The sequence below is a fragment of the Armigeres subalbatus genome, chromosome 1, assembly GCF_024139115.2.
Source record: "Armigeres subalbatus isolate Guangzhou_Male chromosome 1, GZ_Asu_2, whole genome shotgun sequence".
NCBI lineage: Eukaryota > Metazoa > Arthropoda > Insecta > Diptera > Culicidae > Armigeres > Armigeres subalbatus.
The window spans coordinates 89808621-89872846 of record NC_085139.1 but is presented as its reverse complement, the minus strand read 5'-3'; the positions used below and the strand labels follow the sequence as shown (position 1 = coordinate 89872846).

Here is a 64226-nt window from a genome sequence, read left to right as displayed (position 1 = left end):
TTTCGGGATCCTAGCATAAAAGAGGGCTACTCACGCTTTAAGGTCACTCCTGACAGAATCCAAGATTAAAAGTGCTCGCGTTTTCAAGGGCACACTACTCGATTCAGAGGCGGCGCACAATTGTCATTTTTGTTGATTTAGCTTTGATGCGTCGCAGCATGCTTGAAATAATAAAAATAACAGTTGTGCGTTGCTTCCGTATCGAGTGGTGTGCCCCCGAAAACGCGAGCACTTTTAATCTTGGATTCCGTCAGGAGTGACCTTAACGGTTTATTACCTTCTCGGTAGAAGTAGGGACTGATGTTAATAGATGGTGAAGACTTCGGTGTCGATGAAATGGAGCGTTGGCGGTACGTCTTCCGCCGAAGTTTGATTGGGAGTCTAGGCGTTTTGATTTCGCCTACAGTTGCGATGAAGTGGCAAGGAAGTAGTGCACCGTCGAGGCGCTTCCGTCGCGGTACGATTGCCGCGTCTAGGCGTTCCGGTTTCGTCGATGGGCTTGACTTATCACTTCCCTTACCTTTCGTTCCGGCCACGAGCCCTCGGACCGCGTAGACTGTGGACCGTGGACCGGAGACTGTTCCAGAATTATCACAGGAAACAGTTTGAGCTTCAATGGCTTGGAGTCAAATCACTTTTCGCAATGGCCACTATACTCTTCGTATGGACGAATCCTGATGTAAACGGTTTGATGATCTCGACTGTACTGCCATTCACTCTCCCGATCAGCGAGTTACCTCCCACCGTCCGAACCAACGCCAATTATCACCTTCTCCCATTCGCTTTGATCGTGGATCTCTCGCCTACTCAGCCATTTTGCTGCTCCAATCTGGTGCGCCTAGCGCTTTCATCGACGGTCCATGCGTTTCCATCCAAATTGACCGTTGGGGCAGCGGTTAACTGAACATATATTTTCCTGACTTCCCGAAATCATAATTTTTCTATTCATTCAATGTAACCCGCCGGAAACAGTATGCTGTCTTGGGGAACACCAGCTCTTACATGTAATCTATCAGATTTCGAATTCTGATAGTTTACCAATAGTGATCGATCTGATAAATAATGTTGGATCAGTTTAATCATGTACAGAGAAAATTAAAATTCATGCCACACACTGTCAAATGCTTTCTCTATACCAAGAAGAGCAACTCAAGTCGGATTTGAGTCGAATTTAATCCGTAACTCTGAACAACTGACGACTGAAAACCAAATTGCTCATCAGCAAAAATAGAATTGTCATTAATATGAACCATCATTCGATTTAAAATAATCTTTTCAAACAGTTTTCTTATTGAAGAAAGCTAATTGGGCGTTAACTAGAAACCTCAGCTGCATTATTGTCCGACTTCAAAATTGGAACAACTTTGGCGTTTTTCCCGTTTATCTGGGAAGTATGCCAATTGAAAACATTTGTTAAATAAATTAACCAAAAAGGATAAAGAGCTCTCAGGAAGTTTTTTGATAAGTATGTAGAAAATACCATCATTACCCGGGGCTTTCATATTTTTAAATTTTTAGTAATAAATTTCACTTCATCCAAATTAGTTCCCAACGAAGAGTTGAAAACATTCTCTTGATTGAGAATGTCTTCGAAGCCCCGTGTAACCTGATCCTCAATTGGACTAATGAGACCTAGACTAAAATTATGCGCACTCTCAAACTGCTGAGCAAGTTTTTGAGCCTTTTCGGCATTTGTTAATTAAGATTTATTTTCCTCTTTAAGGACTGGAATTGGCTTTCGAGGTTTTTTAAAAGAATTTTCGTTAATTTCCAAAAGGGTTCCGAACTGGGATCCAACTTAGAGACATTATTTTTAAAGTTGTTATTTCTCAGAATAGCGAAACGTTTTTGATTTCATTTTACAAATCTCTCCAAATATCCTTCAAAGCGGGATCGCGAGTTCTTTGGCATTGCCTTTGCATCATATTTTTAAGATGGATCAATAGCTGAACATCGTCGTCAATAATAATGGAGTTGAATTTAATTTCACATTTAGGAATTGAAATGTTTCCGGCATCAACAATTGAATTTGGCAAAAATACGAGAGCATTATCAATATCACTTTTGGTATCGAGAGGAATGCCAACATCAAAATTCCTATCGATATACATAGAATTCAAATCAGCTCAATGATAATTAAAAGTAGAGCTGATTGGATTGTTAATGGCTTCTCGTGAGATTTCAAACGTCACAAAAAGATGATCAGAGTCAAAGTCAGCATGAGTTACCAATTGGCCACACAGACAGATGACTTGATTCCGTTAAAATTAAATCAATTGTAGAAGGATTTCGACTGGTATAAAAACAAGTTGGTCCATTGGGATATTGAATAGTATGGGATATTATCTTCAACAGAAACAATTCAAGCAGAAGAATTTTCAAAAAAATTACCACTGGAATTGCTTTGAGCATTATTCCATGAACGGTGTTTGGCATTGAAGTCACCAATTATGAAAAATTTGGATATCGACACATTCCTTTGCTATCCACTGCACTGGAAAGGCAAATAGACAGCAATAAAAGAGAAGAACAGAAACTCCCAAGGTGTCAAAAACATTGGTTTCGAAAGAATAATATAATTTATGATTGATACGTCTATTAATGACAACGACGACTCCACCACACAGGAGCTGCCAAGACGATCGTTTCTGTAAATAAAATAATTTGAATCTCTTCAGTGAATTGGTTGCTTAGCACAAAAATCGGAACAATAAAATTAAGAAAATTTTCCACTTCACGTGGAAAACGTTTCAGTCTGTTGGATTGATCAAACTTTTCGAAAGTTTAATTCAAAACTTTGTCAAAGAATGGACAACCCATTACACTTGTGGACAAAAATGAAAACGTTAAATAATATCTCAATTCCCTTATAAGCCTTGTACCAACACGTAACCACTCGACGATTATGCTATCTAACTTTTCTCACAAAACAAAACTTCGTTTCTCTTTGATCATTCACACTTTAAAAACTTTCCTGCTAGTTCTTGAGAATGCCTTTTTTGTGTTTCCCCAGCCGTATCGCAAAATGATGACATTTTGCCAACTAATGTCTTGGAATCCGGTCAAGTATTTTTCTTGCATAACGTAAACCGTCATTTCACTCAGAACTTCTGCCACTCTTATACTGTTCGGGTGCTATTGTGCTGCCGGTAGGTATCTGTTGTTAATCAAACACCGGAAATAAATCCAACTGAGCAGAACCTCAAAGGAAACGTTGCCGTGGATTCCTGCACCAGCGACAGCATTTCTACTTGAACACGGCGAAACGGATTCCGCTTTGATGACTTCTCCCCGGCTGTAATTGAGCCAAGTGGTGCCGTTCTAAGTGGCAGAGAGTCGTAGTTCATCCACTCGAAGGTACGCGCATATCACAGTCTGTCAGCAAATCAGAGAACAGGCCACTTCGAGTGGCATGGAATCAGCAGCTGGGCATCATCCAGAAGCTTCAATATTTCAGCGTGACTTTTTAATAACTCTTAGGTATCTCTCATTTTTTTTTATTTGTCACGGTAATGTGTCTTCATTAGAATTTTGCCTGGTTTACTACCCAATGGTCGAGATATTTAATTGCCTCTTTCTTTTTCTTCGACCAAGGTGTTACGAAAAAGATATTATATATATTCACTTCAAAAACGATTTTGAGATAGAAGACCCGGAGACCAATAGTGTTGTATACCAATCGACTCAGTTCGACGAATTAAAGTGGTGTCTGTGTGTATGTGTATGTTTTTTGCCCTTCTCGTACAACAAAGTTGTACCGAAAGGCCATCATTTCACTCCAAAAACGAACTTCTCATAGAACCCTGGGTGACCCATAGTGTTATATACCAATCAAACTCAGCTCAACGTGCTTAGCAAATGTCTGTCTGTCCGTGTGTATGTATGTGTATATTAGAGTGGGGCGTCATGGTCATTTTTTCAAATCAATAGTTTTTCGAAGCCATTCTGGGCCCTGAACAACTGTGCAGAATTTGGCACCGATTGGTTGCTTCCTCGCTTTCCGCATCGCGTTTGAAGTTTGTATGGAAATTAGTATGGGAGAACCTATATTTTTGCATTTCTACTACTAGAGGTTTCAGTTCATCGTAAACCAAGTGGCACATTACGTTAAAGTATAACCCAAAGGATGCCGAAAAACTTTGCTGAAGAAGGCACGTTGCTGGAACGTTCACGAAAAAAGTTATAACGCTTCGAACATTGAGTGTTCAAACCATATGCAAAAAATCGTTTATTCTGCCAGCACTGCCGTACTCCGTAGACTCATAATTTAACTGAGTGTTATTTCAAAATAATTGATCTTATAGGGCTTTAGAGCTAATGGGAGCTATTCGGAATTGTTTCACAAAGAAAAAAATCCGACAAGGAGGAAAATGGGCTTTGCCCTCTGACAATTACAGGTTGTCCGGTAGTGCTGGCAGAAACATTGATTTCTTGCATATGGTTTAAACAATCAATTTTCGAAACGTAATAACATTTTTTGTAGAACTTCCAGTTGCGTACCTTCTTTGGCAAAGTCTTTCGGCATCTTCCAGGCTATATGCTAACGTAATGAGTCTCGTGATTGATGATAAATTGAAGCCGCTAAGAGCAAAAATGTTAAAAAGTACGTTTTCCCATACTAATCTTAATGAAAATTTAAAACGCGATGCGGCATGCGAGGTCGCAACCAATCGAGCCCATATTTTGCACAGTAGATTGGGGTCCCAAAACGATTCAAAAAAATCTTGATCTCACTTGACCGGACGAAGTTTGCGTTTTTCCATACAACTGCGCCCCACTCTAGTGTATATGTATGTGTATGTATGGTTATGTCATCGGACAGGATAGTCTGCATACCGTATCGAACGACAACGGCCAACGATGCATAAACTTTGCAGCCTCCCGCGGAATGGTAGTCCGAATCACTTTCTTCCCCCGCAAGAATATCCACAAGGCCACATGGAAATCACCTAATCAAGTAACGGAAAACCAAATCGACCACGTTCTAATCGACGGTAAATTCTTCTCCGGGATGTAGGAGTACGCACTTACCGCAGTGCGAATATTGAATCCGACTACTACCTCGTTGCAGTATGTCTGCGCTCACAACTCTCGAAGGTGTACAACACGCGTCGGAGTCGTCCGCCGCGGCCTAACATTGGGCGGCTACAAGACGGTAGACTAGCCCAAGACTACGCGCAGCAGCTGGAAGTGGCGCTCCCAACTGAAAAGCTGCTAGGCGCAGCATCTCTTGAAGATGGCTGGAGAGATATTCGATCCGCCATTGGAAGCACCGCAACCGCTGCAGTAGGCACGGTGGCTCCGGATCAGACAAACGACTGGTATGACGGCGAATGTGAGCAGTTAGTTGAGGAGAAGAATGCAGCATAGGCGAGATTGCTGCAACACCGCACGAGGGCCAACGAGGCACGATACAAACGGGCGCGGAACAGACAAAACTCGATTTTCCGGAGGAAAAAGCGTCAGCAGGAAGATCGAGACCGTGAAGAGACGGAGGAACTGTACCGCGCTAATAATGAACCGTTCACGTAAGTACCACGTACCACAGCCCGATATGTGTAAGGACATAAACGGGAACCTTCTTACAAACGAGCGTGAGGTGATCCAAAGGTGGCGGCAGTACTACGAAGAGCACCTAAATGGCGATATGGCAAATAACGGTGGCGGTATGGTAATGAGCCTAGGAGCACGCGCGCAGGACATGTGACTTCCGGCTCCGAATCTCCGGGAACTCCAGAAGGAGATCGGCCGGCTGAAAAACAACGAAGCCCCTGGAGTTGACCAACTTCCAGGAGAGCTGTTTAAACACGGTGGTGAGGCACTGGCTAGATTACCAAGGTTTGGGAGGATGAGGTTCTGCCGCAGGAGGGGATGGAAGGTGTCGTGTGTCCCATCTACAAAAAGGGCGATAAGCTGGATTGTAGCAACTACCGCGTAATCACATTGCTGAACGCCGCCTACAAGGTACTCTCCAAAATTTTATGCCGCCGACTAACACCAATTGCAAGAGAGTTCGTGGGGCAGTACCAGGCGGGATTTATGGGTGAACGCTCTACCACAGACCAGGTGTTTGCCATACGTCAGGTATTGCAGAAATGCCCCGAATACAACATGCCCACACATCATCTGTTTATTGACTGACTATCGAACACGGATTTCCGGATAAACTGATACGGTTGATCAAGGCGACGATGGATCGGGTGATGTGCGTAGTTCGAGTTTCAGGGGCATTCTCGAGTCCCTTCGAAACGCGTAGAGGGTTACGGCAAGGTGATGGTCTCTCGTGTCTGCTATTCAACATCGCTTTGGAGGGAGTAATACGAAGGGCAGGGATTGACACGAGTGATACGATTTTCGCGAAGTCCGTCCAGTTATTTGGTTTCGCCGACGACATTGATATGATGGCACGTAGCTTTGAGACGATGGAGAAGCCTACATCAGACTGAGAAGCGAAGCTAAACGGATTGGACTAGTCATCAACACGTCGAAGACGAAGTACATGATAGGAAGAGGCTCAAGAGAGGTCAATGTAAGCCACCCACCACGAGTTTCTATCGGTGGTGACGAAATCGAGGTGGATGAAGAATTCGTGTACTTGGGCTCCCTGGTGACCGCCGATAACGATACCAGCAGAGAAATTCGAAGACGCATAGTGGCTGAAAATCGTACATACTTTGGACTCCGCAATACGCTCCGATCGAATAGAGTTCGCCGACGTACCAAAATGACAATCTACAAAAAGCATATTAGACCGGTAGTTCTCTACGGACACGAGACCTGGACGATGCTCGTGGAGGACCAACGCGCACTGGGGGTTTTCGAAAGGAAAGTGCTGCGTACCATCTATGGTGGGATGCAGATGGTGGACGGTACCTGAAGGAGGCGAATGAACCACGAGTTGCATCAGCTGTCGGGAAAATCATCCTTCGTTCACATCGCAAAAATTGGAAGGCGGTAGGCCGGGCACGTAGCCAGAATGTCGGACAGTAATCCGGTGAAAATGGTTCTCGACAACGATCCGACGGGAACAAGAAGGCGAGGTGCACAGCGGGCAAGGTGGATCGATCAGGTGGAGGACGATTTGTGGACCCTCCGCAGACTGCGTGGTTGGCGAAATGCAGCCATGGACCGAGCTTAATGGAGAAGATTTTTATGTGCAGCACAGGCCACTCCGGTCTCAGTCTGGTAATAAATAAATAAATGTGTGGTTATGCGTGGGCACGAAAGCTACACTACTAAAAATCCACACATATTTATTGGCAAAAATCCATAGGTTTAACTTATGATGTATATCAGCGCACACATAACCATTCTCCACGCGAACTACTAATAAAATATATATCAAATAAACTTTATGTGTGGTCTTCAATTAGCAATTATTTATATTTACGGTGGTTCTATATCGATTATATTAGGGTGGAGCTATTGCAAAAAATTATAACGGCGACACATATATCTAATATAGATATTTTTGTAAGAAAGTGTAAGTGTAAGAAAAACATAAGACAACCTTTCATATGGTAATTATTAATTGATTTGCTCGCAACAAGTTTCATTCGACAGGGGGCTAAGCATAGTAAGAGTGCGTCATTTTATCTTATCTTATATATTCACTCTTAACATGTAATTTTAATCAGGGACTTGCACTCTATATAATAGGTTTTATTGATTGAAAATTTATTCTAAACGATCAATATTGAATTGAGATCAGTAATTTGCTTTTTATTTCATCGTGAGCAACATGAACAAGGCCTCTTGAAAAGAAGCTTCCGGGCCTCTTGAAAGGAGGCTTCCGGGCCTCTTGAAAGGAGGCTTCCGGGCCTCTTGAAAGGAGGCTTCCGGGCCTCTTGAAAGGAGGCTTCCGGGCCTCTTGAAAGGAGGCTTCCGGGCCTCTTGAAAGAGACTTCCGGGCCTCTTGAAAGGAGGCTTCCGGGCCTCTTGAAAGGAGGCTTCCGGGCCTCTTGAAAGGAGGCTTCTGGGCCTCTTGAAAGGAGGCTTCCGGGCCTCTTGAAAGGAGGCTTCCGGGCCTCTTGAAAGGAGGCTTCCGGGCCTCTTGAAAGGAGGCTTCCGGGCCTCTTGAAAGGAGGCTTCCGGGCCTCTTGAAAGGAGGCTTCCGGGCCTCTTGAAAGGAGGCTTCCTGGCCTCTTGAAAGGAGGCTTCCGGGCCTCTTGAAAGGAGGCTTCCGGGCCTCTTGAAAGGAGGCTTCCGGGCCTCTTGAAAGGAGGCTTCCGGGCCTCTTGAAAGGAGGCTTCCGGGCCTCTTGAAAGGAGGCTTCCGGGCCTCTTGAAAGGAGGCTTCCGGGCCTCTTGAAAGGAGGCTTCCGGGCCTCTTGAAAGGAGGCTTCCGGGCCTCTTGAAAGGAGGCTTCCGGGCCTCTTGAAAGGAGGCTTCCGGGCCTCTTGAAAGGAGGCTTCCGGGCCTCTTGAAAGGAGGCTTCCGGGCCTCTTGAAAGGAGGCTTCCGGGCCTCTTGAAAGGAGGCTTCCGGGCCTCTTGGAAGGAGGCTTCCGGGCCTCTTGAAAGGAGGCTTCCAGGCCTCTTGAAAGGAGGCTTCCGGGCCTCTTGAAAGGAGGCTTCCGGGCCTCTTGAAAGGAGGCTTCCGGGCCTCTTGAAAGGAGGCTTCCGGGCCTCTTGAAAGGAGGCTTCCGGGCCTCTTGAAAGGAGGCTTCCGGGCCTCTTGAAAGGAGGCTTCCGGGCCTCTTGAAAGGAGGCTTCCGGGCCTCTTGAAAGGAGGTTTCCGGGCCTCTTGAAAGGAGGCTTCCGGGCCTCTTGAAAGGAGGCTTCCGGGCCTCTTGAAAGGAGGCTTCCTCTTGAAAGGAGGCTTCCGGGCCTCTTGAAAGGAGGCTTCCGGGCCTCTTGAAAGGAGGCTTCCGGGCCTCTTGAAAGGAGGCTTCCGGGCCTCTTGAAAGGAGGCTTCCGGGCCTCTTGAAAGGAGGTTTCCGGGCCTCTTGAAAGGAGGCTTCCGGACCTCCTGAAAGAAGGCTTCGGGCCTCTTCGAAGGAGGTTTCCCGGCCTCTTGAAAGAAGGCTTCCGGGTCTTTTGAAAAGAGGCTCCCGGACATCTTGAAACGAGGCTTCCGGACTTCTTAAAAGGAGGCTTCCGGGCCTCTTGAAAGGAGGCTTCCGGGCCTTGAAAGGAGGCCCTAATCTAATATATATGTATAAAATAGACTCTGTATTTATCCAACTTGACGAAAAAATCATCATTTTGCAATTAGTTGCACAAACAACTACTCGGCCCATGTATAGTAAAATCAAGTTAGGGGTGTTTTATTGTGCGAAGTTATTAGGTTTTACTAAATTGATTTAAAATAGTTCCCGTGCACCAAAATGCTTGAAATTTTGTATTTTGGCTCAGTTTTTATGAAAGATATGTATTAATCTAAATACTCTTAAAACGAAATTATGAGCATGGAGTGCTGCATCTGTTTCTCTCTGCTGTAAGCTGAACAGCCTATTTAATCACGATGCAATAAATTTCCCACCCCACGTACAAGACGCACACACGAAAGGATTCCAGCTGAGTATTGACGGTGCCTTTATATTCGTCATAATAACCCACAGTTAAATTTCTGGCCAAATTCGGTCGTAGGCGTGGAATTAGAAAAGAATGTTCCATCGCCCTTACCGGCGGTGAACTACGAGGTCCGACGAAGAAAGAAAAAGTAGTGGTTTTATGACCGATCCGTGGGTGAGGTAGAAAGTTCCAACAGCATGGGAGCAATCCTCAGAATATAATTCGACATCAACTTCGGTCCCAAGCAGATTTATGGCTGTGGATTATTGGTATGATGGCTGCGGTTTGACTCGTGGAGGAAAGAAGGAACTGCAAAAGCAAATTGTGTTGAATGGAACCACAAAATCCAATTTTATAGCGTGTTCCGTGCGGATTAGGTTTGTGCTTCGAAATTACCTCGATGTAAATTTAAGATTCAGTTTGATTGTAAAATTGCGTCTAGGGAGATAAGAAATTCTCAATTACTGAGATGTTTCGATAAAGCTTCGTTGTAATCGAATAATTCTAGACTCTTCCAGTAGTTCGTGTATCCGGGTTATCTATCGATGGTCTAATTTGCTGACAAGTTTGAATTTGTGCTGTAGAAAGTATTGATCCGACTTTCTTATGTGATTCAATACTTCTTCTTCTTCTTCTTATTGCATTACATCTGCACACTGGGACAGAACCGCCTTGGAGATTAGTGTTCATTAAGCACTTCCACAGTTATTAACTGCGAGGTTTCTAAGCCAGGTTACCATTTTTGCTTTGTTATATAATGAGGCTAGCATGATGATACTTTGAGGCCAGCGAAGTCGAGACAATTTCCAATCCAAAAATGGCCTAGACCGGCATCGGGAATCGATCCCAGCCACCCTCAGCATGGTCTTGCTTTGTAGCCGCGCGTCTTACCGCACGGCTAATAAGGGCCCCTTGTACACCCATTTGTATATTGTATGAGTATATTGAGTACATATTTGCCTAATCCATTTTGAAAGAGTTAATACATGAGGACTGAACAAAATCGGAAAACATTCTTCGGTATTAGGCTACCACGAGAAGCATTCGAGCATTGGGAAATCAAGCAGAATGGAACGACAGGTTTGCTCATAAAATCTGTTGATTTTTTCTTTCTAACAAACTAGTTTCAGCAGATTGAGCTCAGAAAGGTGCTTCGAATCTAAAAATCAAAAACCACAAAATCCATTGCTTTGATGGGTCCCGATCCGATGATATTTCGGTTAGGGCAAAAAAAACAGAGTTGGTGTTTTCTCCAGACACATATACCTTATCTACCTGTGGGTAGATACAGATCTCTTCCAATAGTCTTAAAATGTTCGAAGAAAAAGGTTCCTCCAACAGGTAGGACGCCCCTTTTGCGATGCAAGATGGCAAACCAATTCGGTCCAAGTGGGAAGTGGGGTAAGGACGGTTCGGTAAAAGTTAATTTTCATCCCATCTTCGGTCCGTAACCGCAGAATCCAAGAGCAATATGTTGCCGTATTGGCTGCCCAGGGCTGTGGGGTGGTCATCAGAGTGCAGTGCGTGGGACGACGACGATAGTTGAATGGAGTTTCTTCCTGGTAATTTCGTGTGTCGATCCTGTTTCACTTGGGATTATCAGCTGTATGGACCGAACAGGGAAGTCGAATTCGCCTTGAGGTTATTGTCGGTGAATGTGGGGGGTGGAGAATCCGGTGAATTTAGATCGAGCTTAGTCCTTCATTTAATAAATATTTAACAGGATTGTGGAGACCAATTGAGCTTGAAGGTAAGTTTTCTCACAAAGAACAGACATCCCAGCTGGAATAAATTTACTTCAGAATTCTAAATGGAACTCGTTGAAAACACTCACCAACTAGCATGTTGCGTCAGTCGTTTAATACGTACGTACTTCATTGGCATTGTCCGTTTTTCATTCATTCTGCAAGTTAGAATTGGGTGGCTATTCTCTGTGGTTTCTTTCATCGAATTTTGTATCTTGCCCCAGCACACAATGTGGATATTTGTTACGGTTAAGTAGTTTTTCGGTGCGGTTGAATAAATTTTAGATAATGAACCGAAGCGAAACATCGTCAGTCAATTAATTTATGTTGTCCATACCAACTGACCTGTTGACCTGTTGATAACATTCAAAATTCACAAATTTTAAGCCGTCGGGATGAACAACGTACTTCCTATGTTAGATTTAAAATAGAGATGCGTGCTGGTCCGAAAATTCTGTGTGGTTTTCCTAACAAACTATTTAAGCTGAATAAGCTAGCTGAAAAGACGGTTTTGTGTTGAAAAAGCGCAATATGAGCTCCCAATGCTTGTTGGGATTTACTCTACCGCGACGATGGACAAGCTGTCGCCTACACTTCTTCTTCTTGGCATTACATCCCCACACTGGGACAGAGCCGCCTCGCAGCTTAGTGTTTATTAAAAGCACTTCCACAGTTATTAACTACGAGGTTTCTTAGCCAGGCTACCATTTTTGCATTCGTATATCATGATGCTAGCACCATGATTACTTTTATGCCCGGGAAGTCGAGACAATTTCCAATCCGAAAATTGCCTAGACCGGCACCGGGAATCGAACCCAGCCACCCCCAACATGGTATTGCTTTGTGGCCGCGCGTCTTACCGCACGGCTAAGGAGAGCCCCTCGCCTACACTAGATGAGTTTAAAAAAGCTATTAAAGAGCTGAAAACAATAAGGCTGCGAGGAAGGACCAGCTCCCGGCTGTACTTCTCAAACATGGCAATGAGCATCTTTATGAAGTTCTGCACCATATTATGTCGAAAATATGTGAAGACGATGAATTGCCTGCTAGCTGGTTGGACGGCCTCATTTGCTCTATCTTTAAGAAAGGGGACAGACTGAAGTGCACCAATTACCGAGGAATAACCCTCCTCAATTCGGCGTACAAAATTATTTCCCGTATTCTGTTCAACAAATTGAAACCGCTTGAAGAGTCCTTCGTCGGCGAATACCAAGCAGGATCAAATGTTTACCCTGAGATAAATCCTTGGTGAATTCCGAGAGTACAACTTGCAGACACATTATCTGTTTATTGATTTCAAGGCGGCGTACGATTCAGTGAAACGAAATGAATTATGGAAAATTAAGCTTGAACATGGTTTTCCTGCGAAACTGATACGGCTGATTCGTATAACGTTGGACGAATCGAAATCAAGTGTAAGGGTTGCGGATGAAATATCGACGTCATTTGTTACCTTAGATGGATTAAAGCAGGATGATGCACTCTCGAATCTACTGTTCAATATAGCGATCGAGGGAGCGATTAGGAGGGCTGGTGTGCAAAGAAGCTGTAGAAGAAATTGTGTATCATGGTGTTGAGGAGCAGCATCACCCTAGAGCTACAACCATGGCATATTTTATTAACTTTTTTTTTTATTGTCTTTATTAATGAGGTTTTCGGCCCTTGACCGGTTCACCTCATATTTTATTAACTGCGAGCCATCCAATCGAACAATAAGCTGTCCATCTGTCCAGCAAGGCACCCGACTAGATATAAACAACTCTCGTCTATCCTGAATTCTGGTAGCTGATTGATTTGGCGAGAGACCATCTGTTACCTGTGAGAACTATGGAGAGATGCCCATCTAAATTTGCAGTGGTGGATATGATGGCGAGATAACGAGATGCTGATAAGAGCGTGTTCACATTCTCACTATTCCCTACTCGTGTCCATTTCGACAGTTGCAATAATCTTCTTCTTCTTGGCATTACATCCCCACACTGGGACAGAGCCGCCTCGCAGCTTAGTGTTCATTCAGCACTTCCACAGTTATCAACTGCGAGGTTTCTAAGCCAGGTTACCATTTTTGCATTCGTATATCATGAGGCTAGCACGATGATACTTTTATGCCCAGGGAAGTCGAGACAATTTCCAATCCGAAAATTGCCTAGACCTGCACCGGGAATCGAACCCAGCCACCCTCAGCATGGTCTTGCTTTGTAGCCGCGCGTCTTACCGCACGGCTAAGGAGGGCCCCTCAGTTGCAATAATCGGTCTGATAATTTCTATATCGTTACTCTAGCCAGTTAACTACTATACAGCAACGCGAACGCAGGCACGCCGGTACTAGCCACCGTTCGGCTAAATTTGTTAATATGTTATGATGTGTAGTCTATAAGAAATAAGATGTTAGCGTTAAGATGAATAAAATGTATAGTTCCGGAATATTTCGTTTAAGTTAAATAAAGTAGTGTTGTTATTTTGTAACCGCGAGTGTGAAGTGTGTAAATCGATCTGGAAAGGAAGAATTGTGCCCATGGGAGAAATAGTTGGACCACGAAGCACCCCTGTTTTCGAATGAGTGTTAAGGAACCACCCCACTGGACATCTTAGGAGGTATTAGCCTGGTTCCAAGACACATGGAACATTAGTGCCGTGTGATAATGATGTTACCCGCAAGCTGAAAAGGCGTATTGCAGCTGCAAATAGGGGTTATTACAGACTTCGTAACCAGCTTAAGTCCCGTAGTTTGCAAACGAAATCAAAACTCGTGCTGTATACTACTTTGATTCTTCCGGTGGCTTTATACGGTCATGAAACATGGACGTTAAAGGAGGCTGATCGGAGAGCTTTCGGAGTGTTTGAGCGAAAGGTGCTGCGGACAATAATCGGCGGTAAACAAGAGAACTATATCTGGCGTCGCATGAATCATGAGTTGCACGAGGTGTATAAAGGGCTGGATATTATTAAGCTTACTCAACACGGCAGACTACGGTGGGCTGGTCACGTTGTTCGCATGCCGGAAGAACGTCAAGCGAAGATAATATTAAGTAGAGAACGCGAAAGAGGTTGCAGGCTTCGTGGAAGGCCGCGTACACGATGGCTTTTTGCAGTTGAAGAGGACCTGAGTCCAGTGAAGAAAGATACTCCATTTGGCGCAAGTTCATCGAAGAGCTGTAGCCCATCAAGTATCAAGTATCAAGTAGTACTCTAACGCGGCGACAAATTCCTCAAAATATATGTTAGCTAACCCACAAGAGCGTCAAAAGACTGTTAGAAGACAATGAGCTCACAGAAAATGAGGACGAGGATGCCGAAGAGAAGGGAGACCTACAAACTCACAAAGTCTCTGGGAAAACCAATGGCCATTGCTCTATGGGTCAAACGATGCTTGTAGCTATATGAACCACGAAAACATGATTAGGTTGCAGTGAGCGTTCGAAAGTGATGCACTTGAACTGGGGTCGAGCTAGCTACTACTGCCGGGGTCGAGCTGCTTCCTCCCTTCCGCAAGTAATTGTTGCTCCGGAAATTCCTGCGAAAGTTCCTCCAGAAGATCCTCGGAGAATTTCTCCGGAAGTTAGTTCGGGAATTCCTCCGCAAGTTCCTCCGGATGCTGCTCCAAGAATTCCTCCGGGAATTCTTCCGGAAGTTCCTCCGGGAATTCCTCCGGAAGTTCCTCCGGCAATTCCTCCGGAAGTTCCTCCGTGAATTCCTCCGGAAGTTCCTCTGGGAATTCCTCCGGAAGTATCTCCGGGGATTCCTCCGGACGTTCCTCCGGGAATTCCTCCCAAAGTTCCTCGGGGAATTCCTCCGGAAATTCCTCCTAGTAATCCTCCGGAAATTCCTTCGGGAATTCCTCCTAGTAATCCTCCGGAAATTCCTTCGGGAATTCCTCCGGAAGTACCTCCGGAAATTCCTCCGGAAGTTCCTCCGGGAAATCCTCCGGAAGTTGCTTCGGGAATTCCTCCGGAAGTTCATCCGAGAATTCCTCCAGGACTTCTTCCAGAAGTTCCTCCGAGAACTCCTCCGGAAGTTCCTCCGAGAACTCCTCCGGAAGTTCCTCCGGGAATTCCTCCGGAAGTTCCTCCGGGAATTCCTCCAGAAGTTCCTCCCGACGTTCCTCCGGGAATTTCTCCGGAAGTTCCATCGGGAATTCCTCCGGAACTTCCTCCGGGAATTCCTCCGGGAATTCCTCCGGAAGTTCCTCCGGGAATTCCTCCGGAAGTTCCTCCGGGAATTCCTCCGGAAGTTCCTCCGGGAATTCCTCCGGAAGGTCCTCCGGGAATTCCTCCGGAAGTTCCTCCGGGAATTCCTCCGGAAGTTCCTCCGGAAGTTCCTCCGGGAATTCCTCAGGAAGTTCCTCCGAATTCCTTCGGAAGTTCCTCCCTGTATTCCTCCTGAAGTTCCTCCGTAAATTCCTCCGGAAGTTCCTCCGGGAATTCCTCCGGAAGTTCCTCCGGGAATTCCTCCGGAAGTTCCTCCGGGAATTCCTCCGGAAGTTCCTCCGAAAATTCCTCGGAAAGGCCCCCCGGGAATTCCTCGGGAAGTTCCCCGGGGACGCCCTCCGACAGTTCCTCCGGAAGTTCCTCCGGGAATTCCTCCGGAAGTTCCTCCGGAATTCCTCCGGAAGTTCCTCCGGGAATTCCTCCGGAAGTTCCTCCGGGAATTCCTCCGGAAGTTCCTCCGGGAATTCCTCCGGAAGTTCCTCCGGGAATTCCTCCGGAAGTTCCTCCGGGAATTCCTCCGGAAGTTCCTCCGGGAATTCCTCTGGAAGTTCCTCCAGGAATTCCTCCGGAAGTTCCTCCAGGAATTCCTCTGGGAGTTCGTCCGGGAATTCCTCCGGAAGTTCGTCCGGGAATTCCTCCGGAAGTTCCTCCGAATTCCTCCGGAAGTTCCTCCGGGAATTCCTCCGGAAGTTCCTCCGAATTCCTCCGGAAGTTCCTCCGAAATTTCTCCGGAAGTTCCTCCAGGAATTCCTCTGGAAGTTCCTCCGGGAATTCCTCCGGAAGTTCCTCCAGGAATTCCTCCGGAAGTTCCTCCGGGAATTCCTCCGGAAGTTCCTCCGGGAATTCCTCCGGAAGTTCCTCCGGAAGTTCCTCCGGGAATTCCTCCGGAAGTTCCTCCGGGAGTTCCTCCGGGAATTCCTCCGGAAGTTCCTCCGGGAATTCCTCCGGAAGTTCCTCCGGGAATTCCTCCGGAAGTTCCACCGGGAGTTCTTCCGGAAGTTCCTCCGGGAATTCCTCCAGAAGTTCCTCCGGGAATTCTTCCGGAAGTTCCTCCGGGAATTCCGCCGGAAGTTCCTCCGGGAATTCTTCTGGAGGTTTCTGGAGGAATTATTTTTTCTGCCTTCATTTATGTGAATTTTTTAATTTCAAGTTCTCCACTCGCTGAGCGTACCAAGACCAAGGGAACTTGGTAGAGGGAGAGGGTAAGATGGTCACCCTCAGGTCCAACCACTACACAGGCTAAAGACTTCCCTGTACTGCACAGGCCACTCCGACCTTAGCCTGAGCAAATAAATAATAAATACACAGACTTCAGCAAATCAGTATCAGCTGTTGAAGGCGATGAAATAGGAGGTCATGAAAACACCTCTTCGGTGAGAAAAGCCTCCAGCAGGCAGCTACAATACTGTGGCGACAGGCTCAGTGGGGCAGGAACACGCTAAGGAGCCCGATACACGCTCCGACATGTTATACAACTTTGACTCCGCCCTTAGGAAATTTGGTTCGGTCGGAATAACGTCGGACCGTCTGAGGGTAAGTTGTACGACTGTTGGACAGTGCAACTTTCCCACCAACAATCCGACTTTACTCCGACCGAGCCAAATTTCCTGGGGAAGGAGTCGAAGTTGTATAACATGTCAAAGCGTGTATAGGGCCCTTAACACACAATTTAAAGCGACAGCCGGGAGGTGTGGGTGAAAACCGGAAAAAAGCACAGCACGATCTATACGATGAAGGTGTACTGCGCTTGGATAGAAGGCTGGAAAGATCCTAAGGAAGTTTCTTCGACAAACGTCCCTCATTAATTCTGTCGTGAAGTCACGGTTGGCTGAAAAAACTCTTGCGGAAGCGACGATCATGATCAACATGCGTCCGTTGAGACACATGCCTCCAAGACTCTGATGAAGCAGAAGCACTGATGCCGAACCATTTTCTACGGGAAACTGACTTGCAGATGTAGAAGTTTTTGATGGGTTTTCCGGAAACTCTTCGAAGTGATCCAACGCACGTCAGAAGCTGATCGACGAGAGTGAACTGATATTTGTGATCGACGGGAAGAACCAGCAATGCAGGAAGCCGGACGTTGTGGTGGCGGTGATCAATGGAGCTGATGGATGGATCGGAATGGTGGAAGTGACGGCATGGTTCAGAGTCGTGGTGTGGCGGCGTTGGAGATTCTGTAAATCGGGAAAGCCGGATTTTTCGTGCTGGAGTGTTACAATGAACCTGAACACCCAAAACAAAAGGAATCGAAGAAATACAGAGAAAGAAAACCATCCAAGTAATTATTATAGTACTTTATCTCGCCGTTTCGGGTATATCGGGATATCATAGAGCCAGTATAGAGCATGTTAGATCTTTGATAGCATTATAGTCGCACGTCCTGCTAATTTAAATACATACGGTTACCTGAGCAGTTTATATGTGAGTAATTTGTTGAGCTTACTCTATATATCAAAGCAGAGCGCCATTGGGCTAGAAGTGCAACATCATCCAACAAATCAAAGTTGTTAAAGTGCTCCATATCGGAGGAACGCGTACTGTAATGTCTCCCTTTTTGGGCACTTTCTATCCATCCACTCGACCGGAAAGTAGTGGCGCTTCTCCAGAACCGAATACTATTGACAGGCAGAGGCTTTGCCTCCTCTGATCGCTGTATCGCAGCTTTGTCTTTCCTTCTTTTTCCAGGTCTCAACGGTGATCATTTATTCCTCCGGGACCATGGCTTCCTATGATCCGCTCATTGCTCGAGTGGTCGGATCCAATCTTGGTATATATTGATATCCTATCTTTGAGTGCATCGGGTTATTCGTTCAATCTCTTAATTAATCCCTAGTCAAACCGTGATATTCAACTTAAGCCGCTGAGCGGTAGACTACGGACCCCTCCGCAAAGATACCGAAGCATTACCTTGCCCATTTCCAGAATCATTTGAAATTAAAACCGCGGTTGGACAAAATATTATCATAAGCATATAGAGATTTATTGGAGGGTAATCAACGTACGTATATCCGGATTCGCGATGTGGCTCCTAATGCAATGCAAACATAATTTATCGGAAGCCCCTCCTGGGAATATCAATAAAGCAATTTCCAAATTAGCAAAAATGCCTCCGGAAACAACAGTCTCTGTACAATAGACTAGCCCACATTTCTTAGTTGCGAAAATTGTATCATTTTCTCAATCGACTCCAATTTCCACTCAACAAAGCAACATAGCGCCATGTTTGTTGATTGCAGTGAGAACGATGAGTACAGAACCAGCAACTTCTTGGTTAGAAAACTTTATTTTTTTTAGCCCAGTCTATTGTGTTGTGCAGTGCCGGAAAATGGAAATTTATAAATATTCGTCCTCTCACAGAGGTCCCGTGTGTTCTTTCGCTGGGAAACACGATTCATGAACCTGAGCTTCAGATGGGGGCTCGAAATATGGCGCTGTACCTTCTTGCACACCTACCGACGAAGGAATACGTTCGTTTCGATTTGTTCGAGCGGGCCAAGGCATGGGTGGAAAATTCACAAATAAGAGACGGGAGATTTATAACGCAAATTAAATACATTCCACTTGAAGGCCATTAGCGGAAGCGGAATGGTAAAACCGGCATTCATAAAACCATGGAAAGTCGACAAGGAATTAACAGGCCAAATGGGTCCTCATGGCTGGTTGGATATCTGGCCCGGGGTGAAGCATGCAATTATGCGGTTCGTTGTTGCGTCATCAGATTGAATTTGAACATGAAGCATTTAAAGTTGGTGTTTAGACTATTGAACTAATTTCAATCTAGATTTGGAACTTTATATCATAATATCATGAAGATGCATGTTTCAAGTTAGTGTAAACCTCTGATTGGTGATTCTTCACCGTTACCGTATGATGTACAATACTGCAATACTTCAGTAATTATTATTTTCAATCACTTCTCTATTCTCTTTCTGGTCAAAAAATGCGATAAATATTTAGAAATATGTATACAAAATCAGAAGGGTTGTGTACAGGACACGACCGCAAGGTTGTTACAATAATATCCTTACGTTGGACAACGTAGAGATATTATTGTAACACAATACGCTTTGTAGTTTATTATGGTTATGATTTTAGTGTTCACTAAAGTATTACTGTTTCGTTAGTTAAAAATAAATATGGTTAAAATACGAGCATCTGAAACACATTTTGATCAAACATGTTGTAGATTGTGGAATATTCACGTCACAATTAGGTTGATCTTTATCTTCCTTCAGAAATTCTTTTTCTTCAGTGAAATTTGTTTCGATTGTTTTGTACTGCAAATACACTCCGTCTTGAAAAGTCGTGCCTTCAGTGGAACACTTTCTAGATATCGCATTAGGATAATTGCTCCATCGTTGTTGCACAATAATACAATAACTACCGTAACACTGAAACCAAAAAGCACCACGTGAAATGCAATTAGGGCTATCGCAATCTAAATTGAGAGAGATTTTCTTAAATCAGAACATTCGTGTTGGGTAAGCAACCAAGTTCAATCAAATACGCAGAGTATCAATCTTGATTTAATTGAGCAGAGTATAAGAAAATTATTTTTAGCTTTTTAGTGGAATGTCTTCACTTGTCCTAAGACGAGTTTATACAATCCCATTGAATTCCACCACTTTTTGTATCTTGACAGATACGTTTTTCGACCTCAACAGTAAGGCCGTCTTCAGTGTCTCGTACTTGACTCGACTCGAGTCGAGTAAGTCGAGTCAGGTACGAGACACTGAAGACGGCCTTCAATTCAATGGGATTGTATAAACTCGTCTTATGACAAGTGAGCAGAGTAGTTTACAAAATCCATGATTTTGCACAAATTTTAAAATTATTTCTCACTTATTTTCTACTCAGTAGACCGAAACTTGTTAAACGCTCAAAAGCACCTACGCACTTTTGGGGATATGGAAATTGTCTCTCTATCAACACGTTGTTCCTCAATTTTGATGTTTTGACGTAGAATTACGTCCTTCGGTAAGAAAGGGGGATTCATTCCAAAGTTTCAAATTTGTGACCATCACGAAAAGTGATTAGGACGTAAAAGCCAATAGCTTTGCGGTTTTTCAACGGATTCTGGAGATTTTGGTATGAATCGATCAGTAAACTTTCTAAGATTTGATACAACTGTTGTAAATAATTGATTCAATGCATTTCACTATTGAAAAATTTAAATTCGTTAGGTAGTGAAATTTCACTTTTTCAGTAAATGCGGCATGAATATGCACAAAATGTTGATGATCGGATTTCGAATCCACTATCGCATTATACGTTATTCTACGTTCAATTTGCGGTCGTGTCTTCGATACAACCTTCTACATTTTTGCTAGGGAAGCGCTCTAGCATCAAATGATTTCAGGAGACATGACTTCCTCATCGTCCATTGCCGGAATTCCGCCCTTTAGTAAATATTACCATTGTATAGGTGGAGCTTTGGGTTTAATTTAATTGGATACTAACACAGCGTTCTCCTCAAAATCGAAGTACATCTATCTATATAGATCGATTTCCTGAATCTATACCATTTCGTCGAAAGACATTTCGTCGAATGACATTTAGTCGAATGACATTTGGTCGAAAAGACATTACGTCGAATGGACATTTGGTCGAAAGGACATTTAGTCGAAAATGTTTTTTTAATCCACTAGATACGCAGGACATTTGGTCGAATGACGTTTGGTCGAAAGGACACTACGTCGAAAGGACATTTGGTCGAATTGACATTTAGTCGAAATCTGATTTAAGTATGAAAAATCTTCGTACATTTGGTCGAATGACGTTTGGTCGAAAGCAAGTTTCGGAATTAAAAATCTTGGTAAATTTAGTCTAACAATGTTCCGTCGAATGGCTATTTGAAAGAAAAGAACTTTAGTCAATATCAATAAAAAATAAATGATTTATTCGGGTTTTCTAAAAGTCACATAATTATTGCTCCAATATTGTCCAAAGAATGATGGGTCCATAAAAACAATAAATAATACGAAAACGGTGAATATCCCGAAAATATTTCCGACTGGATATTGACTTTGGCGAACCCCTCTAACCGACTACGAATAATCTATACCAGCTGGTCAAAAGAAATTCAGTCACCATTTCACCAGAAATTTATATGACCATTTGGTCGGCCAATAATGTCGGCCAATGACCATTAAATTTTCGGCCAATAATAAACGAATTATGGTTGGAAGACAATTTCAATCTGAACTAATTGTTGTATGAATATTGAGTGAAAGAAAGAGTTTCAATGAAAAGAATAAGAAAACCATTTTCATTCGACCAAATGTCCTTTCGACTAAACGTCTTTTCGACGAAATGTCATTTGGCCAAATGTCATTAGACTAGCTTTCAATCAACGAAATGTTCCAAAGCCGACTACGATGAAGAAGTAACGTTGATATCATTGGTTTTTGATAATGTGCCGAAAAAATAGAGGGTATTTCACCATCAGTACCTAATATTTTGCTATTTTTGTAGGTTTTCAATATTTCTATAATACACCAGAGTCTCCAGAAGCTTCTTTAGCTCAGGTGAAAAATCCTCATTAACATCCATTTTCGTTTCTTCCGTTCTTCCGCACTTCCGCTAAACTTCCTCCCGTCGACTGAATTCCTCTTATCAGTTTATCCATGAATCTTGTGGATTATTTTTTCAAATTCAACCAAAAATCTATTGACGAATTATTCATTAAACTAATTACCTATTACCGACTAAACACCTTCAACATTCGACTAAATTTCCATTCGACTAAATGTCCTTACGACTAAATGTCCGTTCGACTAAATGTCATTTCGACTAAATGTCCATTCGACTAAATGTCCATTTGACTAAATTTACATTCGACTAAATGTCCATTCGACTAAATGTCCCTTCGACCAAATGTACTTTCGACTAAATGTCATTCGACTAAACGTCATTCGACGAAATGTTATTCGACGAACTGTCCCAAAGCCCGATTTCCTCACATGCCAACAGCATCCGAGTTACATTTAGTCTGGTGTCGCTGAGGGAATGAAGCGGATTAGAACTGATATATTAAACTAGAAGACCTTTTCCAGGGCCACAATAATCACTGGAAGAGGGATATTACCGATTTGAATTTTATTCATTGTTCGAATTGATTGAAAAAAAACAAATTAATCCACCTAGCAGATGGAGCCTTTCTCTTGTGTAATAAAATTAGTATTTTGGGCATAACTGTTGAGCCCATATTCCGAGAAAACAATGGGACAGGATTCTGCGTCGAATGCAACTTGTTGCGAGCAAATCAGTTGAGGATGAGTGCCGCGATTTCTCTATAAAAAAAATAGTATTTTGGTTATAACTTCCATGTCCATTCCTCCGGGAATTCCTCCGGAAGTTCCTTCTGGAATTCCTCCGGAAGTTCCTCCGGGAATTCTTCCGGAAATTCCTATGGAAGTTCCTCCGGAAATTCCTACGGAAGTTTCTTCGGAAATTCCTCCGCAAGTTCCTCCGGAAATTCCTCCAGAAGTTCCTCCGGAAATTCCTCCGGAAGTTCCTCCGGAAGTTCCTCCGGGAATTCCTCCGGAAGTTCCTCCGGGAATTCCTCCGGGAATTCCTCCGGCAGTTCCTCCGGGAATTCCTCCGGAAGTTCCTCCGGGAATTCCTCCGGAAGTTCCTCCGGAAATTCCTCCGGAAGTTCCTTCGGAAATTCCTCCGGAAGTTCCTTCGGAAATTCCTCCGGAAGTTCCTTCGGAAATTCCTCCGGAAGTTCCTCCGGGAATTCCTCCGGAAGTTCCTCCGGGAATTCCTCCGGAAGTTCCTCCGGGAATTCCTCCGGAAGTTCCTCCGGGAATTCCTCCGGAGGTTCCTCCGGGAATTCCTCCGGAAGTTCCTCCGGGAATTCCTCCGGAAGTTCCTCCGGGAATTCCTCCGGAAGTTCCTCCGGGAATTCCTCCGGAAGTTCCTCCGGGAATTCCTCCGGAAGTTCCTCCGGAAGTTCCTCCGGGAATTCCTCCGGAAGTTCCTCCGGGAATTCCTCCGGAAGTTCCTCCGGGAATTCCTCCGGAAGTTCCTCCGGGAATTCCTCCGGAAGTTCCTCCGGGAATTCCTCCGGAAGTTCCTCCGGGAATTCCTCCGGAAGTTCCTCCGGGAATTCCTCCGGAAGTTCCTCCGGGAATTCCTCCGGGAATTCCTCCGGCAGTTCCTCCGGGAATTCCTCCGGAAGTTCCTCCGGAAATTCCTATGAAAGTTCCTCCGGGAATTCCCCCGGAAGTTCCTCCGGGAATTCCTCCGAGAATTCCTCCGGAAGTTCCTCCGGGAATTCTTCCGGAAGTTCCTCCGGGAATTCCTCCGGAAGTTCCTCCGGGAATTCCTCCGGAAGTTCCTCCGGGAATTCCTCCGGAAGTTCCTCCGGGAATTCCTCCGGAAGTTCCTCCGGGAATTCCTCCGGAAGTTCCTCCGGGAATTCCTCCGGAAGTTCCTCCGGGAATTCCTCCGGAAGTTCCTCCGGGAATTCCTCCGGAAGTTCCTCCAGAATTCCTCCGGAAGTTCCTCCGCGAATTCCTCCGGAAGTTCCTCCGGGAATTCCTCCGGAAGTTCCTCCGGGAATTCCTCCGGAAGTTCCTCCGGGAATTCCTCCGGAAGTTCCTCCGGGAATTCCTCCGGAAGTTCCTCCGGGAATTCCTCCGGAAGTTCCTCCGAATTCCTCCGGAAGTTCCTCCGAATTCCTCCGGAAGTTCCTCCGAATTCCCCCCGAAGTTCCTCCGGGAATTCTTCCGGAAGTTCCTCCAGGAGTTCCTGCGAAAGTTCCATCGGGAATTCCTGCGGAAGTTCCTCCGGGAATTCCTGCGGAAGATCCTGCGGGAATTACTACGGAAATTTCTAAGGAAGTTCCTCCGGGAATTCCTCCGGTAGCTTCTCCGGGAATTCCTCCGGAATTCCTCCGGAAGTTCCTCCAGGAATTCCTCCAAAAGTTCCTCCAGGAATTCCTCCGAAAATTCCTCCGAATTCCTCCGGAAGTTCCTCCGGGAATTCCTCCGAAGTTCCTCCGGGAATTCCTCGGGAAGTTCCTCCGGCAATTCCTCCGGGAATTCCTGCGGAAGTTCCTCCTCCAGGAATACCTCCAGGAATTCCTCCAGGAATTCCTCCAGGAAGTTCCTCCGGGAATTCCTCCGGAAGTTCCTCCGGGAATTCCTCCGGAAGTTCCTCCAGGAATTCCTCCGGAAGTTCCTCCAGGAATTCCTCCGGAAGTTCCTCCAGGAATTCCTCCGGAAGTTCCTCCAGGAATTCCTCCGGAAGTTCCTCCAGGAATTCCTCCGGAAGTTCCTCCGGGAATTCCTCCGGAAGTTCCTCCGGGAATTCCTCCGGAAGTTCCTCCGGGAATTCCTCCGGAAGTTCCTCCGGGAATTCCTCCGGAAGTTCCTCCGGGAATTCCTCCGGAAGTTCCTCCGGGAATTCCTCTGGAAGTTCCTCCGGGAATTCCTCCGGAAGTTCCTCCGGGAATTCCTCCGGAAATTCCTATGGAAGTTCCTCCGGAAATTCCTACGGAAAATGCTTCAGAAATTCCTCCGGAAATTCATCCGCAAGTTCCTCCGGAAATTCCTCCGGAAATTCCTCCAGAAGTTCCTCCGGAAATTCCTCCGGAAGTTCCTCCGGAAGTTCCTCCGGAAGTTCCTCCGAAAATTCCTCCGGAAGTTCCTCCGGGAATTCCTCCGGAAGTTCTTCCGGGAATTCCTCCGGAAGTTCCTCCGGGAATTCCTCCGGAAGTTCTTCCGGGAATTCCTCCGGAAGTTCCTCCGGAAGTTCCTCCGGGAATTCCTCCGGAAGTTCCTCCGGGAATTCCTCCGGAAGTTCCTCCGAGAATTCCTCCGGAAGTTCCTCCGGGAATTCCTCCGGAAGTTCCTCCAGGAATTCCTCCGGAAGTTCCTCCGGGAATTCCTCCGGAAGTTCCTCCGGGAATTCCTCCGGAAGTTCCTTCCAGGAATTCCTCCGGAAGTTCCTCCGAATTCCTCGGAAGTTCCTCCGGGAATTCCTCCGAAAGTTCCTCCGGGAATTCCTCCGGAAGTTCCTCCGAATTCCTCCGGAAGTTCCTCCAGGAATTCCTTCGAAAGTTCCTCCGGGAATTCCTTCGGAAGTTCCTCCGGGAATTCCTCCGGGAATTCCTCCGGCAGTTCCTCCGAATTCCTCCGGAAGTTCCTACGGAAGTTCCTCCGGAAATTCCTCCGGAAGTTCCTCCGGAAATTCCTACGGAAGTTCCTCCGGAAATTCCTACGGAAGTTCCTCCGGAAATTCCTACGGAAGTTCCTCCGGAAATTCCTACGGAAGTTCCTCCGGAAATTCCTACGGAAGTTCCTTCGGAAATTCCTACGGAAGTTCCTCCGGGAATTCCTCCGGAAGTTCCTCCTGAAATTCCTCCGGAAGTTCCTCCGGGAATTCCTCCGGAAGTTCCTCCTGAAGTTCCTCCGGAAATTCCTCCGGAAGTTCCTCCGGAAATTCCTCCGGAAGTTCCTCCGGAAATTCCTCCGGAAGTTCCTCCAGAAATTCCTCCGGAAGTTCCTCCGGAAATTCCTCCGGAAGTTCCTCCGGAAATTCCTCCGGAAGTTCCCCCGGAAATTCCTCCGGAAGTTCCCCCGGGATTCCTCGGAAGTTCCTCCGGAAATTCCTCCGGAAGTTCCTCCGGAAATTCCTCCGGAAGTTCCTCCGGAAATTCCTCCGGAAGTTCCCCCGGAAATTCCTCCGGAAGTTCCCCCGGAAATTCCTCCGGAAGTTCCTCCGGAAATTCCTATGAAAGTTCCTCCGGGAATTCCCCCGGAAGTTCCTCCGGGAATTCCTCCGAGAATTCCTCCGGAAGTTCCCCCGGTAATTCTTCCGAAAGCTTCTCAGGGAATTCTTCCGGAAGTTCCCCTGGAAATTTCTCCGGTAGTTCCTTTGAGAATTCCTCCGGGAATTCCTCCGGGAATTCCGCCGGAAGTTCCTCCGGGAATTCTTCCGGAAGTTCCTCCGGAATTTATTGTTTGTGCTAATCACCGGGCGTTTATTAATTAATTAATCTGCTAGATTGGCTTTTCTCGGTGATATTCCTCCGGAAGTTCATCCGGGAATTCCTCCGGAAGTTTCTCCGGGAGTTTCTGTAGAAATTCTACCGGAAGTTCCTCCGAGAATTCCCCCGGAAGTCCCTCCTTTGTCTTATTTATCTTATTTGTCTGTCCTCCGGAAATTCCACCGGAAGTTTCTCCGGGAGTTTCTGTAGAAATTCTACTGGAATTTCCTCCGGAAGTTCCTCCTTTGTCTTATTTATCTTATTTGTCTTATTTGTCTTATTTGTCTTATTATTTATTCAGGCTAAGGCCGAAGAGGCCTGTGCGGTATATAAGATTCTCCTCCATTCGGCTCGGTCCATAGCTATACGTCGCCAACCACGCATTCTACGGAGGGCCCGCAAATCATCTTCCACCTGATCGATCCACCTTGCCCTCGCCTTCTTGTGCCCGTCGGATCGTTGTCTAGAACCATTTTCACCGGGTTACTGTCCGACATTCTGGCTACGTGCCCGGCGCACCGCAGTGCGATTTTCGCGGTGTGAACGATGGATGGTTCTCCCAGCTCATGCAACTCGTGTTTCATTCGCCTCCTCCACGTACCGTCCGTCATCTGCACCCCACCATAGATAGTACGCAGCACTGTCCTTTCGAAAACTCCAAGTGCGCGTTGGACGAGCATCGTCTAGGTCTTGTCTTATTTGTTCTATTTGTCTTATTTGTCTTATTTGTCTTATTTGTCTTATTTGTCTTATTTGTCTTATTTGTCTTATTTGTCTTATTTGTCTTATTTGTCTTATTTGTCTTATTTGTCTTATTTGTCTTATTTGTCTTATTTGTCTTATTTGTCTTATTTGTCTTATTTGTCTTATTTGTCTTATTTGTCTTATTTGTCTTATTTGTCTTATTTGTCTTATTTGTCTTATTTGTCTTATTTGTCTTATTTGTCTTATTTGTCTTATTTGTCTTATTTGTCTTATTTGTCTTGTTGTCTTATTTGTCTTATTTGTCTTATTTGTCTTATTTGTCTTGTTGTCTTATTTGTCTTATTTGTCTTATTTGTCTTATTTGTCTTATTTGTCTTATTTGTCTTATTTGTCTTATTTGTCTTATTTGTCTTTATTTGTCTTATTTGTCTTTATTTGTCTTATTTGTCTTATTTGTCTTTTTGTCTTATTTGTCTTATTTGTCTTATTTGTCTTTATTTGTCTTATTTGTCTTATTTGTCTTATTTGTCTTTATTTGTCTTATTTGTCTTATTTGTCTTATTTGTCTTATTTGTCTTATTTGTCTTATTTGTCTTATTTGTCTTATTTGTCTTATTTGTCTTATTTGTCTTATTTGTCTTATTTGTCTTATTTGTCTTATTTGTCTTATTTGTCTTATTTGTCTTATTTGTCTTATTTGTCTTATTTGTCTTATCCAAAATCCTCCATCTTCGAAAGATTTCGAAGCAATTCATCGAGGGAGTGCGAACTAAATCTTCGAGGAATTCTAAAGCAAACCGTCGATGTATTCTGAAGCGAATCGTCGAATGATTCCGTTGATTCCGAAGGGAATCCTTCAGGGATGTGGAAGCAAATCATCGAAGGGTTTCGAAGCAAATCGTCGAGCAAAACCCAAAGTATATCATTGAGGGATTCCAAGGCAAAACGTCGAGAGACTCCGAATTAAATACTCGAAGCATTCCGAAGCAAATCGTTGAAGTGTTCTGAAAGAAATCGTCAAGGAATTTCTACGCAAATCCCCGAATGATTCCGAAACGAATCTTCGCACGACTCCAGAGGAATTCCAAAGCAAATCAACGAGAGATTCTGAAGCAAATCCTCCATGGATTATGAAGGGTATCCCCCACAGATTTTTCATGGGTATCCCTCAACGATACCGAAAGGAATGCAATGTGAATTCTTCAGGATTCCGGTTGGAAGTCTTCGATGATTGTGAAAGAAATTCTTTAGAGATTCCAATGAGAATTCTTCTCGGATTCATATGGGAAGTTCTCTCAGATTCTGATGAGAATCCTTCCCAAATGCTGATGGGAATTGTGGAGATTATCATGCTACTAGGCAAGCGGCAGTCTGCTGTCAATCCAGTGCGTGATGATTGAGCACATGTCTTTGACTACTGGCGAAGTACCACGATTGCTTTGATTGATATTTTGGTGGCTTTCCGTTGTTGTTCATATCAAGCTTACTTTGATGCATTCAAATCAATTAGATTTTGCCTTTTCATAATTAACACCAAGTGCAATTTTACTGCCACAGAGGAATCTTTATCAGAAATGAGAAACAAACTCATTTGTCTTTCACTCATTTCATTATGATAGGGTGAATATGAGAGATAACTCCTTTGTCTTCAAACTTTTTCAGCAATTCATTATGCTATATGTTGAAATTGATATCACTGCTGTATCCTAGGGGGGGGCAATTATTTTATAGGGACAGCAAAGCCCACACGACCCACGCCACCGGCCATCGGCGGGAATAAAATTTGCTTCAGCAACTTCGCCGATGCTGGGACCGCTATCTATGCTCTCCGCGACATTTCAAATTAAATGCCACGCGTGCGTAATAGTAAAATTCAAGCGCTCTTTGACAGAAAAATGGCATACATGCATGTTGTAATTTGGCGCTTACATCACTTTCTCAGATTACGGCAGCCTAAGGCCTGACCTGGGACAGGCCTGGCGTTCGTCGAGCTGAGTCGGTCGGTTATATACCGACTATGGGTCTCCGGGCCTTACATCAAAAGTTCAGTTTTTGGAGTAATCCTATAGCCTTTCGGTATAACTTTGTTGCACGAGAAAGGCATAAAGGCAAAACTATGAATCGAACCATAAAAGTTGACATATTTGCTGATTACATGAAAGGCTGAGTTAAAACTATGGAAATAGAACAGAGAACAGTGTAGGTAGTCCTACTATGACGAGCTGGTTGTTAAATGTTTTATCGAAATAGTTTGTGCCATGTTTAACCTCTGCATGCATTGCATACTCCACCCAGACAAAACACCCTTGCACTGTGTTCTGCTTGTATTTGGTTTGTCCATAGAGCCATAAGGCAGTCAAATCAGAATAAAATAAACGACGACAGTAGTTTAGATTGTGTAGGTCATAAACTTTTATTGTTACTTCACAGCACAGTGAAAATTTGTCTCCTACAATATGCAGTAATTATCAGTTTGTATAAAGTTAGTTCTATATACAGAAAATGCAAATGCCATGATAATACAGGTTTTCACTGTAACCGATTTGGCACCGGTAGGTCACAGATAGCATTGTGAGAGGGAATGGCCGCAATACCGGCCAACGCAATGCCAACCGAATCCGAAATGGAGGTTATCATCATGGAGTACTCCCGCCGCGCTTCGGGGATTTCGATCTGCATTCGGTAGAAGGTGTTCACGTAGCCTCCGCCGCCGAGGAGACCCTCCCACAGAATTAGAACGAAGATTATCCAGATGGACGGCGTGAACATGTACACGGCTTCGAACGTAAAATAGACTACGTTTATGAACTGCAGTATGGCCATGACCCACACTTGCTTGAATTGGACCAAGTTGACGGATGAGCGGGAAATGAAGACGCCAACCTGGTACAGCACCTGATACCAGCGGTACTGCTCCGACTGGTCGAGGAAGATGCCCGGGAAATACACCAGTTCGAACTGAAATACAAAAAAAACGAATTATGATTGATTTTTTTACGTTTTTGATGCAAAACATACCAGCCCTTGATTGATGAAATACTCGAACAGATACACCAAAATCAGCGGAATCATGTAGATGAACAGCGACGGAATGTAGTTGATCTTTTGCTTCCAGTTCTGCAGTGGGCGCTCGTTCTCCGGTAGAGTATTGTAGTCTATCGGTTGGGGCTTCTCGTCCTCTGGGTTCGCTTCCGGTGGCGTTTGGCTGGTGTCTTTGTGCCGCAGTAGCAGCCAGAATGCGATGGCTTCGATTGTGGGAACGACCAACATGACCAGCATGGTGGCTTTCGGTGACAGGCCGAGCGCCGTAAGGCCAGTGTATGACAGGGCACCGATCACTCCGGCGCCACCAGTTCCCGAGGACCATGTCGAGATGACATTTCTGTAAAAAAAGGAGTGAATTTATGAGTAGGTGTTCGATCTGAAAAAATGGTCACTCACTTGTTGAAATAACTGGCATAAGCGAGGAACGTAGCTTCTCCCAGACCGGATCCAAACGAGGTACAAATAACGCCGAGGAACAGTATCCAGTCAACATCGGCATAGGCTACGAGGAAGAATCCAGCAGCGGCCAACAGAACGCAACTGGCCACTCGGACGCTGCAAAGGAGAAAAATTAGTTTCCAAAAATAGGACCCAGTAAATAACTCACTGTTTCCAGAGTGGGAAAAAAGAGGCGACCAGTTTCACCGAGAGAGCCGGAAGAATGTCCGCCAAGAGAATGGTTCCGGTCGATATTTTGTTACATGGTCGTTTGTCAGCAGCAAAATCGATGTCGTCCGCCCGGAATGTTGAATTAGAGATACTGTACAGATTCTACGAATAGAAGAAAATTGAAAAATGTAGAATTCCATAAGAAGAAGGTGAAAACTTATATTATCGGAATGTTGTGTGCGATTGTCTTTGACCAGCACTGCAGGATATTTTGTACAAAAATTGCAAAAGTATGCTTTAAGTATGTAGTATGAAAGGAGGCTATCGAGCCTCTTGAAAGGAGGCTGCCGAGCCTCTTGAAAGGTAAAACAGGTAAAACAGATCGCCAAGTTAACACTGAAAGAATACGATCCTGCGATCATTAGTAAAAAACCGCCATCTAAAACTAGCGCCGAGGAATTATTGAAGGAGACGGATGGTCGCCCACCGAAAAACAACAACGGAAAAAGTAATTCGATAGTTTCCGGTACCTCTAATAGATCTACACAATCTCTCGCCAAGGGGGCCCTCCTTAGCCGTGTAGTAAGACGCGCGGCTACAAAGCAAAACCATGCTGAGGGTGGCTGGGTTCGATTCCCGGTGCCAGTCTAGACCATTTTCGGATTGGAAATTGTCTCGACTTCCCTGGGCATAAAAGTATCATCGTGTTAGCCTCATGATATACGAATGCAAAAATGGTAACTTGGCTTAGAAATCTTGCAGTTAATAACTGCGGAAGTGCTTAATGAACACTAAGCTGCGAGGCGGCTCTGTCCCAGTGAGGGGATGTAATGCCAATAAGAAGAAGAAGAAGAAGAATCTCTCGCCAAACTGCGACTGCAAAAACTTGAAGAAGAACGGATCCTTAACCAAAAGAAGATTGAACAAGAACAAGCATACTTGGATGAGAAATACAAACTACTGGAAGAGCTAGCAAGTGATGACGGATCAAACATGTACAGCGAATCGGAAGCCATAGAAAATGGATACCTCATGCCCAATCAAGTCACCAATCACAACCGGAGGATTAGCGTTCGTTATCTGAAGGATCGATTGCATCTGAATCATTCGTAACTAGAAATCAACAACGCAACGATCGAACTAGAACGTTTGTGAATGCACAACGTAACGTCCAGCAGCGTATTCCAGAGTGCATCGCTCACGCACCACAACCCGAAGAAAAGATCTGTTCACTAACTAGAAACCAGCGAGCAGCACGACATGCTATATCCAAGGATCTGCCCAAGTAGGCCATGTGTGGTTTCACGAACGATGAAAACATATTTCGGTTGCAGAAAAGTCTTCGAGGCCGTGCTTTCGAAGCTGTAGTATGCCGTTTGGTTCATCCTTCTAACGTTCCTGGTGTATTGAAAACGCTTGAGATGATGTTCGGACAGCCTGAATCAATAGTTCATACGCTCATTGAAAAATCCACTCCCTACCGGCCATAAGAGAGGATAAGCTTGAAACTCTGGTGGACTTCGCCGTGAGCGTGGAGAACTTTTGTGCAACTGTAGATGCCTGCGGCCTGGACGAATACCTCTACAACGCAACTCTTCTACACCAGCTTGTGGGCAAGCTACCTCCCACAATTAAACTGAACTGGGCACAGCACAGGGTTTCCCTTCCAAGCAGTGTTTGGAAATGTACATTAAAACACTCTGATTATGCGAATATTTACATTTTATCCAGTCAAGTTTCATGCACTAAATAATCCGAAACAGTTTGCCAAAAAAAAAAATGTACGCGACATCTTGACATTTTTTTTTTGCCGATGAGGCGAACTGTTTGTTTGCTGCTACACGCTAACTTGACGCTAAGTGACTGAGTAAAATTGTATTGCTCTCTCTTTCTCAATAATACTAAATACTCAATTTCCGTCAAAAGCAGGACAACTCAAAATTATGAGTAATCCTGCTTTTGACGGAAATTGAGTAAAATTTCCGTGGGAAGAAAAGAGATGGCAATACAATTTTACTCAGTCACTGAGTAGGTGGAAGTTAGAGTGTACGTTAGGGTCGTGCCGGCGTGCTGTCAGCATATTCGCATGAGATTTTTTGTTTCGGCTCCTGCGCAGCGCAAACAGCACAGAATCGAATTTAATCACATGTGGCGCAAAGCTTAGAAGGTGTTCTATCCGTAAGTACTCATTTATTTGTTCTTACCTCTAAAATGAGGAAGGAGTAATGAAATCAATATTTGCCACCAAAACTGGTTATACGTTGTGAAATTATTGTACGAAAACGTTAATTGTGGGGAGAGAAAATAGAAAAACCATGAAGTGACTGTCGTCTGCTTGGCGTGGCTGCTGCTGCGTCTGCCGTGGTTTTGTTTTTCTGTTATTGCATGGAAGAATGAATGGTAAAAAGAAATGTCAACCATTCCCGTCCCTGCTTCCAAGTGTCAACCTAGCATCATTCAGTAATTGGCGAAAGAGAAAGAGCAAGTCTCTCACTTATCATCTCTGTATACATATACGATATGTAGCATACCGCGAGAAACTTTTTTCGCAAGCTGTCATGATAGAGAACTGATTCGGGATGTTATACCCCATGATAAATTTCTTTTAGAAAGCTCCAAATGCGGGGAGCACTGGCTCTGATGATGCATTTCAACTTGTTCTACACAGCTGTGCAGTAACCAACACGAAAGGAGCGAAAACAAAGCGAAAATCACCATTTTCTGTGGGGGCTGCCTATCCGATTCTGTTTTTTCGCACTTGTATACAAGTTTGATAAATTTGTTATCATGGCTTGTTATGATTCGGAACAGTTTTTGCCTCTCTTTTATCGTTGTTCGTTATCTATTGAGAGCGATTTCTGCAAACCCTGGTAATTGGGTTTATAGATAGTGGAATATATAGATGAGCGAAGATAAATCCTCTGTCTCCAAACGAACTGTCAAACGTGTCTCCAAACGAGCATGACGTCACGATTTCAATGGAAATGTTTAGGGATCCTATATTAAGAGATGTGCGAATACTTTTCCAGACGATTTAGCAACGCTGTTACTTTCGTAAACAAACGCTGCCAGCACTTGCCGTGGCGCAAAATGTTGGAGCTCGAACATGACTTTGCGTATAATGGAATTTTCAGATTTCGTTATCTAACGTCCAACAGTGCATTATCACTAAAATAAAAGTGGAATACAAATGAAAAAAATATCATGCATAAACTAGACTACTTCAACTTGCCAATGTAAAACAAATTGTTTATTCGACAAAACTTTTCGTAAAATATTTTTCATTACAATCGCAATACCTTTCAATCCGCAACAATAACAATGTTCATTTGGCTCAGATTCTGACAGCTCTCAATGCTCGATTGGCTCAAGATGGCCGCTTTCGCATATCTCTGAATGTAGGATCCCTAGAAATGTTAAGAGCTGTGACGTCATATGCGCACGTGCACGGTCGAAAAAATCGACTCAGCCTTGCTTTCGCTCATCTATAGATTCTACTATCTATAATTGGGTTTACTCGCTTGCGGAAGCTGCCAGCACAGTGCTCGTTCCAAATATCACCCATTCTATAACAATGAAGAGTGAGAGAAGTTGAGCGAAGAAAGGGAATACCTTTGTGAACGCCCACTCAGAGAGCAATCTACCTGAGTACCATACATCGCGCCCATACAACAGAAGGAACATCAACGAATGCCGCGTGTGCAGTGAAACTTGCAAATCAATCGACAATTGCAAGCCCTTTCTGGAACTTTCTCGTGATTCGCACTGGGCCATAGTGAAAGAATTTGAACTCTGTCGTCGTTTCCTCTCTCGTCACGACGGTGAATGCAAAGCCAAACCTTGCGGGAGGAACGGATGCCAGTTTAAACATCATATGCTGTTGCACAATGATCAAAAACAGCAACTACAAACTACTTCGGGATCATCTTAACCGTCAACATTGTCATCTGAGCGCACCCCGAGCGGAGAACCCGGCAGCAGGACGTTATAGTTTAACATCGCACAGCTGCATCAGACAAAATCAAGCGACATACTTTTCCGTTACATTCCCGTTGTGCTGTAAGGAGTGCATAAACCCATTCGCACATATGCATTCCTGGACGACTGTTCTGATCTTACGTTACTTGACGAAAAGATAAGGCTGCCTTACACCTCGGGAAAATTTTCCGCCGGATTTTTACCCCCGTGTATTTTAAATGGGGCCGGGATTTTGATTTTCCGTGCCTAAATCCCGAAAACATCGCATTTGTAAAAATGCATGGGGAAACATTCTGCGAACCAAATTCCCGAGGTGTGAGGCTACCTTTAGCCCACGAGCTACAGCTGAGAAATAAGATCCCTTTGTCTACACTGGACCGGGCGAACGCAGCGTCGACAGGTTAAGTCAAAGGTTATCGAGCTAGAAATAGCCGGCTCACAAAACGGGTCCAAAAGATTCGCCATCAGCGGTGTGCGTACCGTAAAAGAACTTCTACTTCAACATCAAACTATGGATATGGAGGAGCTTTCTTCACTACATTCTCATCTAAAGGGAATTCCAATTGACTCATACCATGGCGTTCGACCTCGAATGTTAATCGGACTGAAGAACCAGCATCTCAGCATCGCTCTCAAGTGCCGCGAAGGAAAACCGAATGATTTTGTAGCAATCAAAACTCGATTAGGCTGGACGGTGTGTGGTGCTGGTACAGCAGAATCTGCAACCAGTCCGGTGCACTCTGTCTACCATGTAGGTTCTAGTGAGAACTATCAACAATCCGACAACGATCTGCACCAAACTATTAAAGAGTATTTTGCACTGGACAGCATGGGGATTATGAAGCCACAGGAAATAAGTCTGTCTGTTGACGATCAACGAGCGCAATCTCTTCTTCAATCACAAACCAAACTTATAGGACAACGCTACGAAACCGGTTTACTCTGGCGCTACGACTCAATCCGTCTGCCGGACAGCCAAGCGATGGCAATACGACGTTTTTACTGTCTCGAGAAGCGCATGAAGAAAGACGAAGCACTAGCAAACATACTGAGGGAGAAAATATTCGAACACCTGAACAAAGGTTACATACGAAAGTTATCCGAGGACGAGCTACGCCAATCATTTCATCGCATCTGGTACCTTCCCATGTTCCAAGTAACAAACCCAAACAAGCCAGACAAGGTGAGAATAGTTTGGGACGCGGCTGCTGAGGCTTTTGGGACATCACTCAACTCAGCGTTATTGAAAGGCCCAGAAAACTCCTCATCCCTGTTTGCTGTGTTGCGACCTACGCGATGTGCGTGATGACCTTTGGTGCTTGCTGCTCCCCTAGCTGTGTCCAGTACGTTATGAGATTGAACGCCGTTCGCTTTGCTCAAGACTACTCAGCAGCAGTGGAGGTACCCGAGCAGGAGCGACGACCTCGATAACAGAAATTGGTATGATTTAGCCTTGCATAAGAGGTAAAATACCAAAAAATAATACCAAAAACTTATATGCAGAATACTTTAGGCATACCATGCTCAGGTATTTTAATACCAAACAAATAATAATAGGTTATGCATTTGGTATTAAAATTCAATTTAATAACTGAGTTTGTTATGGCTTAAGTATTGTGCATATTAGTTTTTGGTATTATTCCTTTGGTATTTTACCTCTTATCCAGGGCTAGTTCATAACAGTTTATGGTATCAATAACAGAATTAAGTATTATTGAGCCAATTTCTCCTGCTCGGCTAGAGAACAAACATTACGTAGATGATGTTGGTTAGCGTGGACATTGAAGAGGAAGCCATCAAACTAGCTCGGGACGTGAAGTTCGTGCACTCACAGGGTGGGTTCGAAATCCGAAATTGGACCAGCAATTCTCGGCTTGTCCTGAAATGCATGCATGGAAGTACCGACGAGGAAAAAAGCTTAGACCTCTCACCACAGATGACAACAGAAAAACTACTTGGACTGTGGTGGTATACCTCTACAGACGTCTTCACCTTCAAGGTCAAATGGAATCCTTACGATACAGACTTGTGGGGAGGTAATCGCCGACCTACGAAACGGGAGGTTCTACGAGTTCCAATGACGATATTTGATCCGCTAGGCCTTATCGCACCATTCTTGATGTTTTTGAAAATACTTCTGCAAAAAATCTGGCGAAGCGGAATCCAATGGGACCAGAAGATTGACGACAATGCCTTTGGCAAATGGTGTTGTTGACTTAACTTGCTGACCGTGGTAGAGCAAGTTCAAATAAAACGGTGTTTTTGTCCCCAGCTAGCCCCGAAATACTACGAGGTACAACTACATACATTTGAACACTCTAGCGAGAATGGTATGGCCGCTACAGGCTACCTTCGATTCGTTCAAGATGAAGCCGTTCACTGCTGTCTAGTCGCCGCCAAAACAAGAGTCGCCCCGCTGAAATATCACTCGATCCTGTCGTGGCCGAGCGAATATCCTTAGGACATCCGTCGAATATCTGAATTATCATGGGCTGTGTACTCGCAAGTATGTATGTTCTGACAGAACGAGTAGCTCTAGTGATACATAGACGATGTACCTAATATTCGGATTAGTATCGTCTCTTTCTTTGTTTCGTTCTGTCAATCGAGCTCATATTCGTGTGCTAATGGGCGCCTACTATTCGAACGCCGATTGCTTCGATTTAGAAATTCAAATCTCATTCAAATAATTCATGCTTTCATTTCGTATCTTCAATAATTCTTTAAACACAATCCGCTACTACCACAATCCCGCTCACCTCTACTCTCTTCTATGATTCTATTTGGTTAAAAAAAATCGCAAAACAACACTTTGTTAAATTTTCAATTCTTTGTCATGTTAGTTTTCCAGTCCCAAGAACATCAATCAAACTAAATACAAAATCAAAAAAATTTCAACCATCGTTCTTTTTCATATTATTTTTGTGGCTCTACGTCTAGCTCAGCCAAAGACCAACAGTTTCCTTTCTTCTTTTTTTTTTGTTCTTGTACTCTGTCCATCACTACCAAAGTTCAAATTGTTTCTTTTTCATTTGTTTTATTTTTCAGATCATCTTGTACTCTTGCTTCTCCGTCTATTTCCACCGGAGAGCATTTTTCAAATCCTTTCATCACATTTTTCTTTTTTTTTTGCTTTTTTCATTTCATCTTGTACCTTTGCTTCTCCGTCTATTTCCACCGGAGAGCATTTCTCATCTCTTTTTTCTCCTCCTACTTTCTCTCTTTTACAAAAAAAAATACCTCGAATCATGGCCAGCTACCAACCGCACCATGTCGTGGCCGCGCGAATATCCTTAGGGCATCCGTCGAATATCTGAGTTCTCATGGGCTGTGTACTCGCAAGTATGTTCTGACAGAACGAGTAGCTCTAGTGATACATAGACGATGACCTAATATTCGGATTAGTATCGTCTCTTTCTTTGTTTCGTTCTGTCAATCGAGCTCATATTCGTGTGCTAATGGGCGCCTACTATTCGAACGCCGATTGCTTCGATTTAGAAATTCAAATCTCATTCAAATAATTCATGCTTTCATTTCGTATCTTCAATAATTCTTTAAACACAATCCACTACTACCACAGATCCCACGGCTCGAGCTTATGGCAGCTGTTATCGGATCAAGACTCTCCCGAACTTTACTCGATTCTCTCTCGTTCAATGTGAGCAAACTGTTCTATCACTCTGACTCTCGGGATGTAATCTGTTGGTTATACTCAGATCATCGCCAGTACACACCGTTTGTTGCATGCCGAGTCAGCGAAATATTGGAAGCAACAGAACTGGGTTCCCACAAAGCTCAATGTTTGCAGATGAAGGAACAAAGTGGGGAAAGCTGCCAGATATGACTACAGATTCCAGATGGCTTAATGGACCACAATTCTTGCAGCAATCAGAGAAAGAATGGCCATCTCAACTAGCAAGAAACAGCCAGACGGATACGGAGCTTCGCTCCCGTCTTTTAACTCACCATGCCATCTCGAGTCCGACAATCCACGTCTCTAGTTAAGCGGCTTATCACGATATCCGCGTTAGTTCATCATTTTATCGCAAACTGTCGTCGAAAAATACAGAAGAAATCCATTATCTGCGGCACATTATCTACGGAGGAGTTGCAGATCGCCGTCAAATCTAGCGAGAAGTTTACCCATCCGAAATAGCTACTCTCAAGGACTCCAAGAATGAATCGACTAACTGCATTCCTCAGGCCAGTTCACTGTTCAAACTGACTCCCTGGCTAGACGACCAAGGCCTACTGCGAATGTGAGCAAGGATAATTGCCTGAAGTTTAGCAACCGAAGACGCTAAAAACCCCATAATTCTCCCACGTGACCACCACACCACCACTCGTAATTTCACATTATCATAATAAGTACCACCAAATAAATCACGAAACCGCGATAAATGAACTTAGACAGAGATACTGCATACCTCGACTACGTGCGACGTATGCGAAGATACGCTACAACTGTCAATACTGTAAGAATAATCGTGTCGTACCAAGGTCTCCAATAATGGCCGACCTCCCTCCGAAACGACGCAATGTATTTGCACGGCCTTTCACCCATATTGGCATCGATTATTTCGACCGGTATCGATTATTTGAGAAACGGTGGGGAATATTGGTTACATGCCTAATCATTCGAGTCATCCATAACGAAGTAGTGCATACTCTGAATATCGACTCCTGCATCATGGGGCTCCGTAACTTCGTAGCACGCAGAGGTACACCGAAGACCATCTACAGTGGCCATGGATCCTGCTTCATAGGCGCTAGTCACAAATTACTAGAGGCCGCGACGACAATCAATCAAGAGATTATGAAGGAGCTCAGTAGCGCTGAAATATCTTGGAAGTTTATTCCACCAGCTTCGCCCCACATGGGCGGTAGTTGGGAACTCCTTATCGGTACCGTGAAACGCAACCTAATGGAATTTCGCCCCCTGCACAAGCCCAATGACGAGATCCAGAGAAATCTTCTAACTGAGATCGAGAACACGGTTAACTCTCTGCCGCTAACACACGTTCCGGTAGATGACGAATCTGCAGCTGCGCTTACCCCTAATCACTTTCCTCTTGGGCATCTGACGGGACGAAGCCACTATGTGCTCTGGACGACAGCGGTAAGGTTCTACGAAGACAACTAGCCAACCTGTTCTGGAAGCGTTGGCTGAGTGACTATTTGCCAGAAATCACACGTAGGACAAAATGGTACGAGTACCTGAAGCCAATCGAAATTGGAGATATAGTTGTCATCGCAGATCCGAAGTTACCCAGAATGTGTTGGCCCAAAGGTAAGGTCATCCAAACTAACATCAACAGTAAATATAAGCAGGTAAGGTCAGCAACCGTGAGAACAGTCAACAGAGTATTCGAGCATCCCGTATCAAAGCTGGCCGTTTTGGATGTAAGATGCGTACAACAGTAAGCTGATCCTATGGTCAGCGTACCCGGGGGGAGTGTTGAATACGCCCCTAGCGTAAATGCGCACCCTATCACCCAAAACACACATAGATGCAAAGTAGTGATTATGACACACCTTCCCATCCATTATATTGCCCATGATTGAACGCCTTTGTAAGAGCTAGCTTTGTATTCGATCGAAAATCAAAACATGCAGTTTATCGTTGCAAGATTAAAACTAAACTCATAGCTCCTAAATTATACTTATTCTATATAGAAGCAAATATAGTATATTGACAATATAGTCCACTTCGTGAATCCCCATATGTTAGGCAAGAGACAGAACATCCACTCCATCTTGCGTCACAAAAGGAGACTAACGCCTGAAAACGATAACCAAGGGGTGCGGCGATTGCAAAAATTACACAAATTTCACGGTTTAAGAAATTTTGAATTACATTTTCCGAAATTGTATGTTTAAACTCAAATATCAAAATGGGGTCATTTGATGATTTCTAGCATATAATTTCGACATGTCATATTGAATATTGAATTATACGTTTCAGTACCCCTCGGAACGTCTCTTTACTACAATGATTGCCTTTTGTGACACCGCGGCGCTACTGCGTTGTCTCTTCAAATCAGCTGGAGTGGACTATATTGGTAATAGAGTATATTTGATAGAAGTGAAATCAAGAAATCGTGCTTAGTCACGCAGCACTAGTTCCGATCCGAGGGGAACAAGAAGGCGAGGTGCACAGCGGGCAAGGTGGATCTATCAGGTGGAGGACAATTTGCGGACCCTCCACAGACTGCGTTATTGGCGACGTGCAGCCATGGAGCAAGCTGAATGGAGAAGACTCCTATGTATTACACAGGCCTTTCCGGCCTTAGTCTGGTAATAAATAAATAAATAGTTGAAAGCTTTTCTATACCCGCCATTGCCTGAGTTGTGTTGTGTGGCAAGCACAATGGATACGCAATGCCCAGGGAATCGAGAATGTTTCCCGCCCGAAAACATCCTAGGCCGAACCGAGAATCGAACTCGCCATCTCCAGATTGGCAATTCTACGCCTTTGATCGCAAGGCTAACTGGAGACCCCAAATTACGATAGTGTTTTCAATCTACAATGTTTTTATATAAAATTATAAGAGTCGTTTGTCCTTCCCCAAAATAAATTAAAAGCATAATAAATACTTTAAATTTGCCCCCTTTGATTGACGCATCCATCAACCGCTCAGCGGAATGTCAAGCACGTACCACATGTGTCGACCAAAGCCCGCCAAACCGGACGGACGGACCGGACTGCCACCACATCACAGGCTGGCAGCTCGAAATTCAATTATCGAGCCTCGAGGCCGTCGACGCGATGCTGGTTCATTCGCCATGACCGCGAACCAATCCATTCCTGACGCAGTCCGTGTGCGGTGGGGTCCTCAACCCGATTCGAGAAATTTGTCAACCCGACCAGCATTCTGTCAGTTTGTGAGCCCCACGTGGACAATGTGATTTTAACAAAAGTGAGGATTATACTTAATTTCTGGATGATCCCTAAGGCACGACTCATGCATCATTTGAATAATAATAAATATTATTACTAATATCAATTATTGATGGGTTCAGTTTGATTTTAATTTTAAGCAATAAACTTTTCTTAAAATTTCAATATCATTAGACACTGGTTAGACACTAAAATGGTTTCAACATTTTTCTCATAATACCGACCTTAATTCAAAATAAAACCAGTTTATGGAACCCCCATCGTTACTTTCAAACATAACGGTTATATTGATTGAACGTTTACATCAACTAAAGTTATTTACATCCTTCAGGACATGAATCGCAGCGGAGGCTGTGTGTCATGTGACCCTTGGAATTTAATCAAATATTTACAACGTTATCCCGCACTTCCGGAGCAGTGCCGGAATGGGTAAAGCCCCAAGCGGTTTCCATTTTACCACATACCCAACCCAGCTGCAGCAGAGGGAACTCACATTATTCGCACGGTTCGAGATTTAATCGACTATGTCGCCAACGTGTTGTACCGCACGTGAAGCACAGGAATGAAATGTTGCTAATAGACGGGCCCGCGCGCGGCCTGATCCACATTGAGATTCAGTACAGTGTGTATCATCAGGTTGTTTTCATTTTAGTTCATTGAATTTTCAATTTGGATGATAAGCGTTGATAACTGGTAACAGCATCAGCGGTCGTTGACCGTCGAAGATACCTGTTCCGATAGTTAACCATTTTTAGTTGATGACAAGTAAGATATAAATATTTAATATAGCAGATAGTACAGCAGTTATGTTTCTGTTACTGATAAATATTTCTATGATCGAGTCGATGTAATGTTCAAACAATTCAAATAAAACATATATCACTGAGATCTATAGAAAATTTCTAACATCAATCATTTGGCAACTACAGTCTTTATCTTGATTTGTATATCTAGTCTACAACGGTACTGATAATATAACAATTTGGGTAAACACAGAAGTATCAAGTGAAAAATAAACAAGCTGTGTATGAGTATAAATTAAGTGTGAATGGCTGATAAGTGGTACTGTGCGTGATCAGAAACAAAGTAAATTGTTATTGATAGTAAACGATCAATTTGAGAGCAGAAGGAAATTTTATTGCAGCCATCGAAATCAACATTCATGCTTTTATCAATCTCGAATTTATCAAACCAATTTGAAAAAAACTTATTTGACTATCGGTAATGCTCATGAAAAACTAAAAAACTAATTCATCTGGTATTAATTGAACTTTTACAAGGTACATTGGGGGAAGTGGAAAAAGAAAAATCGATAGTGCATGTTTGAATTAGTGTAAAACCAGTTTAAATGATTTAAATGCGTTCAATCAAAATGGGCTATCAAAAACAGTCAATTTTGCATGAACTGTGCGGTAATTCATACCATTTTGGTTGCTTGAAATTTATGGAAATAGATTTTAAAATTAGGAGTTGTTTTTCCACTTACCCTAGTGGGATGGGGTAAGTGGAAAACCCATGTTACCTTGACCTTCAATAGTGATGAGTAGTTACATTCAACTAAAATCAATACGATAATTGCTTTTCTTTTGTGGAATAATTTCATTACCTTAACGGAATAGATCCTCAAGGAATTCTCGTAATAGCTAGGGGAAGGCTGGTTTTGCCTTCTCGAACACTTAGTGTACGTAAAGTCAATATGTTCGCCCCAAAGATGAACTTTTTAAAGGAAAAATGGGACTTACAGGGTTATAAACTAATCAACTTGGTTTAACTTGTCCTTAACTAATTTGTTCACAAAAAAATTGCATTCAACAGCGAAACTTGTTATGAATAAAAATTAATGTGAGTTATACAATATATTTACCGTCAACTGGGGGGAAGATGATCATTGAGGTGAAGATGATCATTTGATGTGTCAGTCAAAAGTGCCAATTTTTTTTATGAAACGGTAGTCAACAATATTCTCCGTTCAAGTAATGTTACCGCTGAGTAGAAATCCGAGTTTTTCGATTATAATCATGAAAATGTATTTTGTGGAAGAAAGAGAGAGATAGTCATAAATGACGCTATTTTCGTTTCAAATATTGACTTCTTAGACTTTTTTACGTAGTAAATTCAACATTCATACAAATAACCTAGTGTATTTTGACTACTAGGTCATAATGGTTTTAGTAGAGCTGTCTTGATCAACTTCACCCCAAACCAGATTATTCAAAAAATGTGTGATAATTTAATTTATTTTAATAAATGGGAACGCATTTCAGAAAACTAAAGCTGTTGATTGTTGCAACGTATAGCAGTACATGTTTTGAAAATATTTGTTTCGATTTAAAATGTAAACACACATTGTTATTGCATGTTTTGTCTTAAAAATGATCATCTTCCCCCCAGTTGACGGTACCTATCAGTGCTATTTTTAACTTTCTAATACATTTTTTTCATATGTAACACATGTGAAAGGCATCAATACCGATAGGTGGATTAATCAGGCATTTTCTCATTTATATGAGTCCAATCACCACTGGAATCGCAATAAGAACAAAGAAGGAACATATTAAGATTCACAGCTATCGAAATAAACCCTGGAGGGAAGAAAAAAATTGAGTAATTAGAACATTATCCACTTCCTCCGCAGTGTTTGATACCTGGGGTAAGTGTAAAATCTTTGAATTAATTGCTTTCTTGGTACAAACCACTACCAATTGAATGGGATTAGTTTAATTGTATTACAATGGTCACCTGTGATATAAATTCACTTGAAAAAAGAACAATTGGTGCAAATAAAAATTGATTTTATGAATACAAAAATTACAAAAATTACAGTTCAAGCGTTAACCGTGTTAGTGTATGTGTTATACAAATTTCAACATAGTATTAGTGTGAGCATCAAAGTATATTCTTGCATAATGTTATGATGTGGTAAAAACTGAAAAGTATGTACAATTCCAATTTTTCGAGTCGATTTTTACACTTACCCCCTTTTTCCACTCCCCCCAGTGTACCTCAGTGTCAAAGAGCTAGGTCCTCCAATCACAATCCGGTAACTTTTGAGTATATTTCAAAAGGGCAAACGAGTCATCGGCTTTCAGTGTTTAAATTTTAAATAAATTCATTCATTTAATTTATTGAGTTACTGAAACTTATACAATGAGAATCAGCCGCTAAGCTGAAGTTTTGTGCAATTTCACTTATTCTGATGAATCACGGAGTAACAAAAAGATATGTACAGTAAGTCAAAGTTGGGGCAGCAGGGACTATGTCTAAGGGCTTGACGATCCCTCCCCAGGCCATCTGCGAGTTGTGGCGCCTGCCTAGGATGTGGTGGGGTTTGACAGTGGGCCCTGTTAAACCTCTATAAAAAGCTGCATGAATCCGCAAGTAGGCTCCGCCAAAGCGACCGTGTGCCGCTCAAAGCGCACAAGCCCAAGTCCTGGTGTTAGGTGGGTCGCTAAACAGCCCTGACACGACGGCCCTCCGACGAGACAGGAGGTTTGCGCAGGCCCAATAAGCCGCCTTTAAAAACAACTATTACGAACGACATAGAAGATAATACGACTCGATACAATCGGCAACGACCTAGGCGACGAATAAAGGATCACGATTGGAAGCATGGAACATGGAACTGCAAGTCGCTAGGCTTCGCAGGATGCGACAGGATAATCTACGATGAATTACATCCCCGCAACTTCGATGTCGTAGCGCTGCAGGAAATCTGCTGGACAGGACAGAAAGTGTGGAAAAGCGGGCATCGAGCGGCTACCTTCTACCAAAGCTGTGGCACCCCCAACGAGCTGGGAACCGGCTTCATAGTGCTGGGAAAGATGCGCCAACGCGTGATTGGGTGGCAGCCAATCAACGCAAGGATGTGCAAGCTGAGGATGAAAGGCCGTTTGTTCAACTATAGCATCATCAACGTGCACTCCCCACACGAAGGGAGATCCGACGACGAGAAAGAAGCGTTCTATGCGCAGCTGGAGCAGACATACGATGGATGCCCACTGCGGGACGTCAAAATCGTCATCGGTGACATGAACGCTCAGGTAGGAAGGGAGGAAATGTATAGACCGGTCATCGGACCGGATAGTCTGCATACCGTATCGAACGACAACGGCCAACGATGCATAAACTTTGCAGCCTCCCGCGGAATGGTAGTCCGAAGCACTTTCTTCCCCCGTAAGAATATCCACAAGGCCACATGGAAATCACCTAATCGAGTAACGGAAAACCAAATCGACCACCTTCTAATCGACGGTAAATTCTTCTCCGACATCACGAACGTACGCACTTACCGCAGTGCGAATATTGAATCCGACCACTACCTCGTCGCAGTATGTCTGCGCTCAAAACTCTCGACGGTGATCAACACGCGTCGGAGTCGTCCGCCGCGGCTTAACATTGGGCGGCTACAAGACGGTAGACTAGCCCAAGACTACGCGCAGCAGCTGGAAGTGGCACTCCCAACGGAAGAGCCGCTAGGCGCAGCATCTCTTGAAGATGGCTGGAGAGATATTCGATCCGCCATTGGAAGCACCGCCACCGCTGCATTAGGCACGGTGGCTTCGGATCAGAGAAACGACTGGTATGACGGCGAATGTGAGCAGTTAGTTGAGGAGAAGAATGAAGCATGGGCGAGATTGCTGCAACACCGCACGAGGGCGAACGAGGCACGATACAAACGGGCGCGGAACAGACAAAACTCGATTTTCCGGAGGAAAAGCGCCAGCAGGAAGATCGAGACCGTGAAGAGACGGAGGAACTGTACCGCGCTAATAACGCACGAAAGTTCTATGAGAAGTTGAACCGTTCACGTAAGGGCCACGTGCCACAGCCCGATATGTGTAAGGACATAAGGAATTTGGCAACACTGCCGATAATTAGTGACGTGATTTGTTCGGCATAAAAATCAACCGAAATTACTACCGAAATCGAGTGAATAAATTCGGGAGTGGTTTGTAAATCGGTGGATCAAGTGCTAATAATCGCGTAAATCGTGCAAGCAGGCGAAAAACTGCAACTTTTCATTATGAAATAATAGTTAGAACTCCCAGTGAAGTGCACTTTTTAGGGAGGAAACAAGTGATAGTGTGCAAAAGAAAGAAAAAGAACATCTTGCATGCAAGTTATGGTCTGTGATGGATAATTAGTTTATTCATCTATGGACATTAATTGGAATAGTGCTGAAGTGCTTTTCATAACCCATCATTGAGCCAAACTGTTCAAAGTGAAAAAAACATAATTTATTGCTGCATCGACCTATCCATCCAAACGTATGGAGTGATGACGGTAGGTACAGCAACAACTGTTTTATTGTTCTGCCTTAGCGAGCGAGTGTTGAAACACAGCGAGACAGTGAGACGAACGATCTCTCAACGCTGCTGGCGGCATAACAATACCGCACAGAAGGCAATACAAAAATCTCAAATAGGGGATGCTGGTCATAAAAGCTTCATGCCGGTATTAATATAACTTTTAATACATCACTATTATATTTTACCATCCATCTGACTTTACCTTTAGTTTGCTTTGACACTTGCTTATTTATTTAAGCCTGTTTTTTTTTGGTTTTTTTTTTATAGTTTATTATTTACTTATTGTAATTTTGTCATATAATTTATTTTTATTTATATACTTATTTATTTATTTATTTTTATATATTTTATTATATTGTGGTGTATTCAATGTTATATAATAATAAAATTTTTGGGAATGAATCAGCTATAAAATTGATAGTGGAAGACCAGAGTATAGGGCTAACCGTGATTAAGCAAAACATTTAAAGAAACTGGTGATGATGTAATGATTCGTAAATCAGAACCAGGACTTTGAAGAATACGCAATTACGGGGAAAACCCCAATATCTCTGGCCATACTACAAATTATGCTAGTTTTATATCCAAATAACAAAAAATGCAAAATAGCAAAATCAAGTTCATTCAAGTGAGTCTACATCATGCAAAGGGAGCAACAGCTGTACTTTGTAAGAGATTTGCTGAGAGCAAACTGGATATCGCGTTAATTCAGGAGCCATGGACGAACAATAGTAGAATATTGGGAATTCCTACAAATACTTCTAAAGTATTTTACAAAACAGGACAGCAACCTCCCAGGGCTGCAATTTTGGTGAATGGAAGAACAAAAGTGCTTCCAATTACAGAGTTTATTGAACGAGATATTGTTGCGGTTATGATGGAGGTACCGACAATTCGTGGAAAACGGAAATATTTGTCGCCTCAGCATACTTTCCGGGAGATGCTGACGATGTGCCTCCACCAGAAGTAGCTGCTTTTATTTCATATTGCAGGAAGCAAAATAAAGCTTTCATTATCGGTTGTGACGCAAACGCTCATCACACTATTTGGGCTAGTTCGGATATCAACAAAAGAGGTGAAAACCTGTTCGACTATATTGCAAAAAATGATGTAGATATATGTAACAGTGGGTTTATTCCCACTTTTTTTCAAAAGCTATCAGGCAAGAAGTTCTTGATTTAACCTTGTGTAGTCATACACTTTCGGAAAAAATCAAAAATTGGCATGTATCAGAAGAAATATCTCTATCTGATCACATGCACATATTATTTGAATATGAGGCTGGAAATCAACTCATAGAAACCAAAAGAGATCCCAGGAAAACTAACTGGGAATATTATATCTCAAACTTGGCTAGTGAGGCGGAAAACTTAAGCACCTCATTAAATACTAGTCATGGACTTGAAAAAAGTTCTAAGCAACTTTCTTGCTTGATACTGAAAGCTTTTCAAGTCAGCTGCGCTGCTAAGAAACGTTCTTCAAATAGAGACGTATCTTGGTGGAATACCAATTTACAAAAGATGCGGAAAAAAACCCGGAAACTCTTTAACCGGGCTAAACGTACACAACAGTGGGAACAATACAAAGAATCCCTAACTGCTTACAATAGAAATTCGAAGATCTAAAAGGATAAATTGGATGCACACTTGTGAAAACATTGAAAGTACTCCAGTAGCTGCTAGATTGCAGAAAGTCCTTGCTAAAGATCACACAAATGGTCTTGGGACTATTAAATAAGATGACGCGTCTTTTACCAAGACAACTTATGAAACATTAGAAGTAATGATGCAAACACACTTCCCGTGTTCTATCATCAATTCACATGAGGACCAGAATGCATCTGTTACGCAAACTGGTGTTAATGAAGCCAGGCGAGATATTCAACAAACGAATAAAGTCACTGGCATTCTGGCCAATGAAATATTCAATGAACAGAAAGTTGAATAGGTGATTGAATCCTTTGCTCCCTTCAAGGATCCTTATAGGGACGGAATTTTCCCTGTACTACTACAGAAGGGAAAAGTAATCTTAACACCCGTGCTGACTATCATGTTCCAATCGACCTTATTATTAGGCTATATTCCGACCGCATGGCGGGGATTGTGTGTCACATTTATCCCAAAAGCTAATAAGACGGATAAATCATCCCCAAAATCCTTCAGACCATTTAGCTTATCGTCCATTATACTAATATAATGGAAAAACTAATAGATGAGCACATAAAATCATCTTATTTAACGAATACTCCTCTGAGCAAAAATCAGTTTGCATATCAGGAGGGTAAATCTTCAGTAACAGCGCTTCACAAGTTAGTTACAAAGTTGGAAAGATCTTTTGCAGCAAAAGAAATTTCACTTGCAGCGTTCCTCGACATTGAAGGAGCATTCGATAACACATCTCACAGTTCAATGAAGAATGCTATGTTGAAACGAGGTTTCGATGTATGCATTGTTGACTGGATTGGCGAGATGTTATCAAAACGAGAAATATCGGCAAACCTTGGAAGCTCATCAATTAGTGTGAGAGCAGTAAAAGGGTGCCCTCAAGGAGGCGTACTATCACCTCTATTGTGGTCTTTAATCGTTGACGATCTTCTCAAACAACTGGAGGCTCGAGGCTTCGAGATAATTGGCTTCGCAGATGATATAGTTATATTGGTGAGAGGAAAATATGACTGTGTTATTTCTAATAGAATGCAAATTGCCCTAAATTTCATCACATTATGGTGTGAAAACGAAGGATTAAACATAAACCCTTCAAAGGCCACACTAGTGGCGTTTACAAGGAGAAGAATTTATTCTTTACCTACATTAAAACTGAAAGGAGCAGATTTGAAACTTTCAAACTCAGTCAAGCATCTTGGCGTTCGACTTGACAGTAAGCTGAATTGGAACTTACATCTTGAAGAAGCATTAAGCAAAGCTACAAATGCTTTATGGATAAGTAAGGCGACGTTCGGTAAAAAGTGGGGACTTAAGCCAAAAATGATTCAATGGATTTATACGGCGATTGTGAAACCCAGAATATCATATGCCGCATTAGTATGGTGGCCAAAAACAAAAGAAAGGGTGGTACAGAAGATGTTGGGAAAACTTCAAAGATTAGCTACTCTTTCAATAACTGGTGCGATAAGAAGCACGCCGAACACAGCACTAGACGCTTTGCTCCACGTGCTACCATTGGATCAATTTATTCAATTAGAAGCAGAGAAGAGTGCTTTGAAGATCAAAAGAGATTCAAACCTCTTCGAAGGTGACCTAACAGGACATCTTAGTATTCTAAACAAAATAAGTATCAACTCACTGATCACAAACAACGATGATTGGATGAGAAGAAGATACAACTTTTATCGATGTTTTGATGTAATTAATCTTGAGCGAAGCACATGGACAAATGGTGGACCAAATCTTCGTTCAGGATCGATTGTGTTTTACACCGATGGTTCAAAACTGAACAATCAAGTTGGAGCAGGCGTGACTGGCCCAGGGACGAATATTTCGATTCCCATGGGAAAGTGGCCATCTGTTTTCCAAGCTGAAGTTCAGGCTATTCTTGAATGCTCTAATTTATGCATACGTCGAAATTACAGGCATTCAAATATTTGCATAATGTCTGATAGTCAAGCAGCATTGAATGCTCTGAAATCAGCAAGATGCACATCTAAACTCGTTTGGGAATGTGTTCAGTCACTCCAAACCTTGGGTAGTCGTAACAAAGTGAACCTATATTGGGTTCCTGGTCATTGTGGCATTGAAGGCAATGAACAAGCTGATATGCTGGCAAGACTTGGTTCATCTCGACAATTCATAGGTCCAGAACCTTTTGTGGTGTATCTGCGTGTGCTCTTAGAATGGAACTGAAATCTTGGGAACATTCAAAAATAGAGGACATTTGGAAGAACACCTTAATTGCGAGGCAGTCTAAACGTTTCATCACACCAAACGTATTTATCACTCGCAAAATTTTAGATCTTTCAAAAAAAGATCTTAACACATATACAGGTCTTGTAACAGGCCATTGCCCGAGCCGTTATCACTTGAAGCTGCTAGGAAAACTTCAAGATGATGTATGTCGCTTCTGCGGTATACATGTGGAAGACTCGGAACATCTGTTATGCCATTGTCCGGCAATTTTTAGAAAAAGATTACAGGGGGCTGATAGAACCCTCTGAAGTTTGGAGAACAAGTCCCAATTTGGTAATACGATTCATCAGAACCATAATATTGTATTGGGAAGACGCTGGTAGTCAAGGCTCTACATAGCAATGATGCGTCAACTTGACAAAGCTATATGAAATGGGGCATATATCACAATAGATATAACAAATGGTAGCAGTGATTAAAATACCCAACAGGGAAAAAAAAGGACATAAACGGGAACCTTCTTACGAACGAGCGTGAGGTGATCCAAAGGTGACGGCAGCACTACGAAGAGCATGGCGATATGGCAGACAACGGTGGCGGTATGGTAATGAACCTAGGAGCACGCGCGCAGGACATAATTCTACCGGCTCTCCAAGAAATCCAGGAGGAGATCGGCCGGCTGAAAAACAACAAAGCCCCTGGAGTTGACCAACTACCAGAAGAGCTGTTTAAACACGGTGGTGAAGCACTGGCTAGAGCGATGCACTGAGTAATTACCAAGGTTTGGGAGGATGAGGTTCTGACGCAAGAGTGAATGGAAGGTGTCGTGTGTCCCATCCACAAAAAGGACGATAAGCTGGATTGTAGCAACTACCGCGCAATCACATTGCTGAACGCCGCCTACAAGGTACTCTCCCAAATTTTATGCCGTCGACTAACACCAATTGCAAGAGAGTTCGTGGGGCAGTGCCAGGCGGGATTTATGGGTGAACGCTCTACCACAGACCAGGTGTTCGCCATACGTCAGGTATTGCAGAAATGCCGCGAATACAACGTGCCCACACATCATCTATTTATCGACTTCAAAGCCGCATATGATACAATCGATCGGGACCAGCTATGGCAGCTAATGCACGAAAACGGATTTCCGGATAAACTGATACGGTTGATCAAGGCGACGATGAATCGGGTGATGTGCGTAGTTCGAGTTTCAGGGGCATTCTCGAGTCCCTTCGAAACGCGTAGAGGGTTACGGCAAGGTGATGGTCTTTCGTGTCTGCTATTCAACATCGCCTTGGAGGGAGTAATACGAAGGGCAGGGATTGACACTAGTGGTACGATTTTCACGAAGTCCGTCCAGTTATTTGGTTTCGCCGACGGCATTGATATCATGGCACGTAACTTTGAGAGGATGGAGGAAGCCTACATCAGACTGAAAAGCGAAGCTAAACGGATTGGACTAGTCATCCACACGTCGAAGACGAAGTACATGATAGGAAGAGACTCAAGAGAGGTCAATCTAAGCCACCCACCAAGAGATTCTATCGGTGTTGACGAAATCGAGGTGGTTGAAGAGTTCGTGTACTTGGGCTCACTGGTGACCGCCGATAACGATACCAGCAGAGAAATTCGGAGGCGCATAGTGGCTGGAAATCGTACGTACTTTGGACTCCGCAAGACGCTCTGATCGAATAGAGTTCGCCGCCGTACCAAACTGACTATCTACAAAACGCTTATAAGACCGGTAGTTCTCTGCGGACACGAGACCTGGACGATGCTCGTGGAGGACCAACGCGCACTGGGAGTTTTTGAAAGGAAAGTGTTGCGTACCATCTATGGTGGGGTGCAGATGGTGGACGGTACGTGGAGGAAGCGAATTAACCACGAGTTGCATCAGCTGTTGGGAGAACCATCCATCGTTAACACCGCGAACATCGGAAGACTGCGGTGGGCCGGGCACGTAGCCAGAATGTCGGACAATAATCCGGTGAAAATAGTTCTCGACAACGATCCGACGGAAACAAAAAGGCGAGGTGCACAGCGGGCAAGGTGGATCGATCAGGTGGAGGACGATTTGCGGATCCTCCGCAGACTGCGTAGTTGGCGAAGTGCAGCCATGGACCGAGCTGAATGGAGAAGACTTTTATGTGCAGCACAGGCCACTCCGGCCTTATTCTGGTAATAAATAAATAAATGTTACTGCCACCTATAATGCAATGGCAGCTACATAAAATCATGTTGAAAACACGTTGTAATAAACAGTTTTATTCAAGTACTATTAATTCGTGTTTACTTCTTATGAAATCAACGTGGTTCAGTGATGAAAATTAGAATTGTCAAAACACGTTACATTCACGCGAAAAAGAATATTATTTAATCGTGTGGAACAGATTCTAAAATAAAAGATAAGCGTGATGACGTGACGCAACGGTAAGAATCTTCAAATGTGCTAAATATTGGAAATTAACTGCCACTTCTAATGTTCTTTCTAGATAAGAACCAGACTAGTCAAAGGTCGCTTCATGGAACGCAATGTTGTTTTAAATAAAGCGAAAACTGAAGAATGCGTAAGATCATTGGAATTTCTTGATTGCCGCTTATCTGCAGAAGAGGTAAAAGTGTCGGATGATGAACTGGCTGATTTTGCCAAATTTAGAAAGCCAAAACGACTCAAGATGTTCAACACATTCCGGTCTTGACCACCATAGCGACAATATTGCAACGGTTAGCTCTTTGTACCCTTAGCTTAATTAGGTTAAGTTTAGTTTAAGTCTAAAACATTGTAATTCGTACATGGTTCAATTCAACCAGAGGAAAAATCCTAACTGCTAGAGGCAATTGAAATGTATTCATGATAACTAAAAATGTATCATAGCAAATGAGGACGATAGTGGTAAGAAAACACGGAACATCTTATCTAAAAGATGAATGCATGTATTAGATAATTAATTAGCTTAAGATTAGCTTAAAAAATGGATTGTTTCAAATATGGCACATGCCCTTTGTTATGCATATAATAGAACGTATTCACAGTATGTGTTCTTGGTCGTCCAAGAAATCACTACAAGTCCTCCATAAAACAAATCGAGCAGTTACCTTACATCAAATTAGAACGTAGTGATTGCCCGCTTTGCTGGTACGTACTCATTTTTATGCCTTTAAACGTGTCCTACGATCGAGTCAGCTAATGCAAATATCAGCAAAGAAGACTATTTGGGGAGCGAACAGTAAACGAAGAAAGCCTAGAAATGTATTCAAACGCTGTTAAGCTCACACCCATCCAAGCTGTTCCAAATTTCCGAACGGATGTCTAGACCTAATTCTTGCAAATCTTCGAACAGTCCAATTGTTTCCACGCTAATAATTTAAAAATAAAGTTCTCATAAAAAACACGCGATCATTACAAGCCTCCGTATCTAATCTGAATGCGAACCACACTCGTCGCGTCTCATCATCAACCGGTGATGACGGATGTTGCCTTTGATTGAACTGGACATTTCCCATTGTCAATTGATTATTATGGCCCCAACTGATAGTATGTTCTTATATACAAGTAGGTAATAAAGTCCATGTAACTCCCCAACGCAACGGGACACCCGGTCTAAAGTAGTTGGATTTGCTTTCCCGCGTTTTTCCCGATCGTAATAAATTAACAATATACAGAATTGTGCGCAAGAACAATGTTGGTGCAACAAATTCTAATCGATGAAATTATGAAAATATTTTTTTTAAACAATTCTGTTTCAGTTTTGCACTTTTAACAATAGATGTTCCTATGTATAACTTTAACGATTGCCAATTGAAATAGTGAAGGTTCAATATTTACGAACACGGCAATGAACGGCCTATAAACCCAGCTGGACGTGCATCTCCGTCAGGCCACTGACGATAGCGTGAGCGAAATTCAATTAAACCAATAATAGAGCTGTTGTTGTCCTCCTAATCCATATATTGGCCCACCCGTTTCTGCATTTTGTATTTATGATTGTGTGGACGTGCTTGGCCTCTGATTTGACCCAGGCAGACCAAAAGTTGCGAATATTTGTTGACTGCACTGCCAGCCGGCGTGCGCCTGGCTAACTGACTGGCTGGTGTCAATCGGTAGGCCGGATGCAGTCGGAATAAATTATAAATTATTATCATCAGCAACAGCAAGTGCTCTCGGTGAAAATTTATGTGGTTGTCTGTCATTAATAAACCCTACAGGTGCATGTGTTTATTAGCACCGAACAAGAATTTATTTATGTCGGCCACCGCAGGGTATCAAGTTGTTCGGAAAATTGTACTAATTGATTATCGACAAGGTAATTGATGGTCGAAGGGATTCCCCGAGGCCACAACAAACCGAATCGACGACATACCTGTAGATATTTTTATCATTTTTATCAAGTTTACTTAAAATTTTATAAACCAGTTTTGAATTAAATTTATGGTTGATGTCACATACCTAAGTAAAATAAAATATCGTTTTGGCGTACTCCTTCTAATAATAGACATCATTGACACATTAGTCAATGATGTCTATTATTAGAAGGAGTACGCCAAAACCATATTTTATTTTACTTAGGTATGTGACATCAACTATAAATTTAATTCAAAACTAACTTCATTTAAAAAAATATGTGTGCAAAGTTAATTTAGGTTATTTAAATGGTTTAAATTTAGATAACAACATAAATTGTATTTCATTTCATTGTATCAAAAGAAATGCATTTCAGAAGACGATCTTATACCATCAGGAAAAATATTTGAACGAATCGAACACCATGCAATAAGTATGAAACAGTTTTGTACTCAAGCAAAACTTTGTACCGATGAATCTTGAACTAGCAATACCCAACAAAGGTCTATGAAAATTTATGACGGCGCAAATCATATAACAATCGTATCAAATTGTCGTTTACCGGAGTGGCAAGATATCTCCAACAATATTGATAGCCCAATCGACAAATAGCATCGTTTATCTCCCAGCGATTGGGACTAGATGAGTTGGTAGGCATTGAATTCCATGTTTTATCAGCATAGGCAATCAATGGTACAAGTCATAATCGGGCACATTGCGTGCGGCATTTCTCAATAACATCCCTGCCGAAGAAGCCTTACTACTACCGCTGATTTCTACACTCTACGACAAGCTCAGAGACGCCCTAACGTTATCGATCCCGACCAATCGGGCCTGAGCGCTTCCTTACGAATATCTATAACCTCATCCAAGCAGTAACAATCGATCGCCTGCGGCGAAGAACCTGCCTCTGGGGGTAGCGCATCTCCCGCCTCAGTTTCTTCTCTAAACTTCAATCTTGCTCCATTACCATCACCCTTTTTGGAGATGAGGTGATGAGCTTACTTTTAATTAAAAAAAATCACATTAATAAAGGGAAAAAATAAACATCTGGTACAAAAACAACACAGTAGTCATCGCGATGAAGTAGATATGCCACACCACACCAGCAGCTGCAAAGCGTTTCGCGCACTACAAATGCAAAGGGAGCGTCTCCCTCAAGGTAGACAGGAGCTAGCCGTCCTCCTTTCAGCCAACCAAACAGCCAAAAAAGAGTGCCGACAAACCATTAAGGAGGCAACAGAGAATAAGTCTTGAACCGACTTCCTCGATGGTATTGTTTAATTGCGACTGATACAGAAGCGAATTGTGGTTGTTTCCATTCCGATGGCTCCTCTTGCGACCCCGGGAGCTATATGCCCATCGCGCAACGTCGCCACAAAGGTAATAGGACGGGATGGCAAACAGGAGGCTCATCGAATTCCTATAAAACACTGGCCGCCTCGATTTCCGACAACACGTCTTCTGTTCTGGTCGCAGAAGCAGTACTTATTTTGCATCGTTTGAGCAGATCCTTGAGGATGCCAGGAACGCTGGTCACCATATCGAGTGAGCTTCCTTGGACCTATCTAAGGCCTACAACCGCACCTTGACGCTTGGAGTTTTGGATTAATGAAGGCATTGGAGGATCACCGAAAACCTACTACAATTCTTCAAGAACTTCCTTTCTAATCGCTCGATTCTCGGGAATCAAAAATACAAAACGGTGAAGGAAGAAACCGGGGTCCACCAAGGTTCTGTACTGTAATCGTGGTCTCTTCCTGGTCGCGATTTGGGATGTTTTCGCCAAGCTTCCCAAAGGTATCTTTATTCTGGTTCACGCGGATGACATCCCTATAATCGCGACTGGGAAACATCCCAAACCCACCCGGAGAAAGATCCAAGCTGCCGTCAATGATGTGATTAGATGGGCCAAGTCAGCTGGCTACCAAATGTCGGCAGAAAAATGCGTCGTATCCACCAGATAGACCATTAGACTCCTGGGCATCATAGTCGTCCAGGATCAACATGCGCAAATCCATCCCCCGACAAACGACCAAAAGCGAGTTGCCAATACCATCACCAATGTCCTCTAAAGCAAATCATTTAGCTATCTGAAGAGAACTACAACCAGCGATAACAGCCTACGCAACCGAGCGAACAGTGCAGCGCTAGAAACGCCTTCCCAGGATTTCCGGCCTCCGTCGCTTTGGACTAAGAAGCTGGTGAAAAGCGGCCCTAAATCGGATTTCTTCCTAAAAAGGTGGCCCAGCAAAAATCCTTTCCAGATCTAGATCCTATTTAATGACAGAGTCTAGAGCATCATTTTCACGGACGAGTAAAAAGCCGAAGGTAGGTACGGAATTGGTGTTGCTTCATACCGTCTACCAAATTACTGCTCAGTATTCGGAGAGGAAACTGCAGTCACCTTCCAGGCCACGGCCCGACCCAGAACGAAGCACACTCTAATCGTATAGGGCAATCGAAGCGGTCTTCAACAGTGAAGTAACTCTCATGTAAACCCCCGTTCACCGCGGCATTCACGGGAACGAGTACGCGGATGCTCTGGCAAACATTGGATGGAGTTCTTGAGACGGAATATCACCGGCGGCGAGGAGATCCTCCAGGAGTTCCCCCGGGAGATCCTCCGCAAGTTCCCCAGGTGTTGAAAATAATCTTGCAATAAAAAACATCTAATTAGAGGAAAACCAGGAATTCCTGCGGAAGTTCCTCAAGGAATTCCTCCGGAAGTTCCTCCAGGAATTCCTTCGAAGTTCCTCTAGGAGTTCCTCCGGAAGCTCCCCCAGGAATTCCTCCGGAAGTTCCTCCAGGAATTCCTCCGGAAGTTCCTCCAGAAGTTCCTCCGGAAGTTCCTCCACGAATTCCTCCGGTAGCTCCTCCGGGAATTCCTCCGGAAGTTCCTCCGGAAGTTCATCCGGGAATTCCTCCGGAGGTTCCTCCAATTCCTCCGGAAGTTCCTTCGGGAATTCCTCCTGGAGTTCCTCCGGAAGTTCCTCCGGGAAATCCTCCGCGGATTCCTCCGGAAGTTACTCCAGAATATCCTCCGGAAGTTCCTCCGGGAATTCCTCCGGAAGTTCCTCCGGGAATTCCTCCGGAAGTTCCTCCGGGAATTCCTCCGGAAGTTCCTCCGGGAATTCCTCCGGAAGTTCCTCCGGGAATTCCTCCGAAAGCTCCCCCGGGAATTCCGCCGGGAATTCCTCCGGAAGTTCCCCCGGGAATTCCTCCGGGAATTCTTCCGGGAATTCCTCTGGAAGTTCCTCCGGGAATTCCTCCGGAAGTTCCTCCGGGAATTCCTCCGGAAGTTCCTCCGATAATTCCTCCGGAAGTTCCTCCGGTAATTCCTCCGGAAGTTCCTCCGGGAATTCCTCCGGAAGTTCCTACGGGAATTCCTCCGGAGGTCCCTCCGGAAATCCCTCAGGAAGTTCCTCCGGGAATTCCTCCGGAAGTTCCTCCAAATTCCTCCGAAGTTCCTCCGGGAATTCCTCCGAAGTTCCTCCGGAATTCCTCCGGAAGTTCCTCCGGGAATTCCTCCGGAAGTTCCTCCGAATTCCTCCGAAGTTCCTCCGGGAATTCCTCCGAAGTTCCTCCAGGAATTCCTCCGGAAGTTCCATCAGGAATTCCTCCGGAAGTTCCTCCAGGAATTCCTCCGGAAGTTCCTCCAGGAATTCCTCCGGAAGTTCCTCCAGGAATTCCTCCGGAAGTTCCTCCAGGAATTCCTCCGGAAGTTCCTCCAGGAATTCCTCCGGAAGTTCCTCCAGGAATTCCTCCGGAAGTTCCTCCAGGAATTCCTCCGAAGTTCCTCCAGGAATTCCTCCGGAAGTTCCTCCAGGAATTCCTCCGAAGTTCCTCCAGGAATTCCTCCGGAAGTTCCTCCAGGAATTCCTCCGGAAGTTCCTCCAGGAATTCCTCCGAAGTTCCTCCAGGAATTCCTCCGAAGTTCCTCCAGGAATTCCTCCGAAGTTCCTCCAGGAATTCCTCCGAAGTTCCTCCAGGAATTCCTCCGGAAGTTCCTCCAGGAATTCCTCCGGAAGTTCCTCCAGGAATTCCTCCGGAAGTTCCTCCAGGAATTCCTCCGAAGTTCCTCCAGGAATTCCTCCGGAAGTTCCTCCAGGAATTCCTCCGGAAGTTCCTCCAGGAATTCCTCCGGAAGTTACTCCAGGAATTCCTCCGGAAGTTCCTCCAGGAATTCCTCCAGAAGTTCCTCCAGGAATTCCTCTGAAGTTCCTCCAGGAATTCCTCCGGAAGTTCCTCCAGGAATTCCTCCGGAAGTTCCTCCAGGAATTCCTCCGGAAGTTCCTCCAGGAATTCCTCCGGAAGTTCCTCCAGGAATTCCTCCCGAAGTTCCTCCAGGAATTCCTCCGGAAGTTCCTCCAGGAATTCCTCCGGAAGTTCCTCCAGGAATTCCTCCGGAAGTTCCTCCAGGAATTCCTCCGAAGTTCCTCCAGGAATTCCTCCGAAGTTCCTCCAGGAATTCCTCCGGAAGTTCCTCCAGGAATTCCTCCGGAAGTTCCTCCAGGAATTCCTCCGGAAGTTCCTCCAGGAATTCCTCCGAAGTTCCTCCAGGAATTCCTCCGGAAGTTCCTCCAGGAATTCCTCCGGAAGTTCCTCCTGGAGTTCCTCCAGGAATTCCTCCGGAAGTTCCTCCAGGAATTCCTCCGGAAGTTCCTCCAGGAATTCCTCCGGAAGTTCCTCCAGGAATTCCTCCGGAAGTTCCTCCAGGAATTCCTCCGGAAGTTCCTCCGGGAATTCTTCCGGAAGTTCCTCCAGGAATTCCTCCGGAAGTTCCTCCAGGAATTCCTCCGGAAGTTCCTCCAGGGATTCCTCCGGAAGTTCCTCCAGGGATTCCTCCGGAAGTTCCTCCAGGAATTCCTCCGGAAGTTCCTCCAGGAATTCCTCCGGAAGTTCCTCCAGGAATTCCTCCGGAAGTTCCTCCAGGAATTCCTCCGGAAGTTCCTCCAGGAATTCCTCCGGAAGTTCCTCCAGGAATTCCTCCGGAAGTTCCTCCAGGAATTCTTCTGGAAGTTCCTGCAGGAGGAATTTCTCAGGAAGTTCCTCCAAAAGTGCCTTCAGGATTTTTTCCGGAAGTGCCTTCAGGAATTCCTCCAAAAGTGCCTTCAGGAATTCCTCCAGAAGTGCCCTCAGGAATGCCTTCAGAAGTTCCTCCAGGAATTCCTCCGGAAGTTCTTCCAGGAATTCCTCCAGAAGTATCTTCAGGAATTCCTCCGGAAGTTCCTTCAGAAATTCCTCCGGAAGTTCCTCCAAGAATTCCTACGGAAGTTCCTCCAAGAATTCCTCCGGAAGTTTCTCCAGTAATTCTTCCGCAAGTTCCTCCAGGAATTCCTCCGGAAGTTCCTCCAGGAATTCCTCCGGAAGTTCCTCCAGGAAATCCTTCGGAAGTTCCTCCAAGGATTCCTCCCGAAGTTCCTGCAGTAACTCATCCAGGAATTTCTCCGAAAGTTCTTCCACAAAATCCTCCTGAAGTTCCTTCAGGAATTCCTCCAGGAATTTATTCGGAATTTCCTCCAGAAAATCCTTCAGAAGTTCCTCCAGGAATTCCTTCGAAAGTTTCCTTGGATTTCCATCGGAAGTTCCTTCAATAACTCCTTCAGAAGTTTCTCCAGGAATTCCTTCGGAAGTTCCTCCAGGAGCTCCTTCGGAAGATCCTCCGCTTCTCAAAGTAGGGCTTTTTGTATGAAAAACTGCCTCCGCTGCTGTTAATCTGAACACAGGTGTAGGGTAAGACACCCAGAAATCACCCTCCCCCCAGTTTTCGCCCACCAATTTTAAAATCTTCATTTCTCGTAAACTAGTTGTTGAAAACAGTTACAGTTAAAGTTTTTCCATACAAGCATCAATCAATTATGAAAAAACCTGAACTTTAACTGTTTCCAACAACTAGTTTTCGAGAAATGAAGGTTTTGAAATAGGTGGGCGAAAACTGGGGGGAGGGCGATTTCTGGGTGTTTTACCCTAGATGAAACTAAATTTAACAGTAAGAATTCTTTTGAAAAAAATGTACGGAACCCTACTGCTGCTTTACCAACTATCGCCATGGTTTAAAAAAATACTCGGCGGCGTGGTTGAAATTCATACGGCGGCGATCAAAGAAGAAGTCAATTGTTTTTCACTCTATACGAGTGAAAAACAATTGACTTCTTTGAGGGATATCAATCTATTCAAGCAAGTCTGACGTCCTGGCTACTAAAAAGGAATAACTGTTCGGACACCGATTTACGAATGACGAAACCGGAAAACGACCAACACACCGCAACGAGACAAGGACTGAAATAGGATTTACCGTGGCGGATTTATTTTTCTGATCATTCCGGCTTGTAAAAAACTTCCTGATCGTACCCAAACCATCCTGCAATCACTCCTCTACCTTCAGAGATGAACCAGACTTGGACTGAAATTCTCTTTTATAGACAATACAAAATTTGAACTGCTGTATTATTTAAAACAAAGATATTTGGATTTTACTGCATGAAATTAGCAAAATACTAACTATTTTGGCAATTCCGCATTATAACAGCTGGTTTTACAGTTCGTGCTTGAGTAATAAAACGGCTAACTTTTCCATGGGTGCTTTAATAACCATTATGCAACTCAAATGGGTTGCATGAAATCCATTATAGACACATTCCACGCACTTCTACGCCAAGGGACCAAATTTTTAACTGAAAATGAGGGTCCAATATCTTTAGGACACGAAAATGTATATATTGAGTTATAAGAAAAACATTTGTTTTACTGAAAATTAGAAGTGCTTGGAATAAATCGAGATTCCAAACCATATATCTACCAGAGCTAAAAAACGCACTTGCATTGCAAACGACGAAAAAGTTCACTTCAGCAATGGTGCCGCGTTACGAAATGCAGCGCGTTTTATTTACTATATTCAAAGCAAGAAATCTTATAGTGAATATTCTATCAGAAAGGAAATTTAGTGAGGATTATTGCCCCCGAATTTATTGTATTTATATGTTTAATCATATGCCCCCGAATTTTCGAATTGCAGAACTAATTTCTCGCTGAAAGTCGGCTCCTCATGGTGTCGCGTTACGCTGGAATGTGTCTATAGTACTTATTTGGGTGCTATAATGAGAAACAGCTGTTACATGACCACATTTTGCTCAATTAGCTTCAAATAGTGTATTCTCTGTTTAGCGTAATAAATTAAATAATTTGATGGTCATGACATCAAAATTCTCCAAAGGCAGGTTTATAGATCATGCAATGTAGCATGATAACGTGGATTCTGTTTGTTTTCTGCAGCAATATGTTTTTTGACTCAAATGATCATGTGAAGTAAATCAGACTGAACCATTTCGGTCCAGATATATGATAATTTATTCCCTTTTTGGTCATTTTTTTTTTTGCAATATTATAGCTTGAGCAACTCGTTACAAAACTCGATTTTTTCAGCACTCGTAGTATTTATCCAAATCGGCAAGCCTCGTTGGATAAACATACAACTCGTGCTGAAAAAATCATTTTTTTGCAACCTATTACACAAACTACTATCAATTCCGAATATTTATATCATACTTTTAATCGACCTAATTTAATCCACCGATCCAAAAATATAAATGATAGGATTCCAAAAGCTGTTAAATCGCATAAACATGCTAATTAGTTCGAAAAACTACTGGATATGTGTTTGACAAATACAAATTTCCCACTCAATTAACGATAGCAAAAAAAGTTCCACCTGTGCGTTGATCGTTGTGAAGAACAACACATCCGACCTCTAAATAGCTATCTCTTGATAATTTGCATTCAAACACGTTTTCTATTCACCTCGCGTCATGCCGGGTAATCACCTCCGACAAAAGTTTATTTCGCCTCGCACTCCATCGTTTCAATCGTTGGTTCTGTTTTGATTCTTATTCTTATTCGATCGCGACACTGCGCAACTGAATGCACTCAACCCTTCAAGTTCTGAAATTCAGTTCATCACCAAAGCGAACCAAACAGCTGATCATTTTACGCGCATTTACGACGTTCTATGATTTTTTTGTTGTTGTCCATATTCTTTGTTCGAAAATAACACGTCAAAGAAAATGTGCATCACAAAACTTACGATCGATTTTGCTTCATCGTCACTGCCTTCCAGCTCTTTGAGAATATCGTGAGCAGCCGTCAACATCACCACGTAGCCGTAGTTGTTGCACAGGCCCAGGATCCAGTAGGCCACCAGATCGCGCCAAAGACCCCGATCGCGTGGCCTTCGTTCGTCCTCGTTCAACGTTCGTTCATCTTCGGCTCCGGCCGTTGCCGCCGTTGTCTCAGTCCCAATGCTATCATTCATCGTACTCGTTTGTTATACTTGCAGCTGCCGCACCACTGGACTATGATATTTGGGAGAACTGATGTGCATCCACCACGCAAAAATAGATCACTTCCCCTCGGTCACTATCGTTCTTATATTCACACACGATTTCACGACAAATCTAATAATTGTGTCAACCGTTGACCAGCATTGTGCCCGGCGGGGCCTATTTTCGGGAGGTCGGACGGCGAGTCTACGTCACTTGTTGGCCACGACCTATTCGTTCAACCGTTGCAAATAGACTGCTTGATCGCCGAATGAATGACTTTCCGAATGGCTAAGCTTCTGGGTGTTGTATTTGTTGGAATTGGTTTCTGTACATCACTTGGCTCACACTCTGTTACAGGTAGCTTTACACGCATCCGACTTGAAGTGTACAGCAATCAGTCGTTTGATTGTGCCATACAGCATTATCAGAAGGTTCGCGTTGGTCGAACAGGCGAGGCAGCCGACAAGACACAGGCAGGTATCATTATCTTTATCTGTGAAGTACATTCAGTTCTATAAGTTCACGGAAAAGCTATATATGAATGAAAGTAAATAAGATGCACACGTTTACTTTTACATTATTATTTTTTCTTTTCCTATTGATTTCAATCACATTGTTTCTATATCTTTATCTAAGAACTAAGCAAATTTTAGCTTATTGCCTTTCGTTTATGTCTTTGCCGTAC

General features: G+C 43.6%; 1 protein-coding gene across 1 annotated transcript; it reads right to left on the bottom strand.

Annotated features, from left to right (window-relative positions):
• Positions 1–29561: 29561 nt before the first annotated feature.
• Positions 29562–63857, bottom strand: LOC134202079 (battenin). Its single transcript, XM_062677167.1, has 5 exons — positions 63304–63857; positions 30826–30989; positions 30615–30773; positions 30192–30555; positions 29562–30131 (listed from the first exon to the last, which is right to left on the bottom strand). Exons 1-5 carry the CDS (start codon positions 63529–63531, stop codon positions 29703–29705), a joined length of 1344 nt encoding a protein of 447 aa, XP_062533151.1. The 5' UTR covers positions 63532–63857; the 3' UTR covers positions 29562–29702.
• Between the last annotated feature and the right edge of the window lie 369 nt (positions 63858–64226).

Coding starts and splice junctions, on each gene's coding strand:
- LOC134202079 (XM_062677167.1), bottom strand. CDS start 63,531: ATGAATGATAGCATTGGGACTGAGACAACGGCGGCAACGGCCGGAGCC. Junction 30,990..63,303: donor ACGATGAAGCAAAATCGATC/GTAAGTTTTGTG, acceptor TTCTATTCGTAG/AATCTGTACAGTATCTCTAA. Junction 30,132..30,191: donor ATTTCATCAATCAAGGGCTG/GTATGTTTTGCA, acceptor TTTGTATTTCAG/TTCGAACTGGTGTATTTCCC.